We start from the raw sequence: 72,089 nt of genomic DNA on the forward strand, positions 1-72,089 counted from the left end.
AGAAATTCTAGAAATTCTGTACTCCCATAAGTTCTGATTCAAAAACAGGCAGAAGACAGGTAGAGTTAATATGTCCATCTCATCTTTCAATCCAAATTGCATTTTTTTTTCATATTTCAGAAATAGGAAAATACTTGTTCTTGGGGTGTCTTTTCTAATACTTTCAGGTGCTTTCTTGTACTAGCCAAGAAATCAAGTGCATGAAGATTCAAGTACTAGAAATCAAGTGATGCTAGCAATGATCTTCAGATTTTCAATGCTGAGAACTTACAGAGCAACAATAAAATCTACTACAGGTTTGTTTTCACAACCAAATTTAGGTGGATGCCCTTTTTTGTTGGTGGATTGGTGGTGGCCTTTTTCACCAAGTTGGTGTCTACTTTGAGGCTAAATCATTTTTTGAGTTTTGCAATACTGAGTAATCTGAGAAAACCTGAAGTTTCTGATATAAGTTTCTGATGTAGAGTTTGAAAACCAAAAATGTTAGAAATATGAAGAAATTCTATGTCCACGTTAAGATGTTTCTTGTTGCTTGATTTTTGCAGGTTCATATGTATGTAGATTCTCTTAGGAAAAGGTTATAGCTCGGTATCAGGTAACACCATTTTAAGCCAGGTTTTTCTTTTTCTTGCCAAACACGCAAGGAACCCATCAGAACATGAACTCAATCCTCGTGTACTGTGGCATTGGACAACCACATGCATTATAACTCATCAGATGTATAGTTCTGGATTCACCATCCATAAAAACATGTGTACAGTTGAGTGGGAAGGAACCATCCATAAACCATGTGTGCAGTTGAGTGGGAATGAAAGGGACTAATTAAGTCTTGCAATAATGTGAAGGTTCATGTAACTTAAACTTTGCAATCTATTCTTGGCTGTCATTGTCATAAGGCCATAAGATCTAAACATTTTAGCCCTATCTATTAGTTATTGCATGTTAAGGGTATCTTCATGTGCAAATTTCTACACTTTGCTATATACCAATATGTGAAGACTTTAGCTGGATTGTACTTAGTGCTCTTTGCCTCCCGATATAAAGCAATCGTTGTAATTTCTCCATTTCTCTGTGTGCTGTCTTCATTGTAACTTAGCTGCACTGGTCCTTTGCAATACTATTGTTTGGTTTTTGGCTTTTTGCTAATCCTTTGCTTTTGAGATGACTCAACATTGGGGAGATAAATGGACCCTCCTTGAAACCATAATGATAATTTGGTTTAAAAATCTCAACCATTTATTTTTATAAGCCGGCTTATTGTCATTTGGTCATGTTTCTATTCTTAATAACTTCTTTGAACTCTTTGTGATGTGATAAGATTGTTTGTGTTTAGATGAATGTACTTTTATGCTTGGATGGCTAGTTTGGGTTTATATAGATGTGAATGTAAGTATGATGAAATATATTATATATCAGGTGTATATAATATTCCAGCAATTTTGGGTTGGATGGGAAAGTGAGTAAGAGACTTTTACCTACGAAAATTTTCGTACGTAAAAGTTTTGTAAGTATCGTCATTATTTTTAGCAACGAAAAGTTTCGTCGCTAAAAGTTCAAGGATTATCTCTTATTAGTTTTTTTAACGACGAAAATATTCGTCGCTAAAAGTGGAAAGTTTAAGGTATATTTTTAGCAGCGAAAATTTTCACTGCTAAAAGTCTTGTAATATTTTTTTAGCGACGAAAATTTTCGTCGCTAAAAGTGGAACGTATATTTTTGGCAACGAAACTTTTCGCTGCAAAAATTCTTGTGATGTTTTTTTAGCGACGAAACTTTTCGTCGCTAAAAATATTGCCTTTGGCGACGATTCGAATTTTTCCCCAATAAAAACCTTCTACCTCGGTGTTTTAGCGACGAAAATTTTTGTCGCTAAAAGTTTTTAGCTACGAAAATTTGACTTTTAGCGACGAAAATTTTCGTTGCTAAAAGTGGGATTTTTTGTAGTGATTATTACATCACAACCCTATACTTGGGGAGTGAACAAGTTTTTGCCAACCCCCAACCAGCATTTTGCTAGTCCCGAGCAAAGTATGCAAAAAATAAGTTGAGAATTACAGAACAATTTCTATAAAATCGAATGATTTTTGAAAAACAATCCAGATCCTAGAATTCTATGTTTCATGAATGTTGGGCATTACTATCTCCTGAACTCGAGCGCACGATAACTTCATAGTCGAGTTCAAAGTATTAATCCACCAATCAGAACAATTCTAAACATTAAGTTCCATGGGTGTATAGTATAATCTCGGCTTATCAACATGAAACTCACTTTTCAATTTCAGGATATCATTGGTAACCAATAAGATAATTCATGATAACCAAAACTTTTCTCACAGATCATCTTTTCATTCCTCCAGCTTTTGATTTTTCCATTAAAAGTAACGCAAAGAAGGGGAATCACATCCTCACCTACAGGGAGCAAACCTATAGTGAAGACCAGTCGCCCATCCCTTTCCAATTGTCAACCTTGGGGAACCGAATCTTCACCTATAGGGAGCAAACCTATGGTGAAGACCATTCGCCCAACCCTTTCAATTTTCTCAGGTTGGTTCCTTTCATGCTTAGGGATTACCAGGTTATTCCTTCAATATCGAACTGAAACTTTAATGTATAAGCAAGATGTGACATGTGAAATCATGACCCAATCAATGTTTAAAGCCTCTAATCATGGATTGATAATTCAAACTCAACCATGGAATCTATCAGACAGCTAAATCCACGAGACGTAAATCCACAACACCCATATCTTATAATTCCAAATCAGTGATGATCATAAAAAATCACATTGAATTCACAAGAATTTTCAGAAAAATTTTAATTTTTTTTTACAATTTGCTCAAGATCAAGAAATTTTTTCACAATTTGCTCAAGATCGAGAAAGTACTGATAAGGTGACCAAATCTCCCACCCCCAACCAAAAGTCTACATTGTCCTCAATGTAAAAGAATCAGCATGCAATGCACATGGGACAACGAAAGTAAATGAGAAGTGATGGGACGATAATACCTGAACGAAAGAATCAAGAGGCTTTCCATAGATTTCTATGTAAGAGCGAGTCAGCACAAGAGAGAAACCAACAAAAATAAAAATAAAATCCTATCTATACCACTTTCGTAGGTACTCTCGATTGCATTTAGCTTATGCAACAAGCCTTTAAACCCCTAGGTTGCCCCTAGTGGACGAGTTGTAGTCTCGTGAGGGTTTGCAGTAATGTTACCCACAGACATTGAACTAACTAATGATAAAAACAAAATGAAATGAAGAGCTGGGTTGCCTCCCAGGAGCGCTAAGTTTACCGTCTTCAGCCAGACAAATAAAACAACTACCCTAGTCCTATGAAAGCGATAAACCTACCTATACCTCCATCAGACTAGGAGATCATCCTGGTAAACAGGAGCAGTCAGGGGCATGGACATGTCCTCTGAATCAAATTTCTCGACAAATGGTTTCAATCGATGTCCATTGACTTTAAACTCCTTGCCATTGTTGGGATCTCTTATCTCAACGGCCCCATGAGGAAAAACAGTAACAACAATGTAAGGGCCGGTCCAACGAGATTGAAGCTTACCTGGAAATAGATGTAATCGAGAATTGTACAAAAAGACCTTCTGACCAGGCGTGAATGATTTTCGTAAAATGTGTTGGTCATGAAATGCTTTCATCTTGTCCTTGTAAATTCTCGAACTATTGTACGTATCATTCTGGATTTCCTCAAGTTCATTTAATTGAAGTTTGCGTAGCGAGTCAGCGTTGTCCAGATTGAAATTAAGATTTTTAATCACCCAGTACGCTTTATGTTCCAGCTCCACAGGCAAGTGACAAGCTTTCCCATAGACAAGTCTAAAGGGAGACATTCCAATAGGGGTTTTAAAGGCAGTACGGTATGCCCATAAGGCATCGGTTAATCGGATTGACTAATCCTTACGATCAGGGTTAACCGTTTTCTCCAAAATGTGTTTAATTTCTCTATTAGAAATCTTAGCTTGCCCACTTGTCTGTGGGTGGTACGGGGTGCTCACCTTATGAGAGATACCGTATTTCTTCATTAAGCTCTCAAATGGTTTATTACAAAAGTGTGAGCCCCCATCACTAATGATGTCTCGAGGCGTTCCGAATCGAGAAAGGATGTTTTCTTTTAGGAATTTAATGATCGTGCGATGGTCATTAGTTCGACACGGAATCGCTTCGACCCATTTAGTGACATAATCCACGGCGAGCAAAATATACAGATTTCCAAACGATTGGGGGAATGGTCCCATGAAATCGATGCCCCAGCAATCAAATGCTTCAATGATAAGGATGGGATTCAAAGGCATCATATTTCGACGGGACGATGCACCCAATTTCTGACAATGCTCACAAGCTTTGCAAAACTCATGAGTGTCCCCAAACATAGTGGGCCAGTAAAAGCCACACTGCAGAATCTTGGCCATGGTCTTTTTAGCAGAAAAGTGACCACCATAGGCCTGTGAGTGACAGAAGGAGATGACGCTCTATTGCTCATCGTCTGGTACACATCTCATTAGGATTTGGTCTGGGCAATATTTAAATAAATAAGGATCATCCCAGAAAAAGTTGTGCACCTCGGTGAAGAATTTCTTCTTATCTTGCGCAGTCCACTGTGTTGGTATGGCACCTATAGTAAGATAATTAGCAATATCAGCGAACCAAGGTGAATGGGAGACTCTGAACAGTTGTTCATCAGGGAACATGTCGTTGATATGGGTCGTCTCAAGGGAATCAGAGGTATTAAGGCGAGAAAGGTGATCGGCCACAACGTTTTCTACTCCCTTTTTATCTTTAATTTCCAAATCAAATTCTTGGAGTAGAAGGATCCATCGTATCAGGCGGGGCTTAGAATCATTCTTAGAAAGAAGATACTTCAGTGCCGCATGATCTGTATAAATAATGATCTTGGATCCAATCAGGTAGGACCTAAATTTGTCCAAGGCGAACACTACGGCTAAGAATTTTTTTTCCGTAGTTGAGTAGTTCAGTTGGGCTGGATTTAAAGTCCTACTCGCGTAATGGATGACGTAGGGTCTCTTATCTTTTCTCTGGCCTAGAACCGCTCCAAGAGCATAATCAGAAGCGTCACACATAAGCTCAAAAGGAGGGCTCCAGTCGGGTGGCTGCATGATAGGTGCAGTGGTTAACGTGCCCTTAAGCTTGGTGAAAGCTTCCTGGCATTGCTCAGTCCACTCGTACGGAGCATCCTTTTGAAGAAGATTACATAAAGGACGAGAGAGGAGACTAAAGTCTTTTGTGAATCGCCTGTAAAATCCTGCGTGTCCTAAGAAGGATCGCACATCTCTGATGTTCTTAGGTGGAGGTAGGTTAGAGATAAGATCGATTTTTGCCTTATCTACCTCGATTCCCTTGGACGAGATGATATGCCCAAGGACTTCTGAACCATGAAATGACACTTCTCCCAATTAAGTACCAAGTTCTTTTCTTCACATCTTTTCAGCACACATTTAAGACTTTCCAAGCACTTGCTGAAAGATGGACTGTAAACAGAGAAATCATCCATGAAGACTTCTAGATATTGCCCCACCATATCAGAAAAGATACTAAGTATACATCGCTGAAAGGTTACAGGGGCATTACATAGTCCGAATGGCATCCTTCGGTAGGCAAAGGTGTCGTAGGGACATGTAAATGTGGTCTTTTCCCGGTCTACAGACACTATCTCTATCTGGTTGTAGCCTGAATACCCGTCAAGGAAACAGTAATAGGAATGACCAGCTAACCTTTCCAGGATCTGATCAATGAATGGTAAAGGAAAGTGGTCTTTTCTCGTGACGGTATTCAACTTCCTATAGTCAATGCACATTCTCCAACCAGTAGTGACTCTAGTTAGCATGAGTTCATTATTAGCATTGGCTATGATGGTGATTCCGGACTTCTTAGGGACCACTTGAGTTGGACTCACCCATTGGCTATCAGATATAGGGTATATGATACCCACGTCCAACAATTTAAGAACCTCGGCCTTAACCACTTCCTTCATGTTTGGATTTAGTCTACGTTGTGGTTGCCGAGCAGTTTTTGCATTATCCTCAAAATATATGCGGTGAGTACAAATCGAGGGATCGATTCCCTTAAGGTCCGCTATCGTCTATCCCAGGGCTCCTTTATGCTCAATGAGAGTAGATATGAGCATACTCTCCTGTTCTTTCTCCAGGTGGGCAGAGATCACCACCGGGTATGTCTCATCTTGACCTAAATAGGCATATTTCAAATCAGAGGGCAAAGGTTTTAGGTCAAGCTTCGGCGGCTTGAGGTTAGACGGTAGAGGCACTACATCGGTTTGTGGCAATTCTTCAAATTGTGGCCTCCACCGGTTAACTTCAAGTACCGGTGCAGTATCAAGCAAGGCGCACGTCTCCCTAATTATGTCATCATCAAAATCATGGGAGTGGGCCAGGCACGTCTCTAGATGGTCGGAGGATAAGGTCAGAGGTGTCGTATCTTCCACGAAAGAGTCAATCATGTTAATGTCATGGAAATCGTCATCATCCTCTAAGTTGCTGCCGTTATTGAAAAAGATGTTTGACTCAAATGTCAAATTTTTAAAAGACATAGTCATGACACCATTCCTGCAATTGATAATTGCATTTGATGTGGCAAGGAATGGGCGACCAAGAATGACGAGAATCTGAGTGCTCATGTTATTGATGAGTTCAGTGTCCAGGATGATAAAATCTACAGGGTAGTATAATCTATCGACCTGGACTAACACATCCTCAATTATCCCTCTTGGTACACGAACAGAGCGATCAGCAAGTTGTAATGTGGTCAGGGTGGGTTTTATCTCACCCAAATCTAACTGTTTGTATACCGAGTAGAGAATCAGATTTACGCTCACTCCTAAGTCAAGAAGTGCGTGATCAATTCGATGGTTCCCGATTACACATGATATAGTTGGGCTACCGAGATCCTTGAATTTCTGCGGCACGTCTTGCTTCAGGATAGCACTCACTTTCTCAGTCAAGAAAATTTTCTTTTGAATACTTTGCCGTCTTTTGGTCGTGCATAAGTCTTTCAAAAATTTGGCATATGAAGGAATTTGTTTCACGACATCAAGTAGAGGAATGTTAACTTTCACTTGTTTCAACACCTCCAGAATATCCTAAGAGTTAGAAAGACATTTTTGTGCAACCAACCGTTGGGGGAACGGAGCAACTGGCTTATCTAGAAGTTCCGGTTCTAATTTTTATAGGGCATCACTAGATCCATCATTGTTGTCCTCTTCTGGTTCTTGAGGCTTTTCGGGTCTAACCGGAAGAGTTTTATCAATGATCTTTCCATTCCTAAGAGTGGTGATGGATTTAGCGTGCCCCATCTGATTTGAAAAGCTGGGTCACTAATCTCGTAATGCGGTTTAGGATTGGGGAGAGGTTGTGTAGGAAGCATCTCCTTTTCTATAACCGTCATACGAGAATCTATCTTTTGCATAAAATCTGTAAATCCCCGCATTGCCTGAGCCAGCTCTTGTATAGAATTTTGAACCGGTTCCTCTTGAGGTTTCACTTGATTTGGATTTTGATTGAAGAAACCTTGAGGGGTAGCCGTTTGTCCATTCCTCCAACTAAGGTTTGGATGATTTTTCCAACCAGGATTGTACGTATTGGAGTTAGGTCCAGTAAAAGGTCTTTGATAGTTGTTTACGACATTGGCTTGTTCATTCAACACTCCTCAAAAGGTAGGTATTGTAGGACAGTTTTCAGTTGTGTGAATGTTGCAATCACAAATGCCGCAAACAATTTCATTGACCTTATCCTTCTTTCCTTCCATGGCCTCAAATTTTCTTATGAGATTATTCACTTTATAAATGTGATCATCTTCTTCTTTCAGGAGATACATTCCGCCTTTCTTCTTAGATTGAGTTGGTCTAAACGTGGTGTTTGATTTTGGGTAATAGTCCCAAGATTGTGTTTTTTCAGCCAGACTATCGAGGTAGTCCCATACCTCGTCGACATCTTTATTAATGAACTCTCCATTACACATTGTCTCGACCATTTAGCGCATGGAAGATGTCAGTCCATCGTAGAAAAAATTTGTAATGCGCCACGTTTCAAATCCGTGTTGTGGGCATGAACTAACCAAATCTTTGAACATTTCCCAACATTGGAAGAATGTTTCATCTTCCTTTTGGGCAAAGTTCATGATTGCTTTTCTGAGGGTAATCGTTTTATGATGTGGGAAGAATTTTTTTATGAATTCCCTTTGCATGTCGTTCCATGTGCCAATGGATCTAGGACGCAGTGAATGTAACCACGTCTTAGCCTTCTCTTTTAAGGAAAAAGGAAAGAGTTTCAGCCTGATTGTATCCTCAGATACATTAGGAAAATATAATGTAGCTATAATCTCATCGAACTCTTTCAAATGTAAATATGGACTTTCTGATTCAAGTCCGTGGAATTTGGGAAGGAGTTGGATAACTCCTGGATTGATGTCCATTTGTCCTGTGTTTTCAGGGAAAATCATGCATGAGGGCGTAATCACTCCTGCCGGTTGTAGATAATCTCGTAAAGTACGAGGCGGGGGTGCCTGATGCACCTCATTCTCATCTTGGGTATCCTCCACCCTGGGTGGAAGTAGAGGAGGTTGGTCTTCAGCCATAACTTTAGTTAACTTAGGGGATTTCGAGCGGTGTCTAGTCCTGCGATGGATAGTCAACCCCTCAACCAATCCTCCTTCGGTCAAGAGATGTCGAGTGTTGTCACGGGCCCACTTGGGCATGCAACACTCGCAGCCCTCAATCAATTCTAAACCTAATCCTAAGAAAGAAAATAAGAAATCTAGAAAGAAAGAGAGGGTTGGAAAGAAGTTACCAAATTGGAGTCCCTAAGTTAAAACCTGTAAAAACAAAACAAAATAAGTGAGATTCTAGAAATAGAGAGTCTAATAAAAGAAAGTTCCTAACAAGGAATATAGAGGTGAACTAGTTTCTAAAAGAAGAGATTCTTAAAAGAAAGTGATTATTCTTAAAAATAAAATAAGAAACAAAGTTAGAGTCTAAAAGAGTTTAGAATTAAAAACTTGCTAAAAAAAGAATCCTAATCTAGAAATAGCAAGGAGGAAATTAAGAAAGAATTTACCAACCTACAAAACAAAAGAGTTGGGTTAGTTTCCAAAAAGGGAAAACTATAAAAAAAAATAGAAAATAAAAAATTCTATAATTAAAAGAGAACTAGAATTAGAAAACTTCTAAAACTCAAACCCTAATTCTAAAAATAGAAAGAGTAGAGGATTTGGAAAAGAATTACCAAATTAGAAGTTAATGTCAAGGTCCTACAAAACAGGAAACAGATTAGTTTCTAGAAATCAGAAAAACTAAACCTAAAGTTAGAAAAATCCTAATCTTAAACTAATCCTAAAACTAGTTGATTTCAGAAAACATAGCTGTCAGTCCCCTGCAACGGCGCCAAAAACTTGTTCACTCCCCAAGTATAGGGTTGTGATGTAGTAATAAACTCGGTGAGACCGAGGTCGAATCCCAAGGGATTGAAACCTGTACGTAATCTGAAACTAGGTAGAAATAGAACTAGCCTAAGATGAAATCTAAATCAAATATAAATTGATGAATAATGGTGAGAGATTAATGTAGAACTTAAGGAATTCAGAGGAAGGAAACTAGGGATTCAGAGGATCCACTTGTAGAGATCAGGGAGATCTTATGCCTGCATCAAGAATCATGGGAATCAAACTGAACTTACTTGATCTAGTCTTCACGAGATGAAAGGTATATGAATTGAATGGATTCCATCATCAAACCATGCCCAGGAGATAAAGCAAACAACAGAATTAAACTAATTACCAACCAATCAACAATGCATGAAAGTTAGGAAGGATACCGTCATCCAACCATGCCCATGAGACAATGGTGAACAACAGGGCTTCCTGACGTCATAAATATCAAAAGGAGGAAGAAATACTCAAAGCCATCGCAGATCTATTGTAATTTTAGTCACAACAAAACATTAAAAACTAAAAGCATTTCTATTAATCAACTAGAATCAAACGTCAGTTCATAAACATGAATCCAAAACGTAAAATCACCCCATCACGCTACAAGCTTCACCTCTTAGCCCTAGCTAAGAGGTTTAGCCAACCATAGACATGATTAGCAAATCCCTAAAAAAAAGGGAAAATATACAGCCAAAGAAAAAAGAAAAAAATTACTCCGTAAGAAAACTGCTCCACGTTCCCAGCTTCTCCTTGGAAACTTTCACCAATTCCCAAGCTCTCCTCCTCTTCTCCCCCTTTTCTTCTGTTTCTTCTCTCCTCTTGTAGCTGTCCAGTGCCCTGGAGGAGCCAGTTCCGCACTCCTCTTTACGCAGCCGGTGCGGAACTTGTTATGCAATCCTGATTTGGAACTTACGCTGACATGTATGGTGGGGCCATGCTTGGTGTAACTTAACAAATCCAGTCCATTCATTGGATTGTGCATGGAAAACCAGCTGGACCTGATCGATTTTGGATCTGATTTGTGGTGGTTCACGAATAATCTTAATTCACCGTCAGTCGTCTATTTGGATGATCGAAGACTGATCTTCTGTGGTTTCCTAAATGTGTTACCTAGGTGAGGGAGAGAGGGACCTTGGGCTCTTAATGGACGATCCAAATCCGACCGATGACGTACGGTGGCGGCCCACAAGATTCGCCCGCAGGCTCTGTTGCAAAATAGAGCCTGTGCGTTTTAGCGCTGTGATGGTCGGTGGACCCACGATTATTTTCAGTTAAAAAATCCACACCGATCATTGAACTTTACTCAAAAAACCATTTAGAATTGGCTAGCTTTTTATTAGAATCGGTGTGGCCCACGTCGTTTTCTATTCCGCCGTCCATTCTGCGATTGACGGTGCTCTTACATGCTTACATTTGCATGAGTCCGAAGAGAAAACTTGGAGATGGTCAAGAATACCCTCTGGAGAAGATGGACGGCTCAGATCACTCAAAGGAGCAAGGGGTGGGCCCCACTGAGCAAAACCGGCGGACCCATGTTCGCCGCTGTGAGTGAAATCCGGCTTTGAGAAGAAGAGTCGGTCAGCGCTTGCTGACCGACTTTTGGATATTTGGTGTACGCCCGGTGCACCTGCATAACTTGCACATGCACTACCTGTATGGTCCCACAGAGATGTTTGTGAGAAATCTACTCCGTCCATCCATTCTGCCATATCATTTAAGGCGTTGATTCAAGAATTGAGGCAGATCCAGATGTCATGTGGGCCCAAAATTGACGGTTTATGGGCTGATATATCCGTTGGGCCACTTCTACTAGGATCCAATGGCTGAAATTTGACGTGTATGGTTAATTTGTGGTTCTTAGGCCATTTATGAAGTTTTGAGCCCAACGGATGGTGGGAACCCTGTGATCTAGCATTCTGGACCAATTTCGGGCCACTTGAGCTTCAGTTTCTCGATTTTCTCAGGTCTCTGGCGTGTAAATTCGTCGATCTTGGTCTCCTGGGGTCCTTTCCATGCTTTGGTGAATTCCGAGGGTTAAATCTTAGCTTTTAACACCTTGTTTCAGTCCAAGCTTGTAAATACACCCTGTATCATAAACACGATTAAATCGGGCCATTAAACAGTACCATGTTCGTAAATCCAGGCAATAACTGGGATCTGATATGCAATATTTGATCCTCAACACTATTATGTTTTACACACATGTTATAACTGGTTTATCAAATTTCGTCTTGTCAAAACAACTTAGCATAGTGTTCTTCAAGTTAAAGACAAGCTCATGTTCAAGTTGAAGTCTAGAGAAAATTTAAGTCACGTGGATTAAGATGGAAAGTTCACCTTCAAGTTCAAGTTCTACTAAAAATGCTAGTAGAAGATTAAGCTCCGAGTTCAAGATTAAGCTTTAGGTGCAAGTTCAAGTTCTACTAAGCATGATAGTAGAAGATCAAGCTCCAAGTGTAAGTTCAATTCCTACTGATGAATCTTCTAAGTATAAGATCAAGCTCCTTTAAGAACTTTAAGTTTATATTCCTATGAATTTTAGTCCATACAAGTAATTTAAACCCTAGAAAGACCTTAGGTTTGTGGGCTTTCAAAACATATTTAAATTGGGTTTTTATATTTATAACCGACTGAATTTCAACTTGTCCAAATTCTGCTTCGACCAGTCTAAGAAATTCCTCAACTGGTCCAAGAAACAGCTGAAGTATAACAAAATTTTTATTACGTCTTCGACCAGTCGAATGGATTCCTCGACTAGTTAAAAGTTCCTTGACTCGAAGTCCAGCAACTATAATCTAATTGGATTCAGCTTGTTCGACTAGTTGAACAGATTGTTCGACCAGTAGAAGGTCACCCTCGACCAGTCGAACAAGCTCTTCAACTAGTTAATGATCTACTGAATCTTATCTCGCTCGAATTTGAAAATTTACTGGAACTGAATCTGGTGCTTCGACCAGTTGAAGGAACAAATTCTGTGAGTATAAATTGAGGTCCTTTCTCAATTCGAAAATACAACTTAAGCATATCAAAGCCCTAATTCAAGATAAAGAGAAGTCTCATTTATTGTCAAGCTATCAAGCGGTATTTATCACTACCAGAAAACTGGGCAAAGGCTATGGATAAAAACCGTAGCTAAAGGCCTATGGATACATTTAAAGTCCGTAGCACGACCGTAGCCATTGGTGCCGTAGCCATAGGTCTAAAAGCTATAGCCACAGATTAAATCCGTAGCCATAGATGCAATGGATACAGATTAAATCCGTAGCCATTGCTTCTGTAGCACTAAGGTTTTTACAGCTACGGATTATATCTGTAGCTAAAAGTTGAGCGAGAACCGTAACAATAGGCTTAAATTAACAACAGCTACAGTTTTCAGATAAAAGGCTACGGTTAATATCTGTAGCTATTAAAACTATAGCTATGGATAAAATCCGTAGCAATATTTTTCATAGTGCAAAATTATATATAGCTACGGATTATATCTATAGCTAAAAGTACAATGAGAACCGTAGCAAAAGGATTAAATTAGGAAGAGCTACGGTTTTCAAATAAAGGGCTACGGTAATAGCCGTAGCTAATGCCTATTTTTGATAACAAATTTAAATAATAATGGCAGCTCTTACCATTGTAGTGCACCCTGATAACTCATATAGGCAAATATAGATAAATTCTTCATGGCTAAATCATTCACTCATTCAATCAAACACAATCATTCATTCATTCAATCATATACAATCATTCATTTCCATTCACAAAAGTACAATGCCCAAATAATAGTTATATGTCTATTTGAAGTTCTCATTAACATCAAGATCTAATGCCTTCTCGCAGCCAAATAGCTTCTTAACAATCGCAAGTGAAAACTCCATGGATGTGCATCTACTGGTTATCAATTTGTTATCAACTAATACCCTACTCTCAGCTTCACTTTAATCCGAAAGCTTACTGCACATGGCTGAAAATCAATTTCATCATTCAAAATAGAAGAAATTACATGTTATGACATTATACGTAAGAGGCTGAAAATGTGTTTGTGTGTGTTTTGAAGATTGAGCTGAAAATGCAATGGACACACTTGAACAATGGACACTCTGAGGATTGTGCCTCTGAGGCCAACCCCAACAGATGCGATCACCATGCAAGCTGGGCCAGCGAGGAACCTCGCAACCAATCCGTATGCGGTGATTTTAGTCCCACAGGCTATGATTCTTGGCTACAAGGCCATGAACAGTCCTGAAAATTCAAAAAATTCAAAGGCAGTTCAAGTCAATTCAAAACACTTGAAAAACAAGGACTAAGAATCATGATGAGCATATCAATGATCTTACCGAGACTAAACATGGTCATCCTAAGACCTGCATTCGATAAGATCGTGACAGAATTTGCCATGATTTCAAGCTTCTTAACACCGTATCTACAGTAAGAAAGATGTTAGAAGAAAATCAGATTCACATGGAAAGAGCAACACATCTAAAATTCAAATCTTTGTCGGAAAAAAGAAAACTATAATTCCAAATACCCACTCCCAGTTCATAAAAAAAGACTAAAGATCATATCGAAATCCATCACTCTCCTCGAGGACCTGAAATTCCAAACTCCCAACCTCAAATTCAAGAAAAAAGAGCAAAAGAACAAAGATGAATTCAAATCTCTCTATGAAAATCTACAAAACCCTTCACCAACTATTCTATACAACAACAACTATTCAACTAAACCCTTCATACCCCAACAACTGTTCCACACACTTCAAAAATCTGCTACCATTGTTCAATACAACAACAACATTAAGATATATTTAAACAACAACTGTCAGTTTGGAACAATAACTTCCATTATTCCATTGTTCCTTAGAAAATCTGCAAAAAGATTTTCAATGGTATTTAATGTATAGAAAATCTGCTACCATTGTTGTGTGGAAAAGGCTTTTTGAAGGAACAATGGTAGCTAACATTCGGTAAAAGGATCGTCAGCTATACAACAATGGAACAATGGAACAATCCTCTATGAAATTTCACAAACAACCAAGTGCTTCTCTCATTATACACATACAATTATAAAGTAGACATGATTACATGAGAGAATTCACAGAGGACAATGGCTACATATTAGACATAGATTCCTTGATTTCTTCCAAGGAGATGGCCTGCATTTCAACCAAACCAATCTGTGTGAGATCCATAACCCAAACTCGGTAAAAATATGTAAATCACAATAAAGGAAAGAAACTTCAAAACTCAATTGAAGACAGTGAGATTACCAATGCATATAATAGAGATGGTTTGAAGGAGGAAAAGGTCTCCAATCAAACAGATTCTGGATTTCTAATGTGTGGATGGATTTCTAATGTGTGGATAAAGGGTATTTTATATTTCTAGTCTTAGGACACGAGCAAAATACTACCATGTACTTCCACTACCATAGTGTGCATGAATGCTTAGTCATGTACCCCTAAATTCAAGAACAAACAGGATAGAGGTCCCCTGCAAAGCCCCAAATCTATACTTACATTCTGTTTTATGAAAATAAAGTATAATGGATTAATCTTAAAATGAAACATTTTATATCAATGCAAAAAAAAAAAAAAAAAAAAAAAAAAAAAAAAGAAAAAAAGAAGAGGTATGACCAATAGCCAATTGAAACCAAAATCTGATAAAAGAATGCAAACATAAATCAATAAGAGATGCATAAAAGGAGCAACACCCTGCCACCTTCCCTCGTGACCAAAACATAGTGCTGTCAGTGAGCACCTACCTTGAAGCAACTCTACATGAAGTTGCATGTGCCAACTTGACACGTGTGGTGCACATCCAAGCTATGCATCACTTGGGCCTTGCTTGTTGCCTCATTAGCGAACCCACACATATGGAAACACTAGATGGTTTAGTAATTACTGTCAACAGCCCACATTCAAAATACATGTGAGGTAACTTTATGGTTGGGACTGCCTAATGCCCAGCTCGAATGCCCCACACATATCAATGTAGTCCTAGCACTTGGATTGCCTATCAAACAGCTAGCAGAGATGTACATGTAAACTTACTAAGGCTAACAAAATTACACAGGTTTGAAAAGAAGACATACATAAACCACAGGTTGGTGGATGAGGTGACTCACAAGGAGATGGATTTATACAAGACTGCCTTGTCAATTAGTTGTGTGCCCCATGGTCCAATCAACGCAGGTTTAACACCCTGTCTCAAATCATCTGATAAGTCATACGTTTTTGCCTTATCATAAGACACAACCTGTAATGGCTCAAAGTAAAGTGCATGATTAGTAAGAGTTAATTGACCTACAATTGACATAGATTCAACTTGTCACGAAGTGAAAATTTTAGCAAGCATTTGGACAAACCATTGCCTAAATTTCAATTAACTAGCTCAATTGAGAAGAAAGGAAATAACTAAATTGAAGTTACCTTCCTTAGAATCCGTAATGAGGCATAAATCAAAATATAGCTCCTCTCCTTTCAAGTCCAACTTGAAAGTAAAGCCCTAATATTCAATATGAATATTAAGAAGGTAACTGCAAGGTTTGGGTGAGTGGTCATCACCATGGGTTTGCTCCCTACAGATGTGGGCCGTCACCATGGGCTTGCTTTCTTTTAACTTGTCTTTGATTTGTAGTATTTTTCAAGCCAAAGCATCTCTGCTAGAATCGCCTCAGTTTTTTTAGTTTTAACTTTGATGGTTAAGCATTCGACTATCCCTCAACTCTACAAGCTTTCTTATACTTCCTAAACCTTTTCAATACAAGCTTCAATCTATTTCAACACTGTGGGAATCAATGCATGTAGTGGTGTTCCATGTAGGCGAGATGGAGAATCCAACTCACCTCTTGCCCAAGCACTGGAAACACTGGCCATTTCTTAGTTTAGACAATGGCATGTCATAGATGAAGTCCCCACCTCAAATCACCTTGATCACATCTTCCTCCAAAGCAAAGCTTGACCCCTACTCAGTGTTGAGTTGTTTGACCTCTTTAGGGTTTGTACCCTCATCAATCCTCAAGTTAGCTGGAAAAATACTCCAGTAAAATTTCTTCACCTAGTTTCATATGTGCCAAACTCAACTCAAAACTTTGCACATTGCCATTGATATACCTTGATCAACCTTAACTAACCGGTTCATGTCTCCTACTATGCAGAAAAAAAATAAAAAATCTCAAGTTATTACTTGCATTCAAGCATGTGAATAGTCCAATCAATCAAATTGGACCATAATTCCTAGCCATCATCATCAAAGTATTGTCCCAACTATTTGGACCTCATTTCCTAAGCCAAGCAAAAATACACTTTAATTTCCAATAAAAGAATTATAAAATAAATAGAAGGTATTTAATATTTAATAAAAATAGATACAAACCTTGATCTAACCATTCTATTTTCATGACATAATGCACTTTAGATATAGAAAGGGAAATCTAACCTGTTCTTATTACCATTTTTTTTCATTTGTCATCTGTAATTGAGAGCGCAAGAGACCCTACAAAGAAATTTCAATGTAAAACTGGAGCATTTCATTACCATCAAGTCATCAACTATGGCAAAACAAGTGAACTAAGGAAATTACCGTCTGCCTTCTAGTGTGGAAGCCCCACAATTCTTAGTCAATTAAAGCTAAGATTTTTTCTTTTGAGAGTAACAAGATTTTTATTAAGAAAAAACAGGAATATATATATATATATGTATGTATATATATATATATATATATATATATATATATATATATATATATATATATATATATTATGTATTATATATATATATATATATATATGATTTTTATTAAGAAAAAACAGGAATATATATATATATATATATATATATGTAACAGTGATAAGAAACCATCCAATTAAAACAAACAACAAAAAGGCCTCCACAAACAATGGAAGAATTCAACCAAGCCATTGCAAAGAGACAAGAAGCCCTGGCCCAGTCAACCACGAGCCATTTGGCCTTCTAAAAGACCTCTTCTGGAGAAAGGATTTATCCTGTAAAGATCTCCTGTTAGGCTGTTACGCTCAAGCCAAACTGACCCATAGAGTGGCAAGAAAAGATAAAATATTGATTATAGATGTTTTATGAACGAGATCCCTTGCTAAGACACAAAGTAGAAGTGAACTACATCAAGATTAAGGAGTCAATGTGCACATGTGACACCAATGATTCACAAGTGGCCAACATGTGCCAACATGCCAATGCACACATGTGCCAAATGTGCCAAATGTTCCTTCCCTGTCCAGGGTGTTTTGAAAAATAAAATGCAAGACAGGTTTTCTTATCTTTTTCTTTTTTCTTCTTCTCTTAACCATCGGTTTGAATTAAGGAGTCCCATTTGATCGATATCACTGACAACCCAACTTGATTAGTGGTATAGCTAACTTTGAGTCAACACATGCATGCAAATACATCATGTCTGCCCTTATCTACGAACACCCATTCAATCCTCTAGGCTCGAAAAAACTAGTCAGCCTGGTATCATTTAAAAAAAAAAAAAGGTTAGAATAGAGGTGGTTTGCAGAATTGCCCACTACAGGGTGCTTACTAAACATATATAAGCCACTAGTTTCACTTTTCTAGCTACCACTATTTCTAATTTATCTTCGACAAATGCTACCACCACATTTTCCTTTGCTCTCTGCAAAATATCAATTATCATAACAACTTTCATCTCCACTGAGCCATTGGCAATTGGTACCAAAATCTACAAGAAAGTGCCAATTGTTCAGAACACAGCAAATCTGTGAATCCATCAAATCACAAGTACAAAGAGATGACATATAAGTAGCAGTTGCAGATGAAATCATAGTTCTAAAATTTGCCAAATCAACCCAAAATTCAGCCAAGTCAACTCGACTCAGCAAAATTTCTAGCTAAGTCATCAGGAAACCCAGTAGTAGGAGCAACTCAATGCGACTCGTTGTGGCTTTCTGTTTGGTTTTATAAAAAAAATAATAAGCAAAGAGCAAGAATTGAACCTCATCTTCCCTTTAACTGAGCATAACTCCTAACCAGCAAAGCACACATCCTCAATTGTTGTTACACATTATGTTTTATACTACTTATGCTATATGAATTTAGTTGACATATTTATTAAATTGTCTGATAATAATTTGTAAAGAATGCCAAGGAGGTCGAGACTTATTTCCTAGTCAACATGTTGTTAAAGGCCATCTTCTTCAATCCATATCAATGGAAGAAGTGTGCAATTGGACGTCTTTCTCCATGTCAAGATTTCAGTTTCAATTGCATGAAGGTTACAAGCTGGATGTGCATGTGCAAGAACAATGTCACAACAATCATTAAAAAGCTGCTCCACTAAATCATGTTCTATTGATCATCCCACTTGAAACTTGCTTCCTTTAGAATTGAGTGTTGACCACATTGTTGAATACATAATGAAGCTAACAGAATTTTCATCTTTAGATTCCTTCTAGATGCTCATAAGGTAGAACGGAAGAAATACACTGTGTCATGTCATTACCAATTCACTGACACCAAGCAAATCACCACTATAGAAGTAGATCAAAAGTCATAAGTATGCTTGCGAAAGCCCTGTTCAATCAGGAAGATGATAGTTTTCCATGTTTCCTATTATTGTCTAGCGATTTTGGACCGAATGCTAGCTCATTAGTTACTTTCTCCAATATGGTGTTGCATATTTACTCTATATGTTGTCATGTGCTAGCCCATTGGTGTTCTTTTTAATAAAATTCTCTTTACCTATCAATGAAATACAAATTTATGTATGTATGAACATATGTGCCTTGCGTACTTGAGATAACTGAGATATTAGCACCTAGCACTGGATACTTGATGATTCATACAACAATGAAGCACTTTGGCATCTACAAAAAACAAAATGAGAAGCGGAATTCTGCATACATTTACTAGTTTGCATTGGAACAAATAACCAACCAATTAAAAATCAGACACTTCCAACCAATTACAAGAACAAAATTCTTGTCAATTACAAGAGATGAACTGATAATTTGAAGATATACCTTCCAACAAGAATGTTCTTTGACCTATGACCATGCTTAAGCTTCCAATATGCTGAGATAAAATGTAAATCAGCAAATTCTAGTTGGTTCTCACTGCAAATATCTGAATTAGCTATAAAGCACTCAAATGTTGGTATATGTGCATGCCAAGAAACACCATTATTTTTGTTATTTCCTCTTCATTTAAATGACCATAAGCAATTCAATTCGCATATGCTATTTCCTAAGGCAATCCCAATGAGATTGCCTTTGGAAATTTAAGTTACCATGGATCTCCATATTTGTTAGTTTTATATGCAAAAATGTCACTTGACAAGAATCAAGTAACAAGCTACCCCTACCTCCATGATTCAAAAGTTTCAGATTTAGTACAAAAGTTCCAGAATAACAATGTCAACCTTACTCATTTCTTGCTTACATTGGCAATTTGGCATGTATGTTGTGAAGATCCTCTTCAATCATCTTCGATGAATCCTCTTCGCATTTTTCTCATGCTACCCTATTTTAAATAAACTTAGAAAAAGAAATCTAAAAGAATTAGATGATAACCAAGCATACCCAAGAAAGGCTAGAAAAAGTGGTTTATTTTCTATATAAAACATTCCAAAAGGTAGCTTCCACTTTACTAAACTACTAGTTATTTTAATTCAATTCAATACTAGATAATACAGACTAAAGCCAACTTGAAGCATACCCTTAGTTTTGAAATTTTAGACACAATATATGCCTCTAGAATCAACATTCAAGGTAAATTGTGTCTCAACATAATCCAAGAAAATACTAAGGAGAAAAAGAAGATTTAACAGAATCCAAGAAAATACTATGGAGAAAAAGAATATTTGACAGAATCCATAACAATTTTATAGAGATATTTATTGATTGAGAGATTTCACCAGCAATTTTCAAAATATTTTAACAAATAATTTCAAGCCGTCAATATCTGTGAGCACCCCCTACTTTTACAAAATGAAAACCTGAATGTTGTACACCATTTGGCCCCGAGCATTGTATAATACATGGTTACAACCAGAAAATTTTGGTAAGCTTCTTTCAAACTTCCTTAAAATTTTGATAAGCTTCTTTTTGAGAACTATTTATCTGGAACTCCACCAAGAACTTTCCAAAAGAATTTTAGAAAACTCCACCAAGAACTATTTATCTAGAACTATGAAAGAACCAACTCATGCTACCTATTGTTACTTCTCATTGCTTAGACAATTGATGGAAACTGAAAACATGAAAAGGTATACATCGCAAACACAACATGCACTAGATAAGGTTCAAGCATGCCCTAAAAGATTAATATATTAAAAATGAGGAAAGGAATTGGGGGGAACTACCTGGTTGTACTTTGCAAGTCGTTCTAAACAAATTAGAGCTCTAGTCTTGAATTGAAAAATGCATATACTCAAAAGTTAGAATTGAAACAAATGGCTAACCTCATTGACAATTCCATTGCCCCCTACACATAATTCCTAGAAGGGAATTAGAAGAAAACAAAAATAAGGGTATGCACTAACTAAAAAAAAAGAAGCATATACTCAGAAGCATGAAAAAGAACTACCATCAAGGCATGTGTTGATTTCAACATTAGAAGCGAGTCTTCTTACATGACCAGTAAATGTTGATCTAACTATTTTTAGGTTGAACAACAGAATGAAAATAAATTCAAAGATGAAACTATTTGAATTCCCAAAACAGAAATGACAAAAGACCTTCACAATATATAGAATCTGTTCTTTACGTCAACATAAATACCAAACTATAGCAGTTGGCATTGTATTATAATGTAAATGAATTACATTAGACACGTGGAGAATCCACAGATTTCATTGGTTCTATATTATGTCGGTGTATGTGGTAATCTGTAAACCAAGATTTTCAGAATGAGCAATCAATCATTTTGTCTTAGAGTTAACAGGATTAAGTGCCTCAAAAGTCAACTAAGAGGCCATATATCACCTCAAAACAGAGTGAGAGAACTAAGGATGAGAGGAGGGGCCTTACGGCTAGACAAATAAATCAGAAAAGAAGGCTAAACGACAATCGCCAGCAAACTCTTACCGCTGCAAAATAGATGTTGAAAATCTGAAGAAAAAACTACTTAAAAAAGCTACCAAACCTGAACGTCCAGCAGTATCTCCAACCATTCAACAAAAAAAATAAATCCCTCTGAAAAATTCTTCAAAAAATGAATAGAATAAGAATTTTCAGTAATGTCTTCAACCGGATAGTAGATAAATCAGCAAGGGCTTCAACAACATATTAAAGAGGCTTCAAATCTATCAACACATTATTCAAAACCCTAAGAAGGTTTCAGTGGTTGCCATTTCCATCCTGACTATCCCTTGGGGTGTGGCCTGATTCATGCTCAATGTCACAAGCATCAGCACAAACCCTGAATCTTTGAACCCCCTCAAACCCCCAATCAATCTAATCAATACCCCCTCAAACCCCAAATCCCATTTCATAAAAAAAGAAGACAGAACTATGAATATTCAAAAGAGAAAGAAGAAGATAATCTATCTTACATACCTAAAATGGACGCCGATTATGGCGTGAGAGAGGGGAGTCTTCTTGAGATCGAGAGAGAGGGGATGCTTTAGGAGAGAAGAGGGGTTCGTGAGAGGGGAGTATTCGTGAGGGAGGATTTGGGAGAGAGAGAGAGAGAGAGAGAGAGAGAGAGAGAGAGAGAGAGGGATGCGCGGATTTTGGTTTTTTTCCCCGGAGTGGAGGGAGAGAAATTTTAGAAACTTCATTTGAGGGGGAAGGAGAAAAGGGTAGCGCGCGGGCCGATTTTTCACTTTTTTCTTCTACAGTTTTAGACCGTAGCTAAAGGCCTTATAGCCGTAGCCGTTGTGTCATCCTTCACAGCCCCTCAACGTTCATACGTCTTACGGGTTCTAGACGGACAGTCCAATTAGGGCCTTTGTGGGGTCCATCATAATGAATTTAATATATCCACTCCGTCCATTAATTTTGTATTTTTTTTATAGAGAATAGCCCAAAAATCTAGGCAAATCGAAGGTCCAATTGTACCACACCATCGATCAATGGTACGTATATAATCTCCATTATTTCCTACTGTGTGGCCCACTTGAGCCTTTGATCTACTTCCTTTTTTAGGCTCTTGCCCTAAAATGATCTTTCAAAATGGATAAATGTATTAGATGGATCACACACATTTTAATGGGCCTCGTAGAGTTCCTTATGGGGCTATCACGTGTTGTAGGTACGTGTGGTGGCATTAACTTTTAGCTACGATTTTCTTATTTTTAGCTATGGTTTTAAGCCGTAGCAATAGAGCTACGGTTTAAGTCCGTAGCTAAAAACTAGCATAGTTCGTAGCCTTTGGTCATTTTTTTGGTAGTGTATAATTTTATTTTATAGCTTTTTCATTAATTCTTTTTCTCAAAATTCTGTCATTCTGATTTATCAAAAAGAGTATTTACTCTTATTGAGATTTGAGGGAATTAATGTAAGTAGCCTTTGGGTTTAAATCTAGTTAAAATCAATTAGAACCCTTGACCTTTTATATTGGACTGAACATCAAACATTTGGCATTCAAGAAAAGTGATTTACGGCTACAGTATCTCCTTAGGTGAAGATAAGTATCAATTTACTTTCTGCATAATTGGTTTTTTATGAGACAGCCAAAAAATCTCAGTTATTAGTTTTTCTGATATTGCCAGAAAATCTCAGTGTGGATTTTTGTTTGTGATAGCCCCCTAAAATCCCAATTGTATCAGGTTTTAAGGTAACCCTGTGAAAACCTTATTCATAGTGAAAGCTGAGATTACGAGGTTTGTAATCTTGGGAGTGAAGTAGGTGTAGTTGTTTTGAGAACAGTTGGTGTACACACCGAACCACTATAATTCTTGGTGTTTATAGTAAATGTTTACTCTTTGCATATGTGGATAATGGTTGTAATTTTATTTATGCAAATGTGGTAAATGCTTACAATAGATAGCTCTTTTTTTTTCTTTTTTCTTTTTTTTAAATCTTTCTTTCGTTTGAGATCTTGATCCTGACGATCGTTCGTGAAATAAGGTTGTCATGCCTAAACTTTGTTTTGGGTGTAGGTTGTCCTACAAACTAAGTTTGAATCAAATTTTCAATACTAGTGAGAGTATTTTTCCTAATTTATTTATTATTTCAACAAGTTAATTTTTATTTGGCATAGTCATATTCACCCCCCCCCCCCCCTCAAGGACTATTAAGCTCACTTTTTCAAGTGGTATCAGAGCTAAGTTGCTCTTTTTTGGATTAATTTCTTGAGTTAAAGATCTAGAGTTTTAATTATTTCAACTTTCGATAGCTTGTCTATTACTAGGCCACCATCTTTTAATGGCTCTAACTATGCATATGAAAGCTAGGATGAGGATTTAAAAAAAATCCTTAGATGAAAGCATGTGGCAACCACTGTAACCAAATGGAAACATCCTAAGTCTGAAGTATTAGGCAGTGATGGAACTAAGGGCCTGTTTGTTAACGCTGAGTTTTTGTACTTAACGTGGAATTGGGAAAATGTTCCGTGTTTAGTGGTGTTTGTTAATGCGTCGTTAATGCGGAAGAAGGCAAGCTCTAGGTGGTTTTTCGCTAAATTCTTTTCATGATAGAGTATGGCTTAATGGTGATTGTGGAATGCGCTCCGTGAATTTTTCATTAAGAAAAAATTTTTGCTTCCAAAATTACCCCTTTTGAAGTTACTATGGTAATTTTTTCTCTTTATTTTTTCTCTTTAAATTGTTTGCGCAATACAAAATCTACTTTTAACCTGTGAAACTTCTTTATGCCCCACCATGATGTATGTGTTTCATCCATTCCATTCATCCATTTTTAAAGTTCATTTTAGGACTTGATACCAAAAATGAGAGGAATATAAATCTCAGGTGGACCATACCACAAGAAAATAATAGTGATTGGATATCCACCATTAAAATTCTCCTAAGGCCTAATGTACTGTTTATTTGACATTCAATCTGTTGATTAGGTCATATAGACCTAGATGAATGGAAAAAACAAAGATCAGCTTGATTCAAAACTTTTATGGCCCCCAAAAAGTTTTTAATGGTCGACGTTCATTCAACACTGTTTTCTTGTAATGTGGTCCACTTGAGATTGATATATACCTCATTTTTGATCTCATACCATAAAATGATCTAGAAACATAGATGGATGGCATGGATGAAACACATACATCATGGTGGGGCCCACATGGCACTGACCATCAGCCATTGGCTGATGGCAGGGGAGTTGCCAATCTGTTTCTATGGACATGGATTGGATACTGACAGATTGAGTAGTGAGAGTCCCTACTAAAGTTACGTCACCAAGTTATGTGGGTCCATCATGATGTATGTTTTCCATCCACGCCGTCCATCAATTTGGAAATATAATTTTAGGTAAAGATCCAAAGAATGAGTCAATTCTAAAGCTCTAGTCGACCTTACCACAACAACCAGTGGAGAGAGTGATGCCTAGCATTAAAAACTTAAATAGGCCACAAAAGTTTTAGATCAAGTTGATATTTGTTTCTTCCCTTCCTTCATGTCTGTGTTAACTTGTGAACAGGTTGGATTTCAAATAAAAATCACGGTGAGCCTTAAGAAGGTTTCAACGGTAGGCATCAATTTCGCCACTGTTTTTTTTGTGGTGGGGTCAACTACATATTTGGATCTGCCTTATTCTTTAAATCATGCTCTAAAATTAAATCTCCAAATAGATGGACAGTGTAGATAAAGCACATACATCATAGTGGGCCCATATACATCATAGTGGGCCCATGGAACTTGATGACATCACTTCAGGCTATTCAACCTGTCAGTAGCTAATCCGCGTTCAAGTAGGATGCAGATTGGTTGGTGTACCTCACACCCGCTATATAGCTATTGTATTGACATCACCAAGTTCCATGGGTCCCATCATAAGATATGTATTATATCTAAACCATCCATCCATTTTCCAAGCTCGTATTAAATCTTGAGATGAAAAAAAAAAGCTGCAAAAAGTAGCAGAGGATTGAACATCTACCATTGAAATCCTTTTTGGGGTCATAGAAGTTCTAGATCAATATGAATTTTCTTTCCTCTTCATACAAGTATTTGTGACCTTATGGACATATTGGATGGAAAATAAACTTAAATAGGCCACCGAAGTTTTGGATATGTTTTCGTTTCATCCAACTGGGAATGACCTTATAAACAGTTTGGATAGCATATAAATATAAGGTGGGCCTTATTTGAAGATTTTGTTGCTACTGGTGTTCAATCCTATACAACACATAGTGACAATCTTCCCGCTAAGAGGAATTGAGGGCCTTACGATGATATTTTAGTTTTTTAAGTATTTTAATTTATTTGAATTAAATATAATAATTTTATTTTCATTTAATAGAAAATAATTTCTTTATAATGTAAAACATTTCCAAATGAGAGATAGGGGTAAATGTGTCAAATTAACATTTAAGATGTTTGTTAACAAACAGTTTGTTTTAGATTCATTACTTAATTTTTAGACTTCAGTCATAATTATCAAACAAGCTTTTTTAGTTCAGATTTCAGATTCAGGCTTCAGATTTCAGATTCGGTCTCTAGACTTCAGATTTAACAAATGGGGCCTAAATCTATGAAAGAAACTGCATTCTATTTATGGACTACACCTTAGAAAAGTGAAAGCAGTGCTAATGTTAAGGCCTTAAATGTCATAACTTGTGCTCTATCACCTGATGAATTCAAGAGAATTATTTCATATGATACAGCAAAATAAGCCTGAGATATTCTTGAAATGACACATGAAAGAACTTCTATAGTCAAGAAATCAAAAGTTCAAATCCTCACTACAAGATTTGAGGAAATTTGTATGAAAGAAAATCAAACTTTCATGGACTTCTATACAAAACTAAATGATATAGTAAATTCCATGTGGAGTCTAGGAGATGGAATCCCAGAAAGCAAGGTCACTGGTGGTTATCTTCTCTTTTGCTTGATCATGTAACGTGTGTAGATCTATACATTGAGCTAAGTCATGTCAAGTTGTGCCAAGCTCAGATCAGCTTAGCCCAACTCTAACCTTAGCTTAAGCTCAGCTTGGCTCGGCTCGACTTTCGAGCTCAACACGCTAGCTCGCCTCGACCTGATGATTCAGGCTGAGTCGAGCTTCGATTAAGTCGAGGCAAGCGAGCTGGTTGTATTAAGGTGAGTCGTGATGAGCTATCTTTAATAACAACTAAAAGCCTAAAAATAAGATATGAATGATACATGTAATTTAAATAATAATAAATCCAAAAGTATAAGCCATTTAAAGCCATCAATATTCTAGAAACATATGTTTAACAAAAATATAATAAATGTTAAACCAGTAATTTAAAAGTGTAATTCATTCAAAACTACCGATAACAACAGAATATAAATGATTAACCTCCTTCAAACAAATGGAGGTGCAGTCTCACCAAGACTCTCTATCTCATCCCCTTCCTCATCCTTAGCATCAAAAGTGTTATCGCCCCAAATTGGCCGCAACCAATCTTGTTTACAAACGGGCACTTCAATTATTTTTTGGTGTAAGATAGCTTCAATACTTGCTAATAACCCTACCCCGTGCTCAATGTAGATTCTGATACCATCATTATAATCAAAATTGATAAAATGCCATTGTAATGCCTCGAGTTTCTAAGGCCGAGTAAATCCTCGAATCCCGATATCCTGGGTGCCACTTATGCTTTGCAGAAGTGGGATTTTATAATTCATTTCACCTAGAATTTGAGTAGTTCATAAAATTAAAATAGACTATGCAATGTACCCTAGAATAAACATGAATTTAACGCAAGTAAATCAACTATTAGTAAAACATGTCCATCCAGAGTACCGAACTACCTCTGAGCAAAATATACAGTCCAAAATTTATAAATGTGTCCACTCTAGGATCTCATTGATGACCCAAGGGTATCCTACATCGGCCCACTGAGCAACTGGTTATACGAGGACTCCTCCTCTGAGTCCATGGATGCCTCGCCTAACGCGTTGGACTTAAGGATACCTGCATCTATGATAGGGTCTAGTTGGTGTTTTAAAACACTGTCCCAGAGTGGGAGTAAGTGATCAACTCGGTGGTTCCATTAACTCTAAGTTAAACATGTTATCATATCCACATGCATAATTAATGAAAAATAACTTAAGCATACAATCCCTAAACACTCTTCTTAATGCACATGCATGCCATTTTGATATGATGCATGCCCTCGCCATCCAACACTCCCTCGTAGTGACTCCATCTTACGTTCACAAATGATCAACACTCCCTCAACGCGCGACCTCAACTGTCGAGTCACCACACCTAGCTAATTTCATGCAACGAATGCTCGTGTTGGCCAAGTGAATTAATTAAGTCCGTTCACCAACAAGATTGGAGAAGTTGGAACATCTCCATATAATCAATGGCCTTATCCAGATTGCTAGGCCCAAGGCGGTCATAGCAGCTCTATGCCTGTGATCCTTGATCCATGTTAGGGTTTACCACCGAGACAACAACTCCCCAAGCTAACACTAGTCAGACCAATCACCCAAGACCCGGATGACACAGCTCGAACGCACAAGGTTAGGCCGCCCATCGATGAGTGGAGGGTGCCCACAACTAATGTAAGGGTCATCACCCAAATGCAATCGTGGAACAGTCGCGACATCATTACGGTTTGATGTTCTAAGCCCATAGTCTTATTGGTTGCTCATTGGTCACTACGGAGAGGCTCGTCACTCTAGTGTAGTCCGACAACACGGATATAATATCCCATACCACCATGCCTGACTCTTGAGACTTGGGGATCATATTAGTAACGGTTATTAGTAGGCCTTTCCAGGGTATGGGGGTGCTCTAGATTCAAGTAGACGTGAACATATGTGGCTAGTCTGCTGTTAGGCTAATTCAGTTGACTCGGACTAACTACGGCGTAACCGGCATTACATGCAAGCATCCCATGTAGTCCGACTACAGCTGATTATCCATGTTTGGCCCGGATCAATCAAACTAGTCTAGGGTGGCCAACCCAATCAGGGCCGCCCTTGTGGATTTACGGTTTGCCAGCCAACTCGGCTACCCAGGTAGTCCCGGTCAGTCAATCGCACTAATAAATTGACTACCGTGACTAACAGGGAGGGATATAAATAATGAATTTAGAAAATCCTACTTTATGGCGTATTTCACCGACCATGTAGGTGACATTACACTAAGATAGAAAATAATGGAAAGTAAGCAGCCATACAAGCACACACTTGTTAACATGCATTCATTTACGCATTATATCAATCATCAATCAGCACTAATTAACACGCATTCATCCATACGTTACCCAAATCGATAATCGACACTAGTTAGCATGCATCCGTCTATGCATTACACAAATCATTAATTGGCACAAGTTAGTATGCATTCATCTACACATTACATAAATAATTGATTAGCACAAGTTAACATACATTCATCCATTCATAATAGAAATCATTAATCATGACATGGGGTTCGATAAACGAAAACATAGGGGTAATGGTCTGCACCTAGAGGCGATTCGTTGATTTGTGGTGCCACTTCTAAGGTTGGGATCTGTAGGCTAGTGTGTCGGAGCCCTGCACTATTGAAATTGCTTGTAATGGCGCATGCAAATGAGCTTATGAGGTTTAAATCCACGAGGAGGGTTTGGTAATTACCTCCTTTTTTCCATGGGACTATTTTCCTACAGCGCGTCACGATTACGGGTTCTGCTGTGGCCAGCAGGGGCGAAAAAATTGTTCAAACTAGCCTCCCCAAGGTCCCTCTCTCTCTCTCTCTCCCCACTCCCTCTCTGTTGCAGATTAAAATTCAGATGGGAGTAGGGAAATGAGTTTTGGGGCTTTATATAGTCTAATTGTTTTTTTCTAAATGGACCTGCAGGCCCTTTTTCTAACATGCATGCCCCTAGTGGGCTGAATTTTGGTGCACAGGGCTCCTTCAGGGGCCCGTTGGCTCATCCGTGCCATGAGGTAGGTGCCCCATCATAGAATCCACGATTGGTCCAAATTAGGTGGAGATCGAATGCCTCGATTGACTGTGGGGACCCCATTTGCGATGGACAGTCATCAATGATCAATCGAGGACGCAACTATACAGATATGGGCGGGGATATATCCTTGACTCGTACCTCGAGTTTGGTCGCAATCTAACAATCAGAATGTCGCACTTCGCGAAATAGCAAGGGGTCTATTTCACTTAAGTTTTCATATTTCAGCATAAGAGATTTGCTCGTTTTAAGCACTTGGCTTCTAGCCCAAGTTGAATAGTTATAGGCACTTTTTTGGTTTGTCACTAGTGATGTATGTCAAGCTCAGTGAGACGGACATTATTTTATAGTTTCGGAACTAGTGGCCCACTAACGAGCAGTATAAAACTCGTTTGGATAATTAAGGCATTTCTGGAATGAATTAGGTATCAAGATTTCTTATGCGCATTTATTAGGATTTGGATTAACTATATTCATAGTGTGGCCTATTCACAATTAGTGAAAGTGGCGATTTAGTCATGATCACTCTAAACTATTGGTTCTTAGGCTAAATGGGTAACTGGGTTGATTTGATTTATTAGTTAAGATCTGACCCATAGTTGTCTCAGCTTTAGGTAGGTTTTTATTTAGTTATGGTTGTCTTGATTGGTTAATGATAAGTTGTCTAGATTTGGGCCTAAATGAACAAATTACAAAGTTAGACTTGAGGTTTAAGTGATTGGGCGGATTTGTTGGCTTTCTATGGTTGATTAATCGAATTCGTGTGGTTCTTTATTGGCAACACCTACATATATATAGGCTCACCTTGAGCATCAAAGGTCAGTAAGTGATGACACAGGCTAGTTATATTTTTTTAAACAAAATTAAGGATTTTTGACAATCCAAAATAGCAAAAATTCAAGACGTTACAGCCATATGCCAACAACGACTGTGTATGGTATTTTGCTTCACGAACTTTTATCTTCCATCATTTCAAAACTTTAAAATCTATGCTTGAGGCCTTCACGATTGGTTCGTTGAGATATATGTTTAATTCTGACTCGGTTGTACACTTATTTATTTCTTCTTGCTCTAAGGCAGGAAAGTATTCATCAAATACATCCGTATTACCTATAGTTGAACTGTAACCACTTTCAAGATGTTTAAGTTCCGTGTCTTGTGGTCTCGCCAATTTACCAACATACAAACTGTACAATTCTTCAAACGTAGCATGAACATTGGTTGCTTCTTTTATTACCTTTTCAAGTGAATAAATCTTCTTGAAAATGAAACTAGCCATCCCCATCTTACTTCACGGATCAAGAACAACAACTAAGGCCATTGACAAATGGCATTCTGTAACACTCTGGCCCTCCAATACTCGAGCATTGGACGTCCATAGGCATTACCCCAAATTCCTTTGAATTGATGTGTGCACCACATGTGCCTGCACGTGTGCACTGACGTAGAAAACCCTAGCATACACCTGTAACCCTTGTGTTTAGAACTCGAATCAGTGATGTAGCAGCTAAGTAGGATATTTGACGTCTAAGACAGCTATAGAGCCTCCCCCCAGTCAGCCCTAGGTGTCACACCCCAAACTTAAAAACCGAGCTCACAAAATTCTAGATCGCCTAATCTGGTGCTGACAGCATCTGTAGTACCCCATTCTTGGCTCTCAGCACCCATATACCGGATTTCGATCTTGGGATCCTACAAGGAGGATTTTCAACATGAAAAATTCCTTTTTGTAAGATGAAGTATAACCATAAGCATAACCCACATGTCATAACCAGAAACATCGCCACATATCCACTATGATAAAAAAAACTTTTGAGTATAAGGTATAAAAGGAAATACAATATAGAGATATCAAAAGGAAACTCTGGAAGCTTAGCTGCACGCTATTGCCTTGGCTCGACTACGTCCTAACATCACCTGCATGCATCTATTATGCATAAGCTTATAGAAAGCTTAAAGGGTGGTGTAAGTGTGTGCACAATATAAGCGTGCTCAGAATGTAATATCAAAGTAAATGCGGAAACATACTAGTAAATCCATGAATGCTATATGGAAATGCTGGCAAGTGTATGAATGCGATCAGCCACACCAAGGCTATGTGATGCAAGGCCTACCTGGTCGAATGTGAATGCAAGATGCAGCGCAAGCATGCTAGTCCTCATCTGAATCCACATAACAATACAATTCATCTATGAAATATCATTGGGGTCTAGTACACTCAAAACCAGCTTGCCACCCTATCTAAGTGCGCAACTAGGTAAGTGCAAGAGACCTTACTATCTTCCTACCAATATTGGGCCCAACTTATCAATAGGGGACCCATTCCTCAAGCTGGTCAAACTCAACCTAACATTGCCCTCTCACTCGTACAGGTAAGGTCACACCCCCTTTCAATCGACTCCAACGCAATGGGAGACGCGGCCTACTGGTATACGGCCCTCATGCACTCATGTATCCACTCTGTCTCGACGTTGGAGCATACTCTTGGTACCATAAAGGTTCGGGGACTTTCACCTAAGGGCATCATTGCGCCCCAGTGCTTAGAACCAAGTATTTCTAGTATCCAATCCTGTCATCCATGATATACCTATGGAGGTCATAATCCTGATGTCGTTAGGGTACACAGTAATCATATCACAGAATGCAAGATGCATGAGTCATACAATCCAGTTACGCATCAATCCTACACGTATCGTGCACTCATGAGGGACAACTCTGCCCATCAGGAAGTCCCATAAGCAATCTGCCTAATGGTATAATGTTATAATCAATCACTCCTCATAATAAGTATGCAAATGATGTGTATGGACATGTATCATGATGCTATGCTAACACATACTCATAGTTGTAATTGATAATCGGCTTGTATATAAGGCGGGGTCCATAAAGGATAACGGATCTGATCTATAATATGAAGATCAGTCCTCAACAGTGGATATACCAAATCTGATATCACAGATTCTTCTATATTTCAAGAGGTGATGATGCATCCTCCTCATAACAAGGATGGACCTAGATGGCCTACTCATATCGAGAATGGGCCTAAGAACAAGGAGTGGGCTTCCAAGTTTGGGTACTTCTATTGGCATCAATGACGGCCTAATAGTTTAGGTTTAGCCCAAAACGAAGAGATGGGTTACGCTAATATCAATGGGGGCCCAAAGGTTTGGGTTAGCCCACTAGGGGGAGATGAAAATGGGCCTAAGAATGGGCCTAGGGAAGTTATAATGTGGACCTTTAACCATCATTGCTCCCAAGGTAATGGGTTTAGCAACGAGCCTTCGGGAGGCTTACAATGTGGACATTTAACCATCACTGCTCCCAAGGCATAGCCCATTTAGAGCCTATCTTATAATGGGGGCCCATGGCCTTCTACTAGCTAGGAAATGGATGATCATCATAAATGTTATCACATACACCATGGTGGAAACACACATCACGATTGGGCCTCATCACATAGGCCTCAAATGCACCACAATGGGCCTCACATACATCACATTGGGCCTCACCGCATGGGCCTCATATACATCACATTGGGCCTTATCACATGGGCCACACATACATCATATTGGGCCTCACACATAGGCCTCATATACATCACATTGGGCCTCATCACATGGGCCACATATATATCATATTGGGCCTCACCATGTGGGCCTCATATACATCACATTGGGCCTCATCACATGGGCCACATATACATCATATTGGGCCTCACCACATGGGCCTTATACACATCATAATGGGCCTATGGGGTAGCTCATGATTTGGTAAAATGGATAGGCAGCATATGTGTACAATAAGGTGGGCCCTGCACATACAGTAATTGGGTCCACGTGAGTGGCCCACCACAGTTTGAATCAAACTGATATTTGTATTTCCTTCATCCAGGCTTATCCAAATAGACAGGCAGCATGGATACATCATACATCACGGTGGGCCGCACAAGTGGATGACATAGATATGCAATACATAGATCACATTAGGGCCCCACCGTTGGATGGTCTGGATATACAACACACACATCATAGTGGACCCCACTGTCCAGCAAAATGGACAGAGAATGGATAAAACACTTACATTATGGTGGGTACCACCATCCTACCCATCTGGACGATGCAGATATACAACACATACATCATGTGGGCTTCACTGTCCAGGGATGGACGGTGTAGATACAACACAAATATCAAGGTAGGCCTCACCTCACACGTGCAGCACGTGCAGGGTGGGTCCTACATCCTAAAATGGACGGACAGACGACGTGGATGTAAAGTACATACATCAAGTGGGTCCCACCATCTAGAGTGCTAGACAGTGGCATGGATAAAACATATACATCAAGTGGGACCACACATGTGGCCCATCAAAGGTTCGGATCAAGCAAATATTTGTGTTTTCGCTTCGTCCAGGCGTGTTGGATGGTACTAGCAGTGCTGGACTGCCCAGCCAGCTGCTGGACGTCAGTAAGGTGGTCCCCACGGGTGGTCGGCATGGATGAAATATATACATCATGCAAGGGGTCTACATGGGTGGGCCACCCATCCAGAAAAATCAGGCTAATCCTTGTATTTTCCCTCATCCGGATTGGCCCGAAAATGGGCAGTAAGGTAATCCAAAAAATCTGGATGTGTGGGCGTCTCATGTTTGGATAGCAACATGCATCAGGTGGGCCATCATGTAAAGGATTAAGAGAGAGAGAGAGAGAGAGAGAGAGAGAGAGAGAGGGAAAAACGTGTGATGGAGGGTCCCCGCCACTATGGGCCCCTCTAGGATCTGCAACATACATCATACATTTATCAAGATGGGTCCCATGCATTGCATGACCCTACATTTAAAAAAATTAAAAATAAAAAATAAAAAAAATCTAAGGTGGGGATGCCATCCCCACCATAAAATCAAGGTCTAGGTGACCCATCAAGGCTATGGATTAAATCAAAACATCATGATGGGGTCCATAGAGAATGACCTCATCATGGATCATGCATGCAATAAGGATGGGCCATTGGCCACGTCCAATGGGTCAAGTAGGATCTCCACCATTGATTGGTGGGTCCTACATGCTCCCATGTAAGAAAAACCAAAGATCTATGAAAGAAAAAGGGAAATATAGTCCTAAACATGCACCACCCACCTTGGATCTTCAACTTCTTCCACCTTAAGGCTCTAGAGATCCAAAGGAAGGGATTTCTATGGTTGAGATGGCTTTACGAGGGTTGGATTGGGAGATGTAGAGGGTGGAGATAGCTAGATTTTGGAGATGGGTTGGGACATCCAAGGGCCTGCAAATGGAGGAATGAGGAAGGAAAGAGAGAGGGAGAGAGATAAGAGAGAGAGAGAGAGGGGTGATAGCTTCTAGGTAATGATTGCATGTGTAAGGCATGCTAGTAAGCATGCTTGGGTAGGTGCTAGGGTAGGGTGACATCATCCTAATGATGGATTTTTTTAGGGAAAAGCAACAAGTGAGATACATGGGTCCCACAATCAAGCGATCAATGGCCGAGATAATGCGCCGGCTGGATCTCACAATCTAAGCGTCGGATTGGCGCACGAGATGCGGCGTTGGAACCGCGGCGACGACGCAGTCGCAATGGCCTAGGTCTCGAGTCAAGCTGACTCGGGTTGATAAGAAATAACTTAAGGTCGCCTGCAAACACTAACTACAGGTCGTGGGCCTCCGGAATTCGACTGGGAGGACCGCGAAATCCCATGGAACAGAATGGTCACTAGGACACAGGCCTGACACTAGGACCCTTGGGCTATAGGTGGGCCCTTTTTCAAGGAAAATTTATGTTCTGTCAATTTAACAGACCCCTATGTCGGTTTGAACGACCTGTTTAGACTAGGAAACTAGAAAATTGATGTTATGTTGGTCTGATCAACTGGCATGTTGGTTCTCATCAGTTCGATCGATGAAGACCGTTGGTCCGACCGATAATGAGAATTAAGTTATGGAACCTTTCACCCACGAATCCACCAACTTTGAGTTTGAGGCTATATAAAGCCATTCTTTTATTTTTTTTTCTCTTCAAAACCCCATTTTCTGGCTCAGAGAGAGAGAGCGAGAGAGAGAGAGAGAGAGAGAGAGAGAGAGAGAGAGAGAACTTGGGGGAGAGGTGGCCCCGAATCCCCACTATCGTGTACTAATCTTCACGTGTGGGCTCTTTCTATGTCATCCTTGTCGCAAATCCTTTGTTTATGAGCTGACAAACTCCGTTTTTTATAGGCAAGAGTGTCTCTAGTCCCATATGTGCATTATTTTAATTTTCCCCAATTTTGAGGGTGTTTAAGCAAGGAATCTCTCTCGATTCCTCAAACTTTAGGTCGTGACTATCTCGTGTTTGTGCATGTTAAGTTTTGAGGGCTCACGACCATGCACATGTGCTGTTGGGGCATAGTGTCATCTGATCATTCCGCACGAGTGCCTAATCATTGATTTGAGTAGGCTCAATCAGGAAGAGGAGTTAATCCCCAATTTTTATGTCGCTTAAGGTTTGAACTAGAGAATTAATTTAGGATTGACTCTAATTGCTTGGAATCGCTTGTAAGATATTGGTTTTCTCTAATTTTTAGCTTTTGGAGCCCCCAATCTTAGGAACCCTAGCTGGAGAAAGGTGAGATCTACCCTTCAAGCTTATTCTGATGTTTTAATTCGCTAATTTCTTTTGTATATTCTTCCTGCTATTATGTATAAACTATGTATAACCTTTGATTAATCATGTTTATAGGTGTTATTCTATATAATTTCCTCGAATATGACATCTAACATGTTTATTTCATATAACTTGTGCTAGCCTGTTAATATGACAAGAATCGTCTTAATCTCCACCTCTTTAAGCTAATTGTGTAGTTTTAACAGTCGCTTTTATAAATAGACGGGTATGCCTTAAACCAGTAGCCTGACGTAGTGAATTTTTTTTGGACTAGTTGATGGATTTCGTCTATGGATGTGGTGTCATAATGGCTTTTTATCGAGAAGAACCATTTTTTTTATGTCCTCTTTGGGTTTTCCACTCATTTGGCTTTAGGGGTTAAAACCATTGTTTCATCTGTGATTGGACCTTTAGATAGGAAGGATCATCATATACGCTAGATATATTTCGTTGTCATCATTTGGAGAAGTACGACTAGTCTAAGGGTTATTGTTATTAAATCGCTAATGAATTTTCTTGCTTGCAACTCAAATTATTTATAAATTGGACTAAGGATGGCTAGGCTAATCATGCATACATGGCATGTAGACTTTACCAGGTGACTAACGTAAGACACAGGATTTCTCAAGTCACTGTGGGTGTACCTCAGTGTATTTTATTAGCACATGTTTCTATCCACTGTAGGCATCCTTTTTGCTGGGATTTTACTGGGTGTCTGATTGCTATGGACATACTTGAGTGTATTTTATCGGGTGATCAGCTTAATGCATGGATTTTAATGGGTGGCTAGTTATTGTGGGCATACTTCAGTGTATTTTACCTAGCTTACTATGGGCGTCATTTTTAGCTAGCTGTGCATCCCCAAATTGAATGCATTTCATGCATCCATGCATTTAAACAAGATAAATTGTATGAACTTTATACTTAGGGATAATATACTAGGTACTTGTATGTTTAAGAATAATGTGCTTAGGATTATGAACTAGTGATAATTTGTTTAGAATTTATATATGCTAGAAGGTTACATGCCTTAGTTTTGTATGCTAGAGCTTACACGCTTAGAAGATATATGCTAGAGATCACATGCTTATAGGATATATGCTAGAGGTAACACACTTAAGGATAGTATTTTAGAAATGAGCATTAATTTGTGATAATCATGTATGCAGTTCAAATGTTAAGGGTTTAATCTTGAGGGTGTTTCTTCATTGTTATGGCGATTGATGTATTAGATTTGATATATGCAAAAGCACCAGTAGTAGCTTCTAATGAGGGACCACTATGCCAAAATTGTGAATTTGTGACAGATCAAAACTAAATTAACGACGGATGTGGTCCGTCGCTGTTTGTTGCGTTGCAAAAAATAAATGACGGATACCGACCTCAAATCCATCTTGGTTTTTTGACTTGTTCAAAAATTAGCGACGGATTTGGTCCATCGCTAAAATTTCTGTAAATAAAAAATTTGTGATATATATATATATATATATATATATATATATATATATATATATAGACACACACACACCTGATAGTCATCCTAAAATAAATAAAATTACATGATTGTTTTATAAGAATCCCATTCAAAAAATTCAAAAGATTGGGCTAAATATGAAACTGGACTAAATATCATTTTGGGTGTGTTTGGATGCTCAGTTGGCTTGAATAGAAAACTGAACTATATGTTTAGTAAATAGCCAAAATTGAGTCAGCTACTGATGAAATAAGATAATGTAAAGAATATCATCTACACTAAAAACTAAACAAATATTCTTCATAATTGTCTCATCAATTAAAATACAAATCCAGGAGATACTTTTATTCTCAATATTTGTATAAGTATGCAAATGAAACATAACACAATTGAAACAAAAAAGAGATTGGTAAAGAAGATAAACCTATAAGTTGCTTCCATTGATGTTGCACCGTGGATGTTATCATGAGAGTCTTGAACATTCAGAAACATTGTTAAGGTGTGTTCATGGTGTGCCCAACTGATGACTGGCAGAGATCATGCACACATTAATCTGTTTTTTTGTCTGGTGTTGCAAACTATGGAATGAATACATTCTAAGCTAGAAATAAAATCTGAATGTCTGTGATGCAAGGATGGACCTGATGAAGTCGATCATCGTCTTCCTTAGGGATAACTACTCCAAATCCACGGAGCTTCTTTGGACTCCTCACAGAGATTTCTCGAATCCACGAGGAGAAATAGAAAATAGAAATAAATTCTAATAAATTCAAAAATAGATTGATTGATAATAACAATGACATTACAACCCTTTAAATATTAATATCAAACCTAGGAAGAAGTTTCATAATCAAACTCCAACTCAAACTCCGTCAAAACATGACTTATTATAAATAGTAAACTTATTGTTTATAGACAGTCATGATTTCTACTAGACTTCATGGCTTTCAACCAAAAATAGCAAGTGTCCAATTTGGCCTAACCACATTATTCTCCTAAAATTTCTAGGCCCTTCTCATGTCGGGCATGACTCTTAAAACTCAAAGGATCAAGAGTTATGATCGAATTAAAACTTACTATAAATAGTAAAAATGAAATTATAATGGATTTTTTACTGTCGATCCAATGGAATCTCTCAAATCTGCGTTGCGGTGTTGGTTGGCTAAAGTAGCTTCTCCTAATCATATATGTACATTGAATAACTCATTCCGGTTTACAAGATATGCCTGTTTTAGGGTTCTGACGGTCCTGATCACTTCCGCCTCCGATTGAGCCTACATCAGTTTGTTAGTTGGAATGTGGGAATGACATTGCATTAGTAAGCCCATGCAAAGGCTCTTTGAGGTCCATTGTGATGTCCACTACGTGCTTATTTTAGAACATCATCCCTAAAAAACCAGGAAGATTCAAAACTCAAGCCACAAAACAGGAAAAACTGGAGATGGGTCACCCATTTTCAAAACTATTATGAGCTTTCCCTCTGTTTAGCTGTGTGGCAGTTCTCTCTGCCGCTGCTTTTTTCACTCACTTATTCTCTCCATGGGAGTTGTCCTGCTATACCCCCCCCCCCCCCCCCCTAAATACCATTTTTGAACCTTTTTCCACTTAATATAGGCTGTTATTGGTATTCTTTTAAATCGTCCATTTATAAGCCACAATGGTCCAATCAGTAAGAACGGACCCGATCTTGGACCACCATATCACCTTTCCAATAGTTTGGTTGCCTCCAATGAGGAGCACCGAATGAACCATCTCGTCAATCAATGGCAATCGTTCTAGTCTTGGATCCATAATACAGAATAACACTCAGCTGTAATCTCCAACAGCATGCTATTTGTATTTGCCGTTATACATGTAGCATTCATACATTGTAAAAAGCGCATTAAGAAAATTAAACTAGAGCAACGAGTTCAAGTGGCCTGGCCAGGTACCTTTCTCTTTCCAAAATGGCTAGACGAAAGGTGGGTCACTGCATCCCAAGCTTGTGGCTCAGGACGCGGATTAGCTACTGAACCCGACAGTACCTAGCCTTACTACTGAAGTGACATCACAACGTTATGTGGGCCCACCATAATGTATATGTTGTATCCAAACCGTCCATTCATTTAGAGAGATCATTTTAGGGCATAAGTCAAATAATGAGGCACATCCAGAAAGATCAAGTGGAACCACCACAGAAAACAGTGGGGATTGAACGCCTACCATTAAAATTTTCTTGGGGCCACAGAAGTTTTCGACCAAGATGACATTTTTGTTTTTCCTTATTTCATGTCTGTGTTAACTTATAAACAGGTTGGATTTCAAATAAACATCATGGTGAGCCCTAGGAAGGTTTCAACGGTGGGCGTCACTGTTCCTGCAGTTTCCTGCGGCGGGGTGATCTTTCTCATTATTTGGCTCATGCCTTAAAATGATCTCTCCAAATGTATGGACGGTGTGAATAAAATACATACATGGAGGGCCCACAGAACGTGACTACGTCACTTCAGTAGCAAGACTCGCTACTGTCGGGTTCAGTAGTTAATCCGCGTACTGTGGCTCACATTGCACGATAAATGGATGGTTTGTGTACGGTGATCAGGGTGCAGCTTTGGTGGATCACTGAGGGGCCTACATTGATGTATGTGCCTCAATCCACGCTGTCCATCCGTTTTGAAAACTCATTGTAAGGAATGATAAAAAAAAAAATGAACCATATGTACATATTAACTGGACCACAACACAGGAAACAATGGTGATTGAATACCCACCGTAAAAAACCTCTTGGGTGCCACCGGAATCTTTATTTTCCATCCAACCTGTTAATAAAGTCACCCAAAAATCTGGACGAAGGAACACATGAATATCATATTGATCTAATACTTGCGGCCGACAAGAAGCTTTTAATGGCCAATCACCACTGTTTCCTGTGGTGTGGTCCACCTGATATTTGGATCTGCTTCATTTATGGGATTATCCCCTAAAATGAGCTGTTAAAACGGATGGATGGCGTGGATTTAAGACGCATACATCCCGGTGGGCCCCACAGTCAGTGATCCACCGAAGCTGCGCCTAGTGACCAAAATCTCTGGAGAGGTGGACCCACACATCTGTGAACCGTTTAAAAAAAAAAAAAAAAAAAAAAACTGCATCAATCTAATGGTCCCAATTTCCTAGCCATTTTATCAGTGGACATCTGGCATTTTGAACGGTTGGTGTTCTTTTCACCTATTCATTTTTGGGCCACCAATTGATTGAACTGCATCATTTCCATATGTTGCCCATCATTGGTGGGGGCCACCTTTCTAGCAGTTCTTCTCCGGCCAATCGGATGCTCCTAAGCCATCAGATTGTGGGCCATTTATAACAAGCCATGGATCTGATGATTAATGCCATCAAACCGCAGTGCTTCTATGGAATCATAAGCAATTCATAGCAGGACATAGTGAATGGCACTGAATAAACGTTTCAGATGATGACCGTAACTCTTTTGTTTCACCACCTGATCTCGACCGTCCATTTTCAATGCTGTGGATTGGATGGTTAGGACCATTGTATGTACATAATTTCAACTCCATGGCTTGCCTCCAATAGTGAGAATGAATGAACGGTCCATTTTCAATGATTAACCGTGCTTAGAGCTTCAGCAGCATCGCTGATGTCCCCATGAAGGTGGTGACCCTTTCTTGCCATGCGCATACCATACCTTAGGGCCTGTTTGTTAACGCTGAATTTTTGTACTCAGGAGAATTTGAATGCAATTTTATGTTGAAATTTTCCTGTGACGGGAGTTCTTTTATGTTGAATTTTTTCCGTGATGGGAGTCTTATTTTTTTAAACCCAAAATTAACCTTTGCGAGAGAGATCTTCTCTCTTGCCTCATCCTAACTTTGAACATAGGGCACTTTTCTAAGCCCACCATGATGTATCTGTTTCATCCATTCCATTCATCCATTTTTAAAGATCATTTTAATACTTGATACCAAAATTGAGAGGAATACAAATATCAGGTGGACCACACCACAGGAAAACAATAGTGATTGGATATCCACCATTAAAATTCTCCTAAGGCCTAATGTATTGTTTATTTGACATCCAATCTGATGATTAGGTCATATAGACCCAGATGAATGGAAAAAACAAAGATCAGCTTGATCCAAAACTTTTATGGCAACCAAAAAGCTTTTAATAGTCGATGTTCACTCAACACTGTTTTCGTATAATGTGGTCCTCTCGAGATTAGGATATACCTCATTTTTGGTCTCATACCGTAAAATGATCTAGAAACATAGATGGGCAGCATGAATGAAACACATACATCATGGTGGGGCCCACATAGCACCGACCACGAGCCATTGGCTGGTGGCAGGGCCGCGGGGGAGAAGCCAATCTGTTTCCGCATACATGGATTAGATACTAACAGGTTGAGTAGCGAGACTCTCTGCTGAAGTGACGTCACCAAGTTATGAGGGGCCCATCATGATGTATGTTTTGTATCCAAGCTTTCCATCCATTTGGAAATATAAATTTTGGTAAATATTCAAAGAATGAGTCAAATCCAAAGTTCTAGTGGACCTCACCACAACAAACAGTAGGGAGAGTGACACCCACCATTAAAAAGTTAAATAGGCCACAAAAGTTTTTGATCAAGCTTATATTTGTTTTCTCCCTTCTTTCATGTCTATGTTAACTTGTGAACAGGTTGGATTTCAAATAAAAATCATGGTGAGCCTTAGGAAGGTTTCAATGGTAGGCATCTATCTCCTCACTATTTTTTTTGTGGTAGGGTCAACTACATATTTGGATCTGCCTCATTTTTTAACTCATGTACTAAAATTAAATCTCCAAATAGATGGACGGTGTAGATAAAGCATATACATCATAGTGGGGCCCACATACAACATAGTGGGCCCACGGAGCTTAGTGACGCCACTTCGGTAGCGAATCTCGCTATTCAATCTATCAGTAGCTAATTTGTGTCCCACATCAGCTATATAGCTACTGTAGGTACGTGTTGTGCGAAAACGAGCACTGCCGATCCTCGAGCTCTCAGTTGTACGAACGGTTCAAAGGAGATCAAAGTTACATGGGCCCCACAGTGATGTATTTATTATATTTACATCATTCATCTACTTTTAGAGATCATTTTAAAGCGTTATCCAAAAAAATGAATCATATCCAAAGATTAGATGGACCACACCACAAATAGCAGCAGAGATAATGATTTTCACCGTTAAAAAAATTGTAGGGCCCACCATAATGTTTATTTTCCATCCAATATGTTCATAAGGTCACAAATACCTGTATGAAGAGGGAAAAAAAATCATATTGATCTAAAATTTCTGTGACCCCAAAAAGGGTTTCAATGGTAAACGTCTGCTTTTTGCAGTGTGGTCCACTTGATAGTTCGATATGTTTTATTTTTCATCTCAAGCTTTAATAGGAGCTCACCAAATGGATGGACAGTTTGGATATAACACATACCTCGTGATGGGACCCACAAAACTTGCTAATGTCAATACAACATCTATGTAGTTGGTGTGAATGTAGGATGCGGATTGCGTCATACCCAATCCGTCCGGGGCGAGGCTCTGTGGGGCCACGTAAGTGTTTTATCCATTCCGTTATTTATCAGACTACAACTCCAGTAGACCACACCAAAGGAAGCTGTAGTGATAATGACAACCACCATTGAAACCTTTCTAAGGGCCACTGCGATGTTTTTTTACCATCCAACCTATTAATAAGATCATGTAGACGTAGGTGAAGTGAAAACATAAATATAAGCTTGATCCAGAACTTCTCCAGCTCCTAAGAACTTTTTAATGGTGGAAGTTCAATCTTCACTTTGTGGTTCAATTAAGACTTGAACCTGCCACATTTTTTGGATCATACTTTAAAATGATCAACAGAGTGGATAAAACACTTACATCATGGTGGGCCAGTCTGGGCGTGGGTAGGATGCAATCCGCGTCAGCTGATGTGTGGTACACTAGCCAATCCACTTGGGTCCTAGTACCTAGACGCGGATTTCCTACAAATCCACCCAGTCCATCCATTTTGCCAGGTCATTTAAGGGCATGTGACTAAAATTGAAACTTATAAAATACTTAAGTGTGCCATATAAGAGAAAACAATGGGCATTCAGTGAGCACCGTTGAAGCATTTTTATAGCCATAAAAGTTTTGTATCAAGTTATATTTTAGGTGTTTTCACTTCATCCAATTGGGAATGACCTTATAAACGGTTTGGATAGCATATAAACATCAAGGTGGGCCTTATTTGAAGGTTTTATTGCTACTAGTGGTCAACCCTATACGATACATGGTGATAATCTCCCCGCTAAGAGGAATTGAGGCCTTATGAATAATGATATTTTAGTTTTCTACTAAGTATTTTAGTTTATTTGAATTAAGTATAATGATTTTATTTTCATTTAATAAAAAATAATTTTTTTATAATGTAAAACATTTCCAATCGAGAGCTAAGGGCAAATGTGTCAAATTAACATATTTCAGACATTTAAGATGTTTGTTAACAAATAGGTCGTTTCAAATTTACTACTTAATTTTCAAACTTCGGCCATAATTATCAAACAAGTTTTTTGACTTCAGATTTCAGATTCGGTCTTTAGACTTCAGATTTAACAAACAGGGCCTTAATTTAATTCGTTAAGGTTATCCAGTGTTTTGTATGTCCATTGCATTGGTCAGAGAATTTTTTCCCAAGGTTGTGCACTCCTTATTTCGGTAAAAATGAGTGAGTGAGGTTATTTCGGGTTGGTTAGAAGACAGGAAGGAAGGAAAGCAAGAAATGAAGTGGTGGTGAACACCACTATATAAGAGAGGGATGCCTATAAATACTCCTTCCCATGACCCACTTGGGGGTTGGTCAGTTGGTTGGTTAGAAGACAGGAAGGAAGGAAAGCAAGAGAGGGAGAGAGGGAAGCTGTTATGCGACCCACGCAACTAGAGAAGCTGTTGTGCGACTCATGCAACTAGAAAGGGTCTTGTGCGACCCGCGCGATGAAAATGGGAGAAATCCCATGTGCCACCTTTTGTGGAGCATGGTCTTGAAGGATGGTCTTACGCGACCCACACAATGGGAATTGGAAAGAAAGCCTTTGCGCCACCATTTCCTCTCCCATGTCCTAATGCCTGGCCTTTGCGCCACCTTTTCCTCTCCCATGTCTTAATGCCTGTCCCATGTGCCAACTGCACAACACACTTTGGAGGAATCCCATTACGCCACATGTTGTGGAGTTTTTGTCCTAAAGAGGTTCTCTTGCGCGAACCGCACAACATCCTCTTGAGAAGGCCTTTCATGCCACTTTGAATGGAAGTATATCTTAAAGCAAGGCCTTTCACGCCACCTTGAATGGAAGCATGTCCAAACCCAAGACTCCATGCGCCACTTCAAGAGGAACTTGTCTTGAGACAAGCCTTTTGTTATCTTAACCAAAACTCCATGCGCCACTTCTAAAGGAGTTTGTCTTAGAGACAGGCTTTTGTTGTCTTAACGGATACTCCATATGCCACTTCTCTCTCCTTTGTCCAAACACAGGCTTTTATTGTGTCAAGGGATGATCGTTCCACATTTCAAGGGATGTGCGCTCCACCTTTAGAGAAAAATGAAGGAAATATTAAGTACATAAAAAGAATTTCCAAAAGAAAGATAGTCCGTCCGTACGATTGGAAGGATGATCAGAACCTATCGCACGGCCAGATCAAGGGTTTCAGGTCCGCACAACCCATCTGCCTTTACGATGAATATCAACAGCATCGAAATGCTGCCAAAATCGCCATTGGGCTGTCTTCTCTTTCATTCATTGCGTTGATTGATTGTACTCTGTTTTCAGAATCAAGGGATATCTGAGGATGTAAATGAACTCAGAATAAGATATCTTATGTCATTGTTCTCTTATCGAATTCTTTGTTATCATTGAATAATTCCCCCAAATCAAACGCATTTGTTTTCTTGTCGAAACATCCAACTAGTCATTTAACTAGGTTCATTTGCAGGGGGGCTATTGTGGCAACTTGCCTAACATTCATGTGGCATATCTCTACTACATTCGACCAATTTTACAAGTAGTCATGTGACGAGATATATTTTTATTGTTATTATATATATATATATATATATATATATATATATATATATATATGGAAAAGGTTCTATGCGATCGAGCTCATGGGAACTTCCTATGAGGTCGAGTTGTGTGGGGCCCACCATAATGTTTGTCGAACATCAACACCATGCATTTGATGTGTCCCCTTTAAATTATGAGATATCCCAAAAATCAGCCGTATACGGAACTCAAGTGGGCCAGACCATCTAAAATCATGTGAAGACATGCCTAAAGATATAAAAGCACTTGGTGGGGCCCACCTGAAATTTGGATGCATCTGAAACTTGGTCTAACCCCTCATCCAAGTGGGACACACATAATAGATGGGCTGGATTGTGAACCACATCTTGGTGGGCCCAACAAATGATTATGAATGTTTTAATGGAGGATAACCCCTCTTAACTTTTGTATGTTGTGTGGCCCACACAAGTCACAGATTGACTTGATTTTTAAGCCCAAGGCCCACCATGGAATGGTGCATCTGACTGATGGGGTTAATGTTCGACACACATTATGGTGGGGCCCACACAGCTCGACCTCATGGGAAGTTTCCATGAGCTTGACCACACGTGTGTACATTGAAAGGAAGGAGGGGACCTATCTTGTAACGTTTCTTATACTTTTAGTAACTGGATTATTTTTATAATTGTTATGATGATTTACCATCAAGTTTTAAGTTATCCCACCAAATTTCATATCATTTGGAATTGTAAATAAATTATAAAAATTCTAGAAGTAACCACTGTTCAAAACCAATGATTTTTGGACAGTTGTCAATTCACTCCAAATATAACTATATTATAATTTTTATTTTATTTTTATATGAAACTAGACTTGTTAAGCTTCAATCTGGCCTTTGAATCACATAAATCGGAGTTATATCGAAGGAGATATGGATATTTGAAGTTGACCAAAAATTACAGGAATCGGCGGGGGCAACCCTGATTCGGCGGGGGCCACGCGGTCCCCTGGACTATTGGCGGGAGCTGCGGTGGGGGCATTGCGGAATCGGCGGGGGCAATGTGGAATTTCTAGTAGGGGCAACACGGAATCAGAGGGGGCCACGGGAATCGGTGGGGGCCACGCGGTCTGCTGGACAGTTGGCGAGGGCAACTTGCTACGGCCACATCTCGCAAACTGAAATAAGTTATTCGACGTGCCATATATGAATTTGGGGTAGGAGAAGCCGATCTACGCGATGGACCTAATTATTTAATGAAATTTCTCTTGGTTAGTAGTTAAAAATCTATTTTATCTACATTTCCACTATTTTCAGTAAATTTTTATTTACCCTTAAGTCTTCATCCTATAATGGGTCGAAATTAACAAATTTGACCTGGAACTAACAAATTTGACCCAGAACTAGTTCATTCGGACTTAAATGTTGGCTTCAACCGTCAAATCTTTCGATTTCCAGCTCGTTCCTATTCATGGGCCGATATATTGGAAGATTTTTAGATCTATTTCCTAGCATCACCACTCTCCCTTTCGCTTCGAAATCCCAACTCCTTGGAAGCCTTATCTTCTATCTACGACTGTCGGTTCAGGGACTGGGGCAGTTCCTAGCGGCTTAAGGTCTTTCTATTGCATCCCCTCTTAAGTCAGCGGACGCATTAGTGAGTTCATAATCTACGGCCCAATCAATTTCAAACCATTGCTCTGATACCATCTTGTAATGCCCTGGAAATCGAGGGTCGTGCATATACTCGACTCTCGAGTTCCCGGGATTACTTATAACCGGTTTTCATTAATATGTGCTTAAATCAAGTTTAAATGCGCAGCCTAAAACTTTCTGGAACATGAAACACAAACACACAAGTCTACTGAAATAAAAAAGATCAAGTATATATACAAGTCCAAAAGAATGTATAATGGGTTGCACAAGCGTTACCCAACAAAATCACCAAAAAGAATAGTATGCCCAAAAGAATAAAACCGATCCACTACTCAGCAATCCAACGTCCCATCTATTGAGTCGATGAAGACCCGCTCATCAACTGGAAGTAGAATTTGTCCTCCTCCTCGAGGCTCGCGTCATCGGGCTCCTCATACTCTGCATCACCTGCATTTACGTGTGAGTCTGGTTCGTGTTTTAAAACACCGTCCCAGAGTGGGAGTGAGTGATCAACTCAGTGGGTGCTATTAGTCTTAAGTTGTAACAAGCATCAGTTATAATATGAATTTAATGAAAAGCAATCATTCATAAATAACTAACTAATCTTATTAATGCATATGCATGATGGATGATATGATGCATGCCCTCGCCACAACACTCCCTCGAGCGACTCCATCTAACGATCGCGTATGACCAACACTCCCTCAGAGCGACCTCGACTGCCGAGTCGCCACCCTAACTAGTGCGATGCAATGTGATCGTGTTAGCCGAGTTCTTAGTTAAGTCCATTCATCCAGCAGGTTGGGGAATCTGATACACCCCACGTATCAATGCCCTCAACTGGTTGCGATGCCAAGGCCCCTCAACGTGTGAGGCCGAAACCCCGCGATCCTTGATCCTGTCGGGTTTTTCTCCATCCCCGACTTCAAACACATGGACAGTGCTAAAATGTGGGATCGCTCACGGTCACTACGGGGAGGCGTGTCACCCCAGCGTAGGCCGACAGCCCGGACACAGTGTCTCATTCCACCATGTCCAGCTCTCAAGTCAGTGGATCGATTTCAAATGGTTGGCAATGGGCTCCAATGGTTGAAGGGTGTTACATGTTCCATACAGGTGTGGGCAAACATGGTTAACAAACAAGGTTGGTCAGTAAGTAGGCTAGACCGCACGAGTTTAGGCGAGTACTGGACAGACGACATCGGGTACGAGCGACCCATGTAGCCTAACTACTGTCGCCCACACACACCCGCCCAAATCCATGGGTTTAACCTCAGGGCAGTCCTACCAACGGGACCACTTTCACTCTCCTCATATTCCTCACCAACCCAAGGATTTGATGGTAATCTATAGCATACCAACTAGCAGGGTTATCATCTAGCATAAAATAATATTATATTTCACATTTTCTCAACATACAATTTAGATTTTTCCTATCAAGCAAAGCTACTAATATCATGAATTAAGAGTACATGTGTTTTGTGTGGGTTAGTGAGGAAGTTAAGCACTTCCTGTACCTAATAGAACCAAATTACACAAGAGTTAATAGATCATACATGCTATGAGGCAACATCATATGCAAATCAAATAAGACAAGTACATGCAATCATCCATTCAAACTAAATCATACGAAAGGCAACAACATCCCATAACCATTCCATGTGAATCGATAGGATCAAGGGTAGGGTCTTCCCTAGGTTCGTCTAGATTCTCCAAATGCATCATCCAAGCAAGCAAAATCATTAAACTCACACTAAAATTGGTGCTAGGCCACCTAAGAACAATAGTCCGTACCTATGGATCGTTGAGATCTTGGAAACGACCTAGGAGGGTGGATTTGGGGTCGATCGGCTAGAATCCCTAAAGCACACATTTGCATGTTAGAAATCCATGCCAATCCCTTCTTAACATAAGGGTTTTAAGAAAAAAGGATGAGGGATCTTACCTAGACGATCAACGGAATGTTCTTGTGGTTGCGGTTTAGGGTTTTCCTTTGGAGAAGGGATAGGGAGTTGCAAGATTGAGTTCCCTTGGGCCCACCTTGATCTATGGTTCACCCTTGCTCTCCTTCACTCTCTCTTTCTCTCCTTGCTCTCTCTCTCTCTTCTGTCTTTACTCTCTCCCTCTTTCTCTCTTTCTCTCCTTTGAAGATGGAAAATCGTATGGGAAGAGGGGTGTCCCAAATGAGGCCCTTTTATAATGCCAGATTTGGTGCCAATGGCCCTAAGTGTTGGGTTTTTACTATACTAACCCTATGGGAGGGTTTTTCTAGCCTTTAGGGCGCACTATGGGGTGTAAAAGTCAATATACACTGTAGGATAGTTAGCCCTAATAATGATTTACGTATGGATATGATCGGCCCGCCATTTGGATGCGCCGATCGACAGATATGATAAGAAGTCTGTTCAATGGTCGACGATGGTCGATCGGGGCCGCGGCTATACGGATATGAGTAGGGAAATATCCTCACTCCACGTGTGAAGTTTGGTCGTAAACCGACGGTCTGAAATCCTCAACTTTACATAAGAGTGGATGACCCAATTCACTTAAGTTCCAGCTCCTTTCTTTAGGGTATTTGCGCTTCTCATGCACTGGTCCTTTGGCTCAAGTTGAGCGGTTCTGGACAGTACCCAGGTCCGACTCTCGCGATGGACGTCAAGCCCAGTAAGACAGATATTACTCTATAGTTTTGGAACTACTGGCCCACTAGCGAGCGGTCTAAAGCTTATTCGAAAAATCGGGGCATTTCTGGAATGAATTTGGTAGTAAAATTTCTCGTGGGTAATGATTAGGTTTTGGATTAGTAATGTTTATAATGTGGCCTATTTATAACTAGTGAAAGTGGAGATTTGGTCATGATTACTCTAAATCATCGGTTTTAGGCTAAAGGAGTAATGGGGTTGATTTGGTCTATTAGTCAAGATCCGGGCCTTATCTGATTCGGCCCCGGTTAGATCTTTAATTTAGTCATGATTGTCTTGATTAGTTAGCGATGGGTCGGTTAGATTTGGGTCTTATGTGATTAAGTTTTGGATTAGCAATGTTTATAATGTGGCTTATTTATAACTAGTGAAAGTGGAGATTTGGTCATGATTACTCTAAATCATCAGTTTTAGGCTAAAGGAGTAATGAGGTTGATTTGGTCTATTAGTCAAGATCCGGACCTTATCTGATTCGGCCCCGGTTAGATCTTTAATTTAGTCATGATTGTCTTGATTAGTTAGCGATGGGTCGGTTAGATTTGGGTCTTATGTGAGTAAATCATGGGGCTACACCTGATGTTCAAGTGATCGGGCGGATTCATTGGCTTCCTACGGCTGATTATTCGGACTTCTGCAGTTCTTCACTGGTACCACCCCTGTATAAATTAACATTGAGTGCTAATGGTCATTAAGTGATATTATAAATTAATTAAATAAAAAAATTCAAGGATTTTTTAAAATTCAAAACAGTGAAAATCCAGGATGTTACAACAAGTCATGGATTGACTTGATTTTTAAGCCCAAGGCCCACCATGGAATGGTGCTTCTGTTTGATGGGGTAGATGTTGACACACATCATGGTGGGGCCCACACAGCTCGACCTCATGGGAAGTTCCCATGAGGTCAAGCGCGTAGAACCATTTCCCTATAAGGAACTCAAGTGAGTCTCACTCGATGGAAAATTGAGGAAAGAAATTCCTACCGTTGAAACCTTTCTAGGCTCCACCTTGATGTTTATATGTCATCCAAACCGCTTATAAGGTTATTCTCACTTGTAAAAAAAAAAAACAGTAAATTTAGGTTGATACCCAGTAGAATGTTTCAACGGTGCTCGCCGAAAACCCATTGTTTCCTCTAGTGCGACCCACTTGAGTTTTGAATCCTCTTTTTTTTTTTTGGTTGCATGTAATACAATAAGCTCGAAAAACAGATGGAAGGAGTAGATTTCTCACTAACATAGTGGTGGGTCCCACCTACCATCCTTACACATCCTGCGAAAGGCTTTGCAGGATACCTTGGTGTGGTCCAATTCCCACCACAAGAGGGATGCGGGGATACATTGGTGCGGTCCAATTCCCACCACAATAGGGACGCGGATTCCAAAAGCCTTTTGCTGGATGTGCAAGGATGGTAGGTGGAACCCATCACTATGTTTGTGAGAAATCTACTCCTCTCATCTGTTTTACCAGCTTATCTTATGACATGCAACAAAAAATAAAGGAGGATTCAAAGCTCAAGTGGGTCGCACTAGGGGAAACAATGGGTTTTCAGCGAGCACCGTTGAAACATTCTACAGGCCATAAAAGTATTGTATCAGCCTAAATTTACTGTTTACTTCATCCAAGTGGGAATAACCTTATAACCGGTTTGGATGACATAAAAGCATCAAGGTGGAGCCCAAAAAGGTTTCAACGGTAGGAATTTCTTTCCTCAATTTTTCATCTAGTGAGACCCACTTGAGTTTTTAATTCCCCTGATTTCGTTGCATGTCATAAAATGAGCTTTAAAATGAATGGACGGAGTAGATTTCTCACAAACATAGTGCTGGATCCCACCCAACATCCTTGCGCAGGAACTCCGCATGCCAGGCCTTTGTGCCGCGCGGATTGGCTACTGACAGCGAGACTTCTCCCAAGTAAGGTCACCAAATTCTGTTGCCCCACCATGAAATATGTTTTGTATCCACACCGTCCATCCACATGGATGAAATCATTTAAAGGTAATATGCAGAGAATGAGTCACATCCAAAGCTCAAGTGGACTCCACCACATAAAACATTGGAAAGAGTGATGCCATCGTTAAAAACTTCTAAAGGCTACAAAAGTTTTCGATCAACCTTATATTTGTATTTTCTCTTCTTTAATGTCTTTATTAACTCTTGAATAGGTTGGATTTTGAAAAAAACATAATGGTGGGCCTTAGAAAGGTTTCAACGGTGGGCATCAATCTTAACAATATTTTCTGTGGTGGGGTCCACCGAAGCTTTGGATCAGCCTCGTTCTCTAGCTCATGGCTTAAAATGATATTTCCAAATGGATGGACGTTGTGGATACAACACATACATCATAGTGGGGTCCAGAACTTGGGGCCAGCTTCACTCCTCCAAACGACAGAGCAAACAGCGTTAACCCGTTTCTCTCTCCAGTTGTGTGGAGAGATTCTCTCCAGCGTCTCTCCCGCCATGCAGGAAAAAGAAGAAGAAGAAGAAGTAGAGAGAGCGTTTCATTGGTCTCTCCTGTCGACCTCTCTGTCTCCTTCTCAAGTTCAACCTCCCTCTCTTTCTCGGATCGGCATCAACTCGTTTCTCTACATGGTGATGTTGATTTAGGATTAGGAATTTTACTCCTTTCTCTTTCCTAATTAGCATTTTCAAATTAGAAATTGAAAATTCATATTAGGGGATTTTTCAAATCCCTAATCCATAACTCGAGATTCTTCAAATTTCTAATTAGCATTTTTCAATCCCTAATCCATAGTAGGGGATTCCCTATTTGTTTTTTTTTTTTTTTTTAGAGATAACATTCCTAATCAAATGTGCAGTTTTTTTTTTTTTTTGTATTATTATTTTCAATCCCTAATTAGGATTTTGCAAATTTAATTGGGGACTTTTTTTTTTAATCCAGTTACGGATTTTTAATTTTTAATCCCTAATTAGGAACATTTTGTCATCCTCGGAGGTAAATGTAGACAAAAGGTTTTATTCCGGAGTGCCAGTTCAACCAGAATATCTATTTCTTTGTTCCTTGATAGGATAGATGAATCTCAGCATAGATCTTGACTTCCTAAAACTTGGGGATGTGGGATGCCTTGTTTTGAATGGTAGCTGACCCTGGATTTTGTTTTCTGGAAATTTGGATATAATGCCTATTGGAATGAAACCACTCTATCTGCAGGGTTTTTTGCAGTAAGGTGGATGGTGGTTAATGATTGTTTAATGTCACATACACAGATAATATCATAATACATTAAGAAAACCTTTTAAGTTTTCTTGTAGGAGTATGGTTACAAGTCCTACGGTCCTATGGAACGGGATATGTGTACCTGTTCTTCAGTTGGGTTCCATGGACCACATGTGTGCATTGAATGTGGCCTGCTAGGCTGCTTCTCAATTTGCTCCTTTGATTGGTCTATTTGATGAATGGACTACCTTAAGTTTCAGGACTTGACCAGAAATGGGTTGGCCTCCCTGATCATGACCTTTATCTCTTCTCCACCGGCATTTTGCACATTTCAAAGGAGTGCCATCACATGTGTCAACAAATATCATGGGTTTTGTGCATGCTATGCTCGTATCATGTGCCCTGTGGAGTTCTCATATTCTTGCACACAGTTCAAGTGCTTCCTCAGAGAGAGGACAGCATGTCACTGGTTGGCTGCATATAGTGTATCGCTTTAATTGATGGCATGTTTCACTGTTATTATAGTGTCACTACTACATCCCTGTTCTTGGATGTGACAATTGCAAAAGCTTAAACTCTTACTTTGGATGACATTCATAACATCATATATAGTTCTTCCTGTTTCCTATGTCCACAAGGTGGAAAACTCATTTCTTATTCTTGGGTCCATTTTAATATCCTATTACATCACTACTGCTTATAAGGCTCTCTATTACTGCTGATAGTATTTTTGCATTCTATGTTACTAATTCCGCATACAATGTTGTTCCTGTAGATTGTCCTTGGTATAAAGTTAGGGATGAAACCAAAAGATGCAATCTCCAAAGTGAAAACTCTCTCTGATGTTGAGGGTTTGTGCGTATCTTTTGCTAATAGCCGTGATTCTTCTGATCCTGTGCTCGCTGTTAAGGTATTCATTTTTCTCTTTTTAGTTATGTTTTGGAATTGGATTTAGAGAGAGTGTGTGTTCGCTTGTGTTTATGAAAATGTAAGGTGGTGATTGAGTTCTCGCAACAAAGTGGCAATCAACTTCAAACTGTTTTTTTCAATCATGAAAATTGGATTTGTGCTGAATGGAATAATTCTTTACACCGTTTAGAAAAAACTGTGCACCCGAACAGTTTGGAATTTGGGCCAACCTCCTAAGTGCAGCCCATTGACAACCACTGTTTGATAACCTCCATGTGGTAGGATTAGAGTTCCTGTTTCCTTAAGCTAGTAGACTTTCAATGCACCATTGGTTGATAAACATTTCTTATACAGGAATTTCTGACTGAGGAACCTTATAAAGCTGAAGATATTGAGAAAATTACAGAGGAAAGTCTCACATCGATCTTGGGTAATTCACCAACTTCGTTAGCTGTACTTAGAGCTGCGAAGCATTTTAAGCTATTTCAGGTGATTACTTTAATACTGTACTGTGTTACATGAACTGCATATGCTTTACTTATTACAAGTCTCCACCCGGTTTACATCTCTCGTTGCGTCATATTCTCCATGTTTTTTAATGATCCTTTGTTAAGGAACTTCATTTTTTTATTTAATTTAAATATGCTGGTAAGATCAATTAGTGGTGACTTGGACTTGCCTGAATGTAAAAAACAAACAAAAAAACAAAACACAGAAGTAGTTAAAAATCTTCTCAGGTTGGGAGTGATATTTGCAATTTTCTTTTAGCAGTTAGCAAGTTAGCATGCACCATCATTTACTCCATGCTTTTAGTAGGTATATTGTAGTTCACCAATCTGTTTTTTTTAGTTGAGTGTCTGACTTTTATTTCCTTTTTTCCTTTTTTGTCAAGTGGTTAGTATACACTGTGTATCATCTGTGTTTGGGTAAACCATATTGTTTGGGTAAACCATATTCCGGTAATATGATTGGTATTGGAAACATTTGAAAATCATGTATGCTCCCAGTGATTTTATATTAGATTTTGATTTCCTTCGAATATTCTCGTGACACGTGGTTTCTCTCTGGTAGTAGTGAAGCTAGAGAGTATCTTAGTACCATAATTACTATATTGATTTGCCAGAGCATTTGATTCAAACATGCATGATTTCTATTTTAATGATTGTCTAAGGTCATTTCATAATTGCTTCCCAAAGTCATGATCCTTGATGTGTTGCTGACATACATTATTTAATTTAATTAGGTTCATGTAATACATGAATGGGCCTGGGCAGGTACTCTAAATGAAGGGGCTGCTTAGCTCCATTTGTAGAGACTAGCTGATACATGGCACAGGATACTGTTAATTCCAGTGACATACAGTGTCGCTAGGCATGGTATTAATAGATTTGCTTCTAAGGTAACTTTGGTGGCATTTCCAAATGCCCTAATGCCTGTAGCTTTCCTTTTGAAAATTAATGTATTTTGGATGAGTTCTAAATGATAAAACACAAGTTGAACTTAAAGTTAGTGATTCATTCATTCAATTACAATCATTCATTATTGAATGAATGATATGATGAGCGGGTCCCTAGTCACGAGCTGCAAATACTGAACATTACTATAATCTTCACAGTGGATGCACTGTAATATGCTAGAAATGGTTGTTTAGTGAATCAGTGAGTGCTTTGCAAGGATGCTGACTTCATACATATATTTTATAGCATCTATGAATTGTGTAATCAGAGTTGCAATGGAAAAATGCTTCTATTATGCATTGCGCCCTACTTTTTGGCTGTAATTTTTATCAGTGAAATTAAGGTGGTTGTAATTGTAAATAGGAGAATACATTACTCTTGTTTGATTTGAATATCTATAAATGTGTGATCACAAGCAATGGGTATGATGTGAATTAAATATGGCTTTAATGTGGATTTAAAATGGAATTGAATTAGATTTTGTCTATATTCATTGCCCTTAAAATGATGGATGATGCTCACAAGGGAATCGAATTGTGTACTGAGTAACTCAGTACGCTGAGGGGTACTGAGTTGACGTGTGTCTAGTGTTGCTAGCAAACACTTTCATAACAAATGCAATACACCTTCTATTTTGGTTGATTGGTGCCTGCCTAAATTGGGCGGCTCTATTGGACATTTCAATGATTGTATTGACTGGAAACATTTCAAACTTTTTCATTCCATGCCCAGTGAAAATCATCTCAACATAGACTGGAAACAAAAATGCATTCAACAATTTTGTTTCAACGTACATTTTTTCAATAATTTACGTGCCAAAGAACAAATGCAAGTATGGATTGAAAGTTGAGTCCTCTTAAGAAAATTCAATTTTAGCATATTCGCATTAACAACATAAAACATTGCATTTTAAATGCTTTTTGATGTCCTTATCCATACCTACTGAACAAAGATGGAAACCTTGCAACACCCCTTCATGCTGTTCAATCAACCTTGGTCCACTCCAATCTCTAAAAAAAAAAAAACCCATAAAAAGGAAATTATATATTATGGCTTATTGAACAAACCCTGTGGGAATTTAACTGCACTTCGAAATCTTATTGCCAATCGGGAAGGCTTGACAAAAAGAGTTGTCCCACCCCTCACAATAGTTACATCTCCACCTGCATCCAAGATAAAAATTGGGTTACATCAGACAAATTGGGTTATACCAAAATTTGTACTATCAACCTAGAATACTACTTAGAAAACATGCTTACCTTTAAGAAAAAGAAATACTAATTACTCGAACGTTAGTGGTAATCTTCACACCCCAATGATTGATTATTATCATATGGTGGTAATGATGGCTGCATATGAAAATTCACAAAATTCACAAATCAATTAATATGATTTTTTACCATTCATAAATCCAAAAAGTATATTTAATAATATACCAAAAACAAATGATCCTTTTTACCTGGCTAGGTAAGACACTTCTTGTAGATGAATCATGTAGGGTGCTTGAGGGAATTTGCTGGTAGAAGTTAATACTTGGTTGGGACTCAGAACAACTCATTTCGGTAATATTTGAACTCTAAAAGAGCAACAAGACAATAATGATAACTCCAACAAGCAGAAATTATATAAATGTTATATGTAATATTACAAGTTCTTCCTTTTTTTTTCTTTTTCTTTTTTCTTTTTAAGATGACAATAGGAAATATTTCACGTTTACTAAATTAACTTTCACTTTTACCTGACATTCGACGTTGAAAAGGTTTTGTTGGAACATGCTAGCATTAGGTAGTTAGTACCTACACTGAGCCACTGATGCATTGATAGATCTACTAGGGTCAGGAAGGTATCCCATCACCATATAATGTGAAGGTTGAAATGATGCATGGTGCATGACGTTTGGTGCATGGTTGTTTTCCATCACCATCAACATTTGACTTGCTTGTGGTTGAACAGTTTTAGGTAAGGATCTTTTCTTCCTTGATCTAGCGGATTTTTAAACGCACGGTGGTTGCTTCGAACAAGGGTTTTACTTTAATCCCTCTTACAATTTATGAACCCAAACTACCAACAAAAGTAACTTGTTTTTCAATTGGCCCAGGGCGTCCACTTCCGGTGTTTTTAATTTTAATTGGCTCAGGGTGTGTGCTTTCAATATGTACACTTTCGGTCGGATTAGAGGGTGCACTTTCAGTATGTAAACTTTCTGTCGACTCAGAGTGTGTATGTTTGGTATCTACACTTTTGGTCGGCAAATGCATGTAGGTTCATCATCTTTGCATTCTTCAACAACTTCAGCAAACATTAATGGAAGTTCCTTGATTCTTTTCATACAGTCTACCACTTGATCATGATATATATTCGCATATCTATCGGCCACTTTGAAGACCTCTTCGTGTTCCCTAGCAATTGCAGCAACTTTCAAAAGCTTGTGACACAAGTGATTGTACCGTTTACCTGAAGTAACATTGCGGTCACCTTGTATTGTTAACCCAGTATAATCTTTAGCATAACCTACCTTTACATCTCTTTGTCATCTCTTCAGAATATAACGAGGATGAATCACATTTATATTATAATAATTTAAAACTTTTAATGTGTGACTGCATAAGATCCCCACAAATTTAAATTTCTTACAGCTACACCTCACTGTACTATCTAATGAGTCAAATCTAATGGTACGCCCTTCTATTTTACCTTTAGAAAGAACTCGAAACTTGACAACCGTTCCAAACTCACCACATTTAAACATTGCATGACTTAGTCACTTCTTATACTCATCTTGAAATATTTCAAATATTTCTAGAGTATATGATTTTACTGTTTCCTTTAACACCGTGACATCAGCAAACAATATTGGGGTACTCTGCCTCATATTGAAATTAGCTTTAAATTCCTTGTATCGTCGTTCGGTCACTACCCATTCGTAATGAGTGAAGAAACGTAAAAGATTGATTTGGAGCTCAAATATTTTTTCAACATGCTATTCATGCTCTCACTTCATTGCGTGTTCTTCATGTCAACACAAAATGTATTTCTTCCATAAACCATAGCCCATTTCTCTCTTTCTTTAAATAAACTTTGTAGTCACTTGTTCTTCACTAAATCATATTTCTCGAGCAAGTTATTTCATGCAGTTAGAAACTCTTCCTCTTCCTCATAATCATATATACACTTAGTAAAATTGAAACCAAAACTTTTTGAACCATTAAATACATTGCTAAGTTGTTTTGTAGCATTTTGGTATATATGCCATATACATAGACGATGATATGTTTCTGGCATCACTGAAGCTATTGCATTGGCCATTGCGGCATCTTGGTCTGTTAGTATTATCATTGGTTATTTTCCAGACATCGCACTTAAAAATGTTTGAAATAACTACTTGAAAGATTTAATTGTTTCATCGTATAGTAAGGCCACATCAAATATTACAGTCTACTTATGATAATTTACCCTGATAAATGAAGCAAAAGGTCGTCCATAGTTATTTATTCTATAGTTAGTATCAAAGTAAATGACATCCCCAAATACATTGTAGTCCACTATTGACCTTCCATCTGTCCAGAACATGTTCGTCATTTGATCATCTTTATCCACTTATATAGCATAAAAAAAAGATGGATCATCAGCTCCTGTATCACCCTTTTCCATCGCTTTCATTCACTTTCTCTGTAAGTAGTTCTTGTAATCAATTGACGTGAAACCCATATTCTCTCGACCTCCAACTTGTCTACTAAAATATTCAACACCTGCTCGTAGTGTTATTCCTGAATCATTTATGATATCTATGTCAACTTTTTGATCATCAGTCAAGTTTCGGTGTGACCTTAACATGTGCACCTTCGTTGGTGTAACAACCTCATGGCTATGCTCTGTCACAAACTTATTCACACTGTATTTTCCATTCTTCTGAAGCTTAATCATCATGCTTGCTTTGTAATCGGACAGGTAAACCTCACGAGATTGGTTTGTTTCTTTTCACATTTTCGACCTTCTTTAGAACAATAAAATTGTCTGAAAACCATGACATCTTCATCTGATTTTTGTATCCATCCCCTTCGAGTACTGAATCCTATCTTTTTAGCATAGCTATTATAAAAATTGTATGCACTTTCTTCAGAAGAAAACTCCATTCCTAGTTTTGGTTCTTCATCTAACATGTCACCTGTGTTGAATAGTACATCTTGCCTTACATCTTCATTACACTGGCTTGCATTTTGAACATTTATTTCAGTATCAAATTCTAACCTTCGATATGGTTGAGAACATGCTTGACTCTCCAATGTATTATCATCCATTTCAACAATTGACCTTCAAAAATAAAAGGCGTACAAACCCTGCAAACAATTTATTTCATAATGTAAAATATGCATATGAAATATAACAATAACGGTTATAGTTATGCATAGAAACATAAGCAACACAATTAAATAAATAAAACTCAAATGTGCCTTTAGAGTTAACTTATAGCGAAATTCCTTAAAGTCATGGAATTGTACTGCATGGCTAAAAAAGAGGTCTTTCCAATTGAACAAAAAAGAAACATATTTTCAGATATTTTCAAAATTCTACCAAAGCTCTATTTAGAATAATTGATAGGGATGAACTTACATCAAGCTAATAATTTCACAATATGATTGAATAGTTATAGCTATGACATACATAATCTAAAACAAAACCATTCCAATACTAACACTCTAAATTTTTAGAACACAAATATTAAAATTAAACTAAATCCAGTAGAGTTTCTAAATCGCTTGGAGTCATGCATATAAAAATTCATCTATTTTCCATCTATTGTAGGGTGCCATACATGAAAAAAAATAATATATAATAATAATAAATCTTTTTAAAAAAGGCTAATAATTTAAAAATTCGATAACCATAACTCTCCAATGGTTTTATTCCAAATTAAATTACCAATTGCTTTTAAGGTCTAAGACCTGAGAATTTTCTACACATAGAATTCATATTTAAAGTCTCAAAATTCATTTCTAAATTCCTATAAATAATCATGCATATGTATAGATATGTACTAAATCTAGACCTTTAATATATTAGGAAAATTATGGATTAGTGTTTTATGAAAATTAGGGCAGACATTCAAAATATGAAAATTAATTTCTGATATGTAAATGCTAATTAGGAATTTAAAGAATCTCATGTTATAGATTAGGGATTTGAAAAATCTCCTACTATAGATTTTCAATTTCTAATATGAAAATGCTAATTAGGAATTATAAATTTGAAGAATCTCAAATCATGGATTAGGGATTTGAAAAATCCCCTACCGATTTTCAATTTCAAACATTCATCCCTAATCTCTCATAAAACTATTAACGGAAGGGAGCAAAATCCGTAAAGAGAAAAGAGAAAGAAGAGCATACCGCTTAGTTGCTACAAGTCGCTGCTGCCGCCGCCTTCTTCTCGTGCCACTATTGTTAAGGGAGCTAGAAAGAGGGATGAGCAATGGTTGCATGCAGATATGAGAGAGAGAGGGAGGCCGATCTCGAGAGGAGACGTTGAGTTCGGCAGGAGAGTGACAGAGGTCGTTGTTTTGTTTGTTTGTTTTTTTTTGTTTTTGCAGACGGATTGCATATCGGGTAACTCAGTTCGCTTAGCGTGCTGAGTAAATTTAGTGATGTTCACTATCCTATCCACTCCGTTCATCTATTTTACCATATAATTTAAACACTTGAGACTAAAAATTAATCATGTATAAAGTTCAAATGGACCACACCACAGGAAACAGTGTGTATTGAATGTCCACTATTGAAAAATTCTTTGGGCCATGAAGTTTTGGATCAAGCTTATATATATATATATATATATATATATATATATATATATATATATATATATATATATATATATATATATATATATATATATATATATATATATATATAGTGTGTGTGTGTTTTCCTTCTTTCATGTCTTTATGATATTATGAACAGGTTGGATGACAATTAAAAATCACTATAGGGCCTAGCAAGGGGCCTAGAAAGGTTTTAATGGTGGAAATCATTACTCGTACTGTTTCCTGTAGTATGATCCACATGATCTTTGGATATACTTAAATTTTGAGCTCAACACCTTAAATTTGTAGTAAAAACAAATGGACAGTGTGGATAGACTACATGCATTTAAGGTGGGCCCAACTAAGTTTACTTAGTATGATAATATGCACTGCGCAGTACAATTTCCGCCGGGGAAGATGACCAGCAGATCCTTTTACGTTTCTATTTACGGAGAGAGAAACGGGCTAACGCAGTTTGGAGGAGTGAAGTCGGCCCACTGCCACGTCAACTCAGTACCCCTTACCGTACTAAGTTACTCAGTACACAATCCGATTCCATGAAAAATGATATTTCCAAATGGATGGACGTTGTGGATACAACACATACATCATAGTGGGGTCCAGAACTTGGTGACGTCACTTCCGTAGCCAGTCTCGTATCTAATCCGCCTCCCCTTGTGCACTCCACCTCCCTATCCTCTCGGTGGGGCCATCATGGTGGGGCCACATCAATGGAGTATCTACATCTGGAAAATACAAATATAAGCTTGATCTCTCCAGATGGATGGACGGACGGCATTGAAACCTTTCTAAGGCCCACCGTTTGGAAAATACAAATATAATATCCAAAGATTGATGCCCACGTTGAAACTTTTCAAAATCTGACCTGTTCAAATGTTAACAAAGACATTAAAAAGAAGGGAAAATACAAAATATAAGCTTGATTGAAAACTTTTGTAGCCTTTAGAAGTTTTTTAATGGTGGCATCACTCTCCCTACTGTTTTCTGTGGTGGGGTCCACTGGAGCTTTGAATGTGATTCATTCTTTGGATATTTCCCTAAAATGATCTCTCCAGATGGATAGACGGTGTGGATACAAAACATATATCATGGTGGGGCCACAGAATTTGGTGACGTAACTTCGGCAGCGGTCTTGCTGTAAGTAGCGAATCCGCTCCCGCACGAAGGCCTCCTCCGGGGACGCTGAGTTCCTGCACAAGGATGGTGGGTGGGACCCACTGCTATTTTTTTGCGAGAAATCTACTTCGCCCATCCACTTTGCAAGCTCATTTCATGACATACGACCAAAAATTAGGAGGATTCAAAACTCAAGTGGGTCTCATGAGATGGAAAATTGGGGAAAGAAATTTTTACCGTTGAAACCTTTATGGGCTCCCCTTGATGTTTATATGTCATCCAAGCCATTTATAAGGTTATTCCCACTTGGATGAAGTAAAAACACAGTAAATTTAGGCTGATACAATACTTCCACTAGAATGTTTGAATGGTGCTCGGTGCTCGCTGAAAACCCACTGTTTCCTCTAATGCGACCCACTTGAGTTTTGAATCCTTCTGATTTTTTGTTGCATGTCATGAAATGAGATCAAAAAATAGATGGATGGAGTAGATTTTTCACAAACATAGCGGTAGGTCCCACCTACCATCCTTGCACAGTAACTTCATGCAACAGACTTTCCTAAGAAATCCCGTCCCCATTGTGGTAGGAATTGGACTGCACCAAGGTATCATGCGGTATGGTTCGAGACCATTAGTATGTGTGTGTATATATATATATATATATATATATATATATATATATATATATATATATATCCACACACACACGCTCAGCTACTCACAGGTTCGCACTTCATTATGTGTGAACTTTGCTATCAATATTCGGATAAGGCAGATGGTCACATGAAGTTTTTCCGTTGGAAACCAAAGTGGGACCCACCGTTCTATTTTTGAGAAATCCAATCCGTTCATTCATTTTGTGAGATCATTTTAGGACGTGAGGCCAAAATTGAGCAGGATACAATACTCAAGTGGGCTGAAAACGTAAGGAATGAACACACATAGTTGAAATATTCCTGGGGCTCAGAAGCTTTGAATTAGGCTAATACTTGTGTTTTCAGTTCATCTCAATAGTAATGACTAGGGCTGAAAGTCGGGCGGGTTGGATTGGGTCGGGTTTGTGCTCAACCCTAGCCCAACCCAAGGTTCCCATACCTCAACCTTAACCCAATCCAACCCAACCTTGGGTTAGGAATTATCAACCCAAGCGGGTTCGGTCAGGTTGGCCAGGTTGGTCGGGTAGATATTTGCTAATATTTTTATTATTACATTAGTTTATTATATTTTCAATATAAGTTTTATCTTTTATACCTATAATTTTATTAATTATATATGTAGTTATTTATTGTAAAGAACATTTTTTTTTCTAAACAAACAAACTAAAATATATGATAACTACTCCTTTAAAAGTCGTATTGTGTATCAAGCAATCTATTTGGGAGAGAGAATCCGGTGTGTCTTGTTAGCTTGAGTCATCGGAAATGACGTGGACCAATGAAACTCGACAGCATTGGAATTTCCTGTGCGTTCAACATAAATGATCTGCACTCAATTATAATTAATTTATAAGGAACTTATATATTGATCGGGTTCGGGTTGGGTCGGGCAACCCGAGACCTCAACCTGAGCCCAACCCAAGTTTTATTGGGTTGGCATTTGTATGGCCCAAGCTCGAGACCAAACCCGACACATCCTACCCAAGCTCAACTTTCAGCCCTACTAATGACATTATGAATAGTATGGATGGCATGTAAACATCACTGTTGACCCCAAGGAGGTTTCAATGGTAGCAAATTCCCTACCTACCTTTTCCTTTAGTTCGGCCCACTTGAGTCTTGCATCCTGCTAATTTTTTGTCTCAGGTCCTAAAATGAGCTAAAAAAAATGGATGGACAGCGTAGATTTCTCAAAAACATCATGGTGGGCCTCACCTAGGTTTCCAGTGCGCAAAAGGCTTTTGCAGGAAATCCGCATTCGAAAAAACCGTGTTGCAGATTTCCTGCAAAAGCCTTTCACATGAAGTTCTTGTGCTGGAAACCTAAGTGGGACCCACCGTGATGTTTTTAAGAAATCCAATCCATCCATTTGTTTTGTGAGATTATTTTAGGACATGAGGCCAAAATGAGTAGGATATAATACTCAAGTGGGCTGAAAACGTAAGGAATGAAAACACACAGTTGAAATATTCCTAGGGCTCAGAAGCTTCGAATCAGGCTCATATTTGTGTTTTCATTTCATCCCAATGGTAATGACATTACGAACGGTATGGATGGCATGTAAACATCACTATTGACATCAGGTAGGTTTCAACGGTAGCAATTCCATACCCACCTTTTCCTTTATTTCGGTCCACTTGAGTCTTGTATCTTGCTCATTTTTTGTCTCAGGTCTTAAAATGAGCTTAAAAAATGGATGGACGGGGTAGATTTCTCAAAAACATCATCGTGGCCCCACCTAGGTTTCTAGTGCGCGCAGGAAATTCACGTCCGAAGAAACCGCGTTGTGGATTTCCTGCGAAAGCCTTCCGTAAGAAGTTCCTACGCTGGAAACTTAAGTGGGACCCACCATGATGTTTTTGAGAAATCTAATCCATCCATCCATTTTATGAGATCATTTTAGGACATGAGGCAAAAAAGGAGCAGCATGCGATACTTAAGTGTGCCCCACCGTGATGTGTGTCCAAAATCAATACTGTGCATTTGATGGGTCCCCTTTAGGTTATGGGATATCCCAAAAATCAATCCTATATAGAACCAAAGTGGGTCATACCATCAAAAACAACATGAAGAAATGCCTAAAACATATTAAATCACTTGGTGGGGCTCACCTGAGTTTTGGATGCAGCTGAAACATGCTCTGACCCCTCATCCAAGTGGGACACATGCAATGGATGGGCTAGATTTGTGAAATGCATCTAAGTTAGCCTAATAAATGATTATGAATGTTTTAATGGGAGGGTAACCCCTATCAACTGTTGTATGTGGTGTGACCCACCCATATATTGACTTGATTTTTATGCCCATTGCCCACCTTGGAATGATGCATCTGACTGGTGGGATAGATGTTGGACACACATTCGAACTCATGAGAACCTCATAGTACCATTTCCCACACACGTGTGTGTGTGTAGGAATGCTCACTTGCACACTGGTTGCACGTAATACGTTATTACGTGCGAACCTTATGTCAACAGTAGGACATAACTTATAGTTTAAATGATGTGTGAGTCTAGAGTAATCGCAAATACAGACTCTTCCACTCGCAAGCCTCCCTACGCAAGTGTCCTGCCGAAGCCTTTCCCATGAAGTTATTGCAGTAGGAAGCTAGGTAAGGCCACCATGATGAACGGCCTGGACAGTCTCATGCATCAAGGAGGGCCCCACACATGGGGTGGGTCCCACTGTCCAAAGACGATGGATGGCTAGGATACAACACATACACCATGGTGCGGCCAAACGGAGTGGATGGACGGTGTGGGTGGGTCCCATGGACCCCACCGTCCGTTCATACCACTGTCAGTACACTGATGACGTCAATACATGTTGAAACGTGGTATCTTTCACTCAGTCTACCACAAGAGATATGGACCTGGGTGTGCACACGCACCAAGGAGGGCTCACCCGAACGTGGGCCTCACCGTCCAAGGGTGGTGGATGGTTCGAATAAAACACATATGGTACGGTGTGGCCCACCAAAACGGATGGATGACGTGGGTGGGTCCCATGGACCCCACTGTCACCACTCCCATGCCTACACCTCCATGTCGACACACTCATGTCGGCCCCTCCATGTTAGCCACCTCCATAGGGATCAATAAGACCCCATGTTGAAATGAGGCATCTTTCACTCGGCCAACCACTTGAGCTATCAGATCACACTTCACTGACAGCCACACCCCACTCTAGCCACATCAAGGTGGGCCCCCTATGGACGGTTGGGATGGCATAAAAAAACATCATGGTGTGTCCCACGTAGATGGGGTCCACCGGTAGATGGCATGGATGATAAACATATATTAGGTGGGCCATAATCATAGAAAGAGAGAGAGAGAGAGAGGGGGGGGGGGGGGGGACATCGGCAATATCGGAGGGGCCCCGCCACTATGGGCCCCTCTTGAACATAAGCATACATCAAGGTGGGTCCCACATAAGTGGACCATTAAATCAAAAAAAGATAAAAGACAAACATCCACGATCACCCACCGGCTTCTTCTTGCACCCTAGGCTTCCTTAACTCCTTAGCTTTGATTCCAACGGAGGAGATGAGGTTTGGATGGTTGAGATGGGAGATGAAAGGATAGGAAAGGTGGGCCACACTTGTAGCTTGGAAGAGATGGGGAGAGGCTTGGACGTGTGGTGGTTTTTTTTTTTTTTGGGTTTGCTTGGAATGAGATTTGAAAATGAAGGAGAGAGAGGGTTGTAAAGAGAGAGAAGGAGTAATGGGTGATGGATGTGGTGAGTGATGGGTGTGTAAGAGAATTTTTGACTTTAGGGTTGCTTGGTGTAAGAAAAGTATGGGCTTGTGTAAGAACTTTTTGACTTTGGGGTTGCTTGGGAATGGGTAAAAAGGTGATGTGTACTTGACATGTACTTGACATGATGGGATTGATTGATGTGACATATTATAGAGATTCTCTCGGAATTCGTACGCACGACGTTTTCCTCGCACCGAATGTTGGCCTACATCTCCTAGCCAGAGTATCGGATCGGCGCACGAGACCCTACATCGGAACCGCGACAACGGTGCGGTCGCAGGGGTACAAGTCTCAGTTTGAGTCAATTTAGGTTGACGGCGTGTGATTCATGGTCGCGCGCAAATACCAGTTAAGGGTCGAAGGTTGCCGAAATTCGACCAGAAAGACCGCGAAAGCCTACGGAACGGTACAGTCTAGGATACGAGACTTACAACTTAGCCTCATAAGTAGCTTTTGTGGTCGAATGATTGTTTCAATGGTAATCACTAAATCCTCATTTGTTCCTCTCGTGCAAGATACTATCTTGGATCCACTCTAGTTTTAGTGTAATGTACTAAAATAATCTTGCAAAGTAGATGAACGGGGTAGATTTCTCACAAAGATCATGGTGGGCCTCACCTAAGCATCTGCAGTAACTTCATACAAAAGTCTTCCGTAGTAAACCCACGTTTCGAGTCTCTGCGAGCGTAGACGAAATTCACTCTTAAACTCACACATCATCTAAAGCATAGGCTAGATCCCACGGTCGATATCAAGGTTCGTACATAATGACGTATGCGTGCGCGCACACACACACACACACACACACACACACATATAGCTACATAATTGGTGCGAACTTTTTGAGAACTCTTCATAAGTAGTGTGAATCTCAAACAATTTCCTTCCTTGATTTGCATCTCTCTTTGCTATGGCCCACCAGAATTTTAGATCAGTGTGAAAATTAGTCCCGTGGGGTTTCATGGGATGCCGCATCACATGGATCGTTCGGATGAAACGCCCATGACACGTGTGAAAAGGTGCGCAGGTGCATAGGCGAGTATGCCTCTCTCCCTCTGTCTATATATATATATATATATATATATATATATATATATATATATATATATATATATATATATATATATATGCCTCATGAGAACTAGCGAGAGGTTGAGTTGTGTGGGCCCAACAGTGATGTGCATCGAACATCTGCCCTATCAGTAAGATGCACCATTCCATGGTTGGCCATGAGATTAAAAATCAAGTCAATTCATGACTCGGGTAGACCACCACATGCAACAGTTGAGAGCATTTACCCTCCCATTAAAACACTCATAATCATTTATTGGACCCACCGAGATGTGGTTCATAAATCTAGCCCTTCCATTGTGTGTGTCCCACTTGGATGAGGGGGTAAGACCAAGTTTCAGCCACATCCAAAACTCAGGTGGGCCCCTCTAAGTGCTTGTATATGTTTTAGACATGTCTTCGCATGGTTTTAAATAGTATGGCACACCTGAGTTCCGTATACGGTTGATTTTTTAGATACTATAACCTAAAGGGGACCTATCAAATTACGGTATTGATGTTCGACACACATTACGGTGAGGCCCACATAGCTCAAACTCATGAGAAGTTCCCATGAGGTCGACCTCCCATATATATATTCTTTGGATATAAGTTGTGCATATGTTAGGGAGGTTATGCAACAAAAGACCATGCAAGGCCTTTCTTGATGACCTTGTGACATCAATGACAACGGGGAGAATGTAGAATGGGACGTCGCCTGTCAATGAAACTAGTCTATGTTGGAATATTTGCTTGAATTAAATAGACTATTAAAATCGAGAACCAAAAAAGGAAAATAAAATTTTGAGAAAGAAGAACTTATTGAATTGAGTTGAGGTGTGACTGAGTCACTCGGCTTGAAATCGAATTTGCTCCCCTTGGATAGCATCCCAAGTGCAACAGGTTTCCAGAGTAATCGACCTCCAAGATACAACGACTATGACCCAGTCCCAGCGGTGCACTCACTGTACACGGGCTCGAACCACTTGCAGTTTAATCCAAAAGTGCTGAGTTGACTCAGCGATGAACTCAGTAGAAAAATGCTTAAAACCAAATATCAAAGAGCATTTTATAAGAGAAGAATTTTTCGTATTTTTGAAATTGGAATCGGAAGTCTTTATATAGACTCCGAATTGGTGCATAAGCACCCTTTACAAAAGGTTAGGTCCGTTGGGTTTAAACCCAACAGGGGCGACCAACCGGAAGGGATGCATCTCTCTGGTTTAAAACGAAAAGGCGCAAGTGCGAGTACACTCTTGCACATAAAGTCCTGTGAGTACCCATACACATACCCACGCGAGTACACTCACACCGCACCCGCACTCGCACCCGCGCCCACGCCCAGCCCATCCCGTCCCGTCCCGTCGCGTCGCGCACGTGCACGCGCACACGGACACAGACTCGGACTCGGCTCGGCTCGGTACGGCATGGCATGGCTCGGCGTGTGCATGCGTGTGTGGTCAATGGCATAGATTAGAGCTATTGGCATAGACCCCCACAAGACCAAATTCACATGCCCCCTAAAAGGGGCTCAAGCCCTACGCAAAAATACTATCTTATATACAAGATAGTTTACTTTGTCAAATCCGATGTGGGACAAAACCCACAACTCAAAAGTACTACAAATTTTTAAAAATGGAGGGAAATCACCGAAAATTTAAAAATTCAAAATTCAATATTATTTTAAAACAAAATATAACATAACTTAGAGACACGGGTTACAAAGGTAATAGTTGTGCAATGGTGCCGGTGTCACCATAGACTTGAACCGACATTAGAATAAGCAAGATAGGTCTATAGGAATCAGGTGACACCATAGTCTTGAACCTGAATCCTTTTAATGTAGATCGCAAGTATATGCCACTCACATAACTCTTCCTCTACAAGAGATTCTGCGGTTCGGTGCATTTTGGTCATACGCCATTACCTGGATTTCATGAGTGCTCTAGAGAATTCGCCTAGATTCTCATAGGAAGCGGCCTACACCTCCACACCCATATAGGTGAATTCCATCAAGTGTATGCAGCAACTGTATACACCACCAAATATATGGCTATGGATCCATTAAGAGTTCTAAAAACTTATCCTTCTGCGTTGTTGCTCGTATTGTACACCATACAAGGGGCTCATATAACTCAGTGCAATCGTCTACTTCGTGTCTTGTTGTTTACTCATTGAACCTATCTCATGGGATCTTCACTTGTATAGGTTGGGTTGCCGACACTGGCAGCTCATATATTAGGCTCAACCCCATTCCCTTCGATGTATCATTGACTAATCTTTTAGATAGTCCTTTAGTCAAAGGATCTACTATATTCTTTTCTAACCTCACAAAGTCAATGGATATGATTCTATCACGCAACATGTGTGTAACACCCTAAAAATCGGGGGTCGCGCATAAGCTCAACTCTCGAGTTCCAGAGAGTCACTTTTAACTGATTTTATTAATATGCATTCAATCCGTTTTAATTGAGCAGCCTAGAATTTCTGGAACATGAAACATAATCACGTTAGTCCACTAAAATGAAAGAGATCTATCATATATACAGGTCCAAAAATGTAAATGGGTCGCACATAATGTCGCCCAACCAAAACAACAAAAGAATACGATGTCCAAAAAAATAATACGGCTGAGCCCACAGCCCAAAAATCCCGATCCTGCCCATCAAGCCGATGGAGAGCTGTCCATCAACTGGAAATAAGATAGCTCGTCCTCCTCGTCGACACTTGCCTCACCAGGCTCCTCCAGTCCTAAGTCACCTGCATCTATGAATGAGTCTGGTTGATGTTTTAAAACACCGTCCCAGAGTGGGAGTGAGTGATCAACTCAGTGGGTGCTATTAATCTTAAGTTATCATAGGCATCAATTATAATATGATCTTAATGAAAATCAGTCAATCATAAACATATAACTAGTCTTATTAATGTGCATATATGCAGGATGATATGATGTATGCCCTCACGACAACACTCCCTCGAGTGACTCCATCTAACGATCGCGTATGACAACACTCCCTCGGTGCGACCTCGACTGCCGAATCACCACCCTAACTAATGCGATGCAATGCGATCGTGTTAACCGAGTTGTTAGTTAGGTCCTTTCATCCAGCAGGTTGGGGATTCTAGTACACCCCACGTATCAACGCCCTAAACCAAGTGCGAGGCCAAGACCCCCCAATGCGTGAGGCCGAGGCCCCGCAGTCCGTGATCCCGTCGAGTTCCTCATCCCGAACTTCAAGCACATGAGGAGTGCCGAGAGAAAACAGGGAGACGCGGTACCCCAGCGTAGGCCGACAGCTCAGACATAGTGTCCCATTCCACCATGCCCGGCTCACGAGACTGTGGACCCATTTCAGGTGGGTTACTAATGAGCTACAACGGTTGTGGGGTGTTCTAGGTTCTATACATGTGTGAGCAAACAGGGTTAACAAATAAGGTTGGTCAGGCAGTAGGCTAGACCGCACGAGTCGAGCAAGCGTGAGGCGGGTGACTTTGGGCACAAGGGACCAATGTAGTAGAACTATAGCCACCCGAACACACTCGCCCAAACCCACGGGTCAAGCTATAGCATAATCCAACCGATGGGACTACCTCCTCTTCTCAAATTCCTGACCAACCCAAAGGTAAGAATAGTGACTCGTAGCATGCCAACAACCAATGCAACATTAAACATATTCAACACCATGTTCTCATGTTGCTCAACATATAATTCAACTTTCTCTAATAAGCAACTATTAATATCATGAATAAAATGAATGTGTGTGGTGTGGGTTGGTGAGGAAGTTAACACTTCCTCCATGTTAAGAAATCATATGTACAAGAACAATAATCATACATCCTATGAGGCTATAACACATGAAAAAATCACACAAGGCATGAATATGTAATCATCCATACACCAGATCATGTGAGAGGCAAGAACAATCATCGTAAGAGTCAAACCAACAATTCCATATTATTTCAACAAACCTATAATTTCTAAGGTTTCTCTAGATTCTCCAAATATGACATCCAAGCAACCAAAATCATTAATCTCGTATTAAAATTGGTGCTAGGCCACCTAAGAACAATAGTCCGCAC

At 39.2% G+C, this 72,089-nt stretch overlaps 1 protein-coding gene, 2 long non-coding RNA genes and 1 other non-coding gene across 6 annotated transcripts; 2 read left to right on the forward strand and 2 right to left on the reverse strand.

Annotated features, from left to right (window-relative positions):
- Positions 1 to 8,083: 8,083 nt before the first annotated feature.
- On the forward strand, positions 8,084 to 8,190 carry LOC131254486 (small nucleolar RNA R71). Its single transcript, XR_009175599.1, has one exon. It is a non-coding gene; the product is annotated as a small nucleolar RNA R71 (small nucleolar RNA).
- A 5,039-nt stretch (positions 8,191 to 13,229) lies between these two features.
- LOC131254060 (uncharacterized) lies at positions 13,230 to 13,952 on the reverse strand. Its single transcript, XR_009175468.1, has 3 exons — positions 13,806 to 13,952; positions 13,553 to 13,710; positions 13,230 to 13,422 (listed from the first exon to the last, which is right to left on the reverse strand). It is a non-coding gene; the product is annotated as an uncharacterized LOC131254060 (long non-coding RNA).
- Positions 13,953 to 13,983: 31 nt separating this feature from the next.
- On the reverse strand, positions 13,984 to 21,110 carry LOC131253437 (uncharacterized). Of its 3 annotated transcripts, XR_009175172.1 has the most exons (5): positions 20,922 to 21,110; positions 19,901 to 19,995; positions 19,254 to 19,326; positions 14,550 to 14,620; positions 13,984 to 14,059 (listed from the first exon to the last, which is right to left on the reverse strand). It is a non-coding gene; the product is annotated as an uncharacterized LOC131253437 (long non-coding RNA). The 3 variants fall into 3 exon arrangements; XR_009175171.1 differs by lacking the exon at positions 13,984 to 14,059 and having other exon boundaries at positions 14,487 to 14,620; XR_009175170.1 differs by lacking the exons at positions 13,984 to 14,059; positions 19,254 to 19,326 and having other exon boundaries at positions 14,487 to 14,620.
- Positions 21,111 to 52,524: 31,414 nt separating this feature from the next.
- Positions 52,525 to 55,448, forward strand: LOC131254315 (galactokinase-like). Its single transcript, XM_058255305.1, has 4 exons — positions 52,525 to 52,656; positions 54,018 to 54,152; positions 54,506 to 54,640; positions 55,426 to 55,448. The coding sequence occupies exons 1-4, from the start codon at positions 52,525 to 52,527 to the stop codon at positions 55,432 to 55,434; spliced, it is 411 nt and encodes a 136-aa protein (XP_058111288.1). The 3' UTR covers positions 55,435 to 55,448.
- Positions 55,449 to 72,089: the final 16,641 nt, after the last annotated feature.

The sequence above is a fragment of the Magnolia sinica genome, chromosome 8 (genome assembly GCF_029962835.1).
Source record: "Magnolia sinica isolate HGM2019 chromosome 8, MsV1, whole genome shotgun sequence".
In the NCBI taxonomy this organism is placed as follows: Eukaryota; Viridiplantae; Streptophyta; class Magnoliopsida; order Magnoliales; family Magnoliaceae; genus Magnolia; species Magnolia sinica.

Coding starts and splice junctions, on each gene's coding strand:
- LOC131254315 (XM_058255305.1), top strand. CDS start 52,525: ATGCAGGAAAAAGAAGAAGAAGAAGAAGTAGAGAGAGCGTTTCATTGG. Junction 52,657..54,017: donor TCAACTCGTTTCTCTACATG/GTGATGTTGATT, acceptor TTGTTCCTGTAG/ATTGTCCTTGGTATAAAGTT. Junction 54,153..54,505: donor ATCCTGTGCTCGCTGTTAAG/GTATTCATTTTT, acceptor TTTCTTATACAG/GAATTTCTGACTGAGGAACC.